This window comes from Cryptomeria japonica, chromosome 10 (assembly GCF_030272615.1).
Source record: "Cryptomeria japonica chromosome 10, Sugi_1.0, whole genome shotgun sequence".
Lineage (NCBI taxonomy): Eukaryota > Viridiplantae > Streptophyta > Pinopsida > Cupressales > Cupressaceae > Cryptomeria > Cryptomeria japonica.
In genome coordinates, this window is record NC_081414.1 from 271,922,853 (window position 1) to 271,994,941 (window position 72,089).

Here is a 72,089-nt window from a genome sequence, read left to right on the forward strand (position 1 = left end):
CATCCTATATGGCTTAAAGAATTCTTCAAACAATCTCCATCCACCCTTAGTGATCACAAAATGGTGAGCCATGGTAATAGTTGGGAAAATAGTCCCTTTACCTCTATTGGTTAGCTCTGCTTCTTGTACTCCCCCAATTTGTCAAGGTAGTAAAAAGGGGGTGCCTCTAAATCTAAACACTCTAAAAATAGTAGACACAGGGTACAAATATATGTCTCCCCAATTGTGAACAATCTTGATATCCTCTACAAACTCCTTTGGTCTGAGAAACTCCAAAAGAGCCTTAGGAATTCTAGGGTTTTCTCTGCATAGAAGAATCCTAATTTTAGATGCAAAGCATCTATCAAACTTTAAATAACTTGCATCTTCTCTATCCCAAGATAGAACAGTACTCCACGATTGCACTGGCATCTCCTCTTTATCCTTGACCTTACTCAAGTCCATCTCCTTTCCAAAATAATCAGCCCCTTTGAACAGAAACATATGCATTAACATGGAGTACCATCCAAATGGCCTATCCACCTTACCATTTTTGATTCCTACTAGCCCTTTATGAATTGCATCAGCAAGGTATGAGGCATAATCAAATGTTATTGCTAGGGAGGAGTTTAGAATTTGTGCAATCATTAACATATAATGGGTTGGCATATTCTTTTCAACATCCTCTCCAAAAATCTGGCATAATGCCCAATACATACCCTTAGCTCTCAGAGTGAATAGGTTGAGAGAGAATGGTTCCATTGTGCTGGGGCCTACAACTCTTAACCCCCCTATCTTTACAAAGAATTCTTTCAATGGGCCACTTCTAAGATGATCCCTTTGTGTGTTGTAAACCTGGGCTAACGACCCAAAGTCAATAGGTTCTAACAAATTGGAGGACTCACCGAGTTTAAACACTTTCCTGAATTCATCTTCATTTATCTCAATCAAGACTGATCCCTTTATGTTCCTGATGCATCTTGCCACAGAGTCATAATTCTATGCAATAAGGGCTAACAGATCTACATCCATAAAAACACCTGGGACCACAAGCTTTCCTACATCCTGCTCCCATATGCCATTCAAAGGAGCTGGGGAATTCCTCTGCCCAAAACTGACTTTGAAGAGTCCTAAGCCTGACAATCCTATTTCAGGGTCCCTCAACCAATTACCCTTATCATAAAGGCCATCTCCAATTTTTAGACGAGGGTTCTTAGGTACTAGCTCTTTGGCCTTAGCCCCAGCATTGGTGGACATGGTTAATTGCTCTAAAAAATCATCACAGATATTTCGGTCTTGGTAATTAACTTTCCTTGTAAATTCTCTTCTAGGTGCCATTCTGGTCAAACAATTATACCACTAGAAGCTAGCATAGACCTCTAATGAAGTAATTCACACAATAGTATTTGAGAACAAAACAAGAGTTATCAAGAAAAGTACAAGAAACCTGATTATTCGCTTGAAGAAAATCGCTCTTCAACAATTCGCTCTACAACAAACTTCGATGAAACAATACTTAGCAATCAAGTTGATGCGAACTGAAAAGGGCAAGTTGGCATTTAAGTTTTTAGAAATTAACTACGCATGCTTCAGCTTTCTTTTCAGAATTAAATTCGCCAAATCGAATTCAAAACTAGCTCCAACGGGTCAATATTTCTCTAAGTCTTTCCTCTGTTTCGCTCTTTCACTACTTCGCAGAACATAAAACCCCTGCTCTTTTCTTTCACGAAACAATGTTGGTCGTTGGATCTCGAGAACTTACATCGCCTTTATCTTCGTTTAATCTCTTTGCTTAAGTGTGGGGCCCTACCTCCTTTTCGCCACTTCATGGAGTTTAACAGTTGTGCACTTTTCCTTCGCGAGGCCGCGCCAAGTGTTAGATCAAACTCAAATCACCCGGCCTTTAACTCCAACAGGGACTGTCAATCCTTTTAACTAACTGCACCTCATCTTGACGGCTAACAGTTTTCGCCATTTTGCTATGGTTAAGCTGCGGGCATCTCCGGGTCACGAAACAACAAGAAACATTGGATCAATCTTGAGATGAATGCCTTTTAAGTGGGCCCTTTATCCAGGAATTACTTACCCCACTTGTTATCCAGTTAATAAATGCCACATGGCAGTTGGCCATTAGCCCTAGAAACTCCTTTTGGTTCCACCCTTAATCCGCCACGTGTTCCCTTTTACTATTCCCACATAAATGCTGGTTACACCTAGGCGGGCCCTCAACCACTTTTTTAAATCACATGTCACATCACTCCTCCATGTGATTTCCACTTGTCTTTCGCGACTTCACGAACAATATTCTTTGTTTGGCTTGCAACCACGAAACCACGAGAACCGTTAGATCAAAAAAGACCTGATCTACTTTTAACTTCATACCATGCCTATCCCTTGGGTCCATCGGCCTTTCGCTACTTCGCAATGACTAACTTGCTAGCATCTCATCTGCATGAATTCACGCGAGCCGTTAGATCTCAAGAACTTGCTCGTTGTTTACTCTTTTTATGACAACCTTGCCCGGACCCACTACATACCGCCAACTCAGTGCCTTGTCACCGCCATGTCATTGCCAACTGGGGTTACCATATTTACTACCACTCTTAGTGTGACCCTCCACCTTTTCACTATTTCGCTGAAGGTATAGCTCGTGCATCTCCTGGCCATGAAACGACGAGAAGCCATTGATCTTTTTCCAAGCTCTACAAAAAGCGGCAGCTGTTATGCCACGTCACTCCTTCATGTGATTTCCACCTGTCTTTCACGACTTCACGAACATTATTCTTCGTTTGGCTTGTAGCCACAAAACCATGAGAACCGTTAGATCAAAATAGACTTGATCTGCTTTTAACTTCATGCCATGCCTATCCCTTGGGCCCATCGGCCTTTTCGCTACTTCACAATGACTAACTTGCTAGCATCTTATCTTCGCAAATTCACACGAGCCGTTAGATCTCAAGAACTTGCTCGTTGTTTAATCTTTTTATGACAACCTTGCCTGGACCCACTGCATACCACCAACTCAGTGCCTTGTCACCGCCATGTCATCACCAACTGGGGTTACCACATTTACTACCACTCTTAGCGGGACCCTCCACCTTTTCGCTATTTCACTAAAGGTATAGCTCATGCATCTCCCAGCCATGAAACAACGAGAAGCCATTGATCTTTTTCCAACCCGATCATTCTTTAACCAAAGAAGACCGCTTATCTCTGGGACCCACCAAACCCTTTCGCCACTTCATGAAGGTTAAAACACGTTCAGCTTGATCTCACGAAACCACGATGTCCATCCGATCAGATGAAACTTGATCGGTGTTTAGCTTTGGTCCAAACCTATATGTCGAATCCACCTTCGCCTTTCACTACTTTGCGGAAACTAAGTTTCGAGTACTTTTTGGTCATGAATCAATGCGGGCCGTCAGATCCACAGAAAATCGCATGATACTTATAAGGCCCAATGGACATTAGAAAAGGCAGATTAAAAGCAAACAAGAATAATATATTTCAAGGGACCGCCTAGGTAAAGGACAAGGGGAGAACACTTTTATGATAAATGGACCCATCGCTTAAGTGAATAGTACAGTAATGCCAAATTAGAAATCAAAAGGGCTTTTCTCAAGTATTTTTTTTTTTATATTGATGATAATTATTACTTTTTTTTATAAAAATGGTCATCGTCAAAATTACGACGAATACCAAGCTTTCGACCGATGACTTCTTTGACCATCGACAGAGTCCATTAGATTGTTGAATTTTTGACGAGCATGGCATTGTTGACCAATCCGACACTGAGTTTTTGATGGTGGATTTTGTCGATACTCCGATGAAAATTCATTGAAAATCCGACAAACGACCATCAGAAATCAGCTCCAAATGTACTAGTGATTGTTGGCCAAGCGGTTGCCCACAAGTACTGGTAAATATAGAGGTAAATTACCTCTGAAATGTTTTGCATGCAACAAGGTTGGACACATAGCTACTAACTGTCCTAATGGTGATAATGAGCACAAGCGAGATAAATTCAAAAAGTATAAGGGAAAAGGCAAAATAGATTATCTTATTGCAGTTGATGGTGATGCTAATGAAGACATTGTGTTTGTAGCCATTAAAGAAGAAACATCAGATCAAAGAGCTTTAGTTTCTCGCATGGATAATTTTGATGATTGGATCATTTATAGTGGTTGTTCACATCACATGACTAGTGATCAGAGCAATTTTCTTTCTTTGAAGGAATTTGATGGCAGAGTTGTAAGATTTGGTAATGACTCACCATGCATGGTTAAAGGTAAGGGAACTATTTCTCTTAATCGAAAGAGTAGTGTAGATGATGTCTACTGGGTTGAAGGTCTAAAGCACAATCTGTTGAGTGTTGCCCAACTCAATGACAAAGGATATCCATTAGAGTTTAAAAATGGTATTTGCAAAATATATGGGAGCAAAGGTGAATTGATTGCAACTGCCAAGCAAACTAAAGGTAAGTTGTTTCACCTGAATCCTAAAGTCAACAACTCTTTAATTACTAAAGTAGATGATAGTTGGCTTTGACATAGGAGATTTTTTCATATAAGTTTTGATAACATTGTTAAAGTGAGTAAGTCAAAGACAATGAGAGATTTGCCTCAGTTGGACAAATTGGTTAATGCTTTATGTAAAGAATGTCAATTGGGAAAGATGACATCCTCAACTTTCAAGAGCAAATCTTTTTTAGCGGAACATCTGTTAGATTCGGTTCATACAGACCTGTGTGGACCAATAAGGACTAAAAGTATTCAAGGTGATAGTAATTTCATGATCTTCACTAATGATTGCTCAAGGATGATGTGGGTCACATTATTGAAGGATAAAACATAGGCGTTTAGTAAGTTCAAGGCATTCAGGGCCTTAGCTAAAAAGCAGAGTGGAAAGAAGATAAAGTGTCTAAGCATTGATCAAGGTGGATAATTCACTAGATATTACGAAGAGAATGGTATCAAACAATAACTTGCTGCACCGAGGACACCACAACAGAATGGTATTGCAGAGAGAAACAACCGGTCATTTGTTGAAGCTGCTAGGACGATGTTGATACAAGGAGGTGTAGCGAAGAATTTTTGGAGAGAAAATGTCAGCACAATTGTCTACTCTATGAACAAGATTTTGGTAAAAAGAGGTAAGGACAAGACTCTTTATGAATACTGGTATGCTAGATCACCTAATGTTAGTTATTTCAAGATATTTGGTAGCAAATGTTTTATTAAGAGAGGTGATTATATTAGCAAGTTTGAGGCTAAAAGTGATGAAGGTATATTTCTTGGTTATGCCACCAAGAGTAAGGCCTACAAATGTTTTAACAACTAGACACAGAGAATCATTGAAGTGTTGATGTTCGAGTGGATGAGTATTCTGAAGTCTTGGGGGAAACTAGTGTGGAGAAAAAGGATGATGGTCCTTGCATTTTGTTTTTAGAACCAGAACCTGTGAAACCTGAAACTGGTAAAGTGAATGCTGTTGTACCAATTCAACCGGAATAGGTAGATTTGGAAGAAGATGATGTTAACAATGAAGAGGAACCTAAATATAATGATCATGTTATTCTGAGGTATGTGAGACTCAATCACAATCTTGAGAAGATTATTGGAGATAAGGATGTTGGAGTACTAACCAGAAGAAGAATCAGAGAGAATTCTTGCACGATCTCCACTATTGAGCCTAGAACTGCTAAGGAAGCATTTGGAAATGATAATTGGTTTAAAGCTATGGAGGAGGAGCTTGAACAAATTGAGAAGAATAACACTTGGACCCTAGTACCCCGACCGGTAAATAAAAATGTGATAGGTAGTAAGTGGGTTTTCAGGAACAAGCTGAATGGAGATGGTGTTGTAGTTCGCAATACAACTAGATTGGTTTGCAAAGGTTATGCACAAGAAGAAGGAGAAGATTATGGTGAGACTTTTGCACTAGTGGCCAGACTGGAAGGTGTCAAAACTTTGCTTGTAGTTGCAGCACACAAGGGATTCAAAGTATATCAAATGGATGTAAAATCAACATTTTTTAATGGAATACTGGAAGAGGAAGTATACATTGAGCATCCAGATGGTTATTCTCTGACTGATGAGAAAGACATGGTATGTAAGTTGCATAAGGAATTATGTGGATTAAATAAAGCACCAAGAGCATGGTATGAACGTATTAATTCACACCTGATGAAGATAGGTTTTTAGAGAACTTGTGAAGATAACAACATATATCTCAAATCTGAAGGAGATAGGATAATGGTTAGTCAAGTGTTTGTAGATGATATCATATTTGGAGGCAATGATGACATGAGAAATGACTTTGCAAATGAAATGAAAAGTGAGTTTGAAATGTCTCTAGTTGGAGAGATAAAAAATTTCATAGGTTTGCAAATACAACAAATGAAGAGTGGTATTTTCATTACACAGTCTAAGTATGTGAAGGAGGACTGGGACTGATTTCCTCAAGCTTTATTTCCACTGGTAGGTGCACTTCCTATCTGCACACCTATCTAACCACCAAGTGCAAGACTAAGGTTCAACTCAACTAATCTGGCCTTTGCCATGGCTATCTCTATTGAAGCTGGCTCGAATACCCTCACACCTCCATTGATACAGTCGTTCAAACCTCTTAGGAAATATTGGACAAGCATAGCCTCGTCATTACCAATTCCGGTGTATTGTTTGAGCTCATAGAACCTGTTCTCATAATGGTCTATTGTCATCCCATACTGACGCAAGGCATAAAACTCATATGCTCGAGTCTGCCTCCACTGGGGTGAGAGAAATCGTGCCCTGAATCTCTCCAGAAATAGTTCCCATGTGATGGTGTTAATGCATACACCGATCTTCTCCTCCTCTAATCTCCACCAGATTGAAGCAAATTTATTTAGATGCATAATAGCACATCTTGCCTTGGTGTTACTGCTGTATGGAAACATAGCGAAACATCAGTCCAAGCCGATAAGCTAGGTGTCTGCCTCAAGACCAGTACCCATACCATCAAAGTAAGGAGGATTGGACCTCATCAAGTCCTTTAGGTGACCCAAGGAAGGTGGATCTCGAACAGCTTGAATCTCCCCTCGCCTTGGTGATCTCTCTCTCTCTCTCTCTCTCTCTCTCTCTCTCTCTCTCTCTCTCTCTCTCTCTCTCTCTCTCTCTCTCTCTCTCTCTCTCTCTCTCTCTCTCTCTCTCTCTCTCTCTCTCTCTCTCTCTCTCTCTTTCCTCTGGAACCTGTTGAAGCAGCTCCTCAACCTGAGCATGAATAGGTTGCTCAAACTCAAGCCTTTGGCCTAACCTAGCCGGAACCTCCTGAAACATTTGTCTCAGCTCTTCCCTTTCAGAAACATGTTCTCTTGCATGCTGAGAGTTCTGATGTACAGATTGTTCCTGCTCCTAATGAACTGACTGTTCCACCTCTGCCTCCTTGGTGACCACCCGTATGACCATCTCCTCTAGCTTTCTTAGCCATGACCAGGTACCATAAAAGACAAAAAGGTTTAGATCCATAGCAAGATGGTCAATGAAAGGCACACTACAAACCCAGAGTACCCAGTGTTGAAACTTGGGCTCTAATACCAAATGTAATGCCCCGCCAGGAACCCTAAAGGAAAACAACACAACTAGGCAACTAAAGGGTGTAATAATTTTTTTTTGTTAAAGACTAAGTGTACTAACTATAATCATTGCACGTTTAACAACACAGCGGAGGTCTATCATAAGTTTTCCTAAGGGTAACCAACGAAGATTAATTTCATAGATTATTAACACCATAGTTAATCCATTTAATAAGATAAATTGAACACTTAAGTTTAAAACTACACATACATCCAAATTTCATAATAAAGAAATAAAAGTATTCCAATGTATCCAATTTTCATAAACCATTTAAACACAAGATCAAAACAATAACATTCATTTCACTGACATAATAATATTACAATATCCATAAATACATGGCTTCCAATAATACCACTGGTTACAAAGATACAATATCAAGGTTACATAAAAGTCTGATACAATGACCATAAGGTATCAATTGAACAATGATCTCGAACAAGAGTTGGTACATAAACCACGATCCAAGAAACACCAGTGAAGCCTTTCCTCGCCTGAAGACACAATCGAGAACATCCGATGGGAAGTGGCACTACCACCCGACCATGTGATCTCGAAATGGAACCACCCCACCGTGCTAGGAGATAGTAGAAAACCCTCAAGCAAGCAAAGTAACACAAGTACAAAAGGACTACAAGACTCTACAGCCATCCATGTAACACAACTCACAAAACACTAGTGACTCTAAGAAGAGAGTGTCATCGCATAGCTTGATGGTTACCATGGTATAGTCTCTATAGGTCCCGACCCCCATACTCGGGTTTCTCTTGGTAACCTCTCTCAAGCCTCCGGTTCCAACTAAGTCTCATGCGGACCCTACCAATCCTTTCGTGAAGACAAGGTGGTAAGTTTGCCATTCCAGGCCTTCTCGTAACATCATGAGCCCTGTACAAGCACTCATCTATGCACGAGGCACATTTATCTTTATTAATATTTAATCTACCCACCCCCTAATCAATTATTAGGTTATCACTTTTTAACTAACTTTCGACGGGTTATCCTGTCATCCACTTCGGGCACGGCCCCCGCTCGAAAGCCACTCTCTCTCTTAGGACACTAACAGGAAATGTTTCTCTCTACGAGAACTCTATGGTGAAATAGACAACCATAAACAATCTTGACAACACAGGTGATGGGTACACAAATACCAACCCAAGATTGACCATTTGGACAAAAACACAATGGCTCATATCAAATAGGTTATACAACAACACCTGGTCTAGGAGAAATAATAACATAGGACACAATGACAATTTAATCAAAATTGCAATGAAATAAAACTTGACTGAGAACACAATATACGCAAGATCCTATTACAGACAATCTTTCCTTAAAAACAGCCAAATCATAAATAACATGCAATTTACAAATTTCCAGATAACAAGAAATTACAACTTTTTAATACCAAAATATCCACTTTGTCATTTGTCCAAAAAGATTTAAAATACAAATAATTCTCCCAATGTATTTTCAACATATTTATTTAAATTAACATTCCAAACTGTAATTCAATAATATTTAAAATAACATTTAAAATATTATAATAACTACCAAAAGAAACATATCTAATATTAAATATATATATATAAACACATATATGAATATACATATATAATAAAATACATAAAATATTTAATTAATCTAACCCTTGGGTACGAAACTCAAAACAGTGGACAGGGTTTAGAAATTAATTAAAAATTAAAAAACACTTTAATAATTACAAAAGGGCCCTGTCACAGTAGCCTATGCTACCGCTGGTAGCTACTGCTACCGTCGGTAGCACTCCTACCATAGGTAGTGGCTACTGCCAGTAGCATTGCTACTGTTGGTAGTACTGTGTACTACCACCGGTAGTGGATGCTACTATAGGTAGTTTACTTTAATTTTTTTTTTAATTTATTTATTTTTTATAATTATTATTATTTTTAAACAGTACAAAAAAAAAAAAAAAAAAAATTTATAATTTCATTTTAATAAAATTTTAACAACAATAATAACAAATTTCCAATAATTCCCTTTTTACAAAATTTCAATCCTTCTTCATTTAAAAAAAATATATATAATTAACCTAAATAAATTTAATGTATAATTAAATTTATTTTCTTAAGGTAATTAAAACCATTCCTCAGGTAAATACCCCTTTCTCACAAATCTTGCAAATTTCCATGCATCGTAAAATCCGACAAATTATCTATAACAATTTTCCTAATTTTCACAAAATTACATATTTCCCATAACTTAGCAATTCCCATCAGACATGGATTTTAAAACAAACTCAAATTCACTAGAAGAGGGTTTTGAATTTGACAATTATTTTACACACACATCAAGCAGAGACAAATAGAAATATTTTTAATAAAACACACAACTAAGAAATCATCCAACCTGGTATAGCTTTCCTGGAAGAAATCTGTAGAAGAGCCCTAATCCCTTAAATAACTTCCAATAAATTTCTTCACCTAAATTCTTGACATGTTCCTGTGTGTTCCTGTCTGTGTAACTAAAATAAAGACCTAACCCCTATTTAAACTAAAATTCTAGGTTCAATAGCTTTTTCACAAAAAACCTAAATTTAGAATAATAGTAATTTATTTTATTTTATTTTCTAAATTTATCACATGCAATAATTAAAAAACATTATTCCTTCTTTACTTTTCTCATGCATATTAATTAATTTTCCAAATAAAAAATTAATACAATATTTTAATTCCAATTAATTAATTTTCTAAATAAAGAATTAAAACAATACTTTAATTCCAATTAATCCTTTTATTCTTTTATTTAATTATAACTTTAGAAAATAATAAATACAATTAATCTAATTTATTTTTAAAATATATTTTTAATACCATGCAGCTTGCAACTTAATTTAATAATTTCTTTAATTAACTAAATTTATAATCTCAATGCATAAACAACACAATAATGAGATAATTTCATAAACTTAATTAATTAATTAATTAAATCCACTAAAACACTCAAATTAAACAAATCTCAAGCAATTACCCATAAAAGATAAAATGACAAAATACAAATACCGAACTAACTGACAAAACGACTAACTGACGACACTCATACGAGTGTAACTGAGTAAAAAAGGGTCAACTACTATCTCCTCCACTTCCATCGAAAAAATATAAGGCACGCTCAGACCTATGAAGCCAGGTGGAGACGATACCCCATACCTACCCAGTACCTGCAATATCCTACATCACTGAACCACACATGCATATATATATAGAAAACACGACATACACACCAATGAAAGAGAATCACGATGTTCCCTGTCTCACTGAAATGAGTGAAGGAAAATCGTCTCCTTGCATCTAATACACTTGCAAACACACAACATATAATTCCACATTGCATAAATAAAGTAAAATGTTAGTATATAGCAATAATAAATAAAATGCCATAAATCACAAGTACTGAAATACTGCAAATAAATTATACATCTCATCTCCAAATAAAGCATAATGTCATAAAAATCTGAATAATATGTCATGGTAATGTATCCATTGAAAAACAACCAATAATAAAATATGAATCTAATGAGTTCAAACTAGTAGGGGTACTATAGAATTGAACCAGCAAACCCTACTTGTTGTTTTGATAAACCCTAACTGATTAAGTTTGGTGAATTGGTTATATTGGTTTATGATTTGATGGTGAGCGGTAATGATTATGACACGTATGCATATTGTATGAAGAGAGTTTCAAAGTTTATTTGGCACGTTGAGGTAACAATTTTTGTCTTGGGAATGAGAAAGTATATTGCATGTAATGCAAAGCACGTGATGAGTTACTAAATTCGATGAAGCGGTGATCATGGAGCGGTCGAGGCTTTCTTGAATGATGTATAGAGATTGTTATGTAATCCAGTGGTCATACTTGAACCGACTTGTTTGTAATCTCTATGAGAATTAGGTTTTTGTTGTGTTACCGACCTAGTTGATTTGTTTCTAAAGGCTATGAGTTGTTTAGTTTCAGAGTTGGCAAAGTTTTAGTTGAGTGTGTGGTTGCCGAACCGGATGATGTATCTATAGTTTTAGTAAAGGCAGATAGGAGCATGAAAAGGATCTGAACAAGAAAGTGTAGTGCTATTCAAATGGATCAACAAACTCCTGTTGTTTTCTAACAATTACAACACATTGAAATCCCCTAACCGGGTAAGCTCTAACAAGCTTGGTGCTATTCAAATCCTCTAATAAGGTGATCCATTAGCTTGGATTCTAAATCCTTTACAAAGGTTACTCCTCATAGGGTATTACATCTAACAAGACATTATAGTCAATCCCTTAACCTGGTGGTCCCTAACAGGATTTGTTCTTAACAAGACTTTTTGTAAATCTTTAATAGGCTTGGCCCCTAACAGGGCAAACTTCAAAAGAGTTGAGATTGTTATCTTGTGAGTCTCATCTCACCGCGGTTTTTCCCATTTGGGTTTCCATGTCAAAAATATTGTTTCAAGTGGTGAATGTTTTTGTGGTTATGTTTTCTATGGTTGATTTGCTTAACTAGTTAATCCACTTTGATAAGTCATGATAACCAACATCAATATGAAATCAAGTTTTACTTATGTTAGTAAAAGTATTTGGATGTTTGTGAGTTACAAGTTGTTTACTATTAATTTGTTGTAATAGTCAACCGATTTAAGCTTGACAGTGATATTGCATTGATAGTTCTAAGTTTACTTTGATAGATTGATTTTGAGATTGGTGAAGTTTATCAGTTTTTCTATCTACTGATTCACCCCCCCTCTCAGTAGTTGTCTGGATCCTTGTTCTTTCATCATACCATCACATACGTGCATTGGAAGACTTTTAGGAAAGTATGTAGGACAATTTTGAGGCTAGACAAACATGATTGTATAGATTAACAACATTCCAAATGAGAGAATTTGACCTTGAAGACAATATTCCTAAATATTTGAGGGATGACGGAGAACTCTTGGACCTGACGTACAAAAAAATGTAGGTGGACCAAAGGCCTCTTTCACCGATAAGATGTTTAGAGAAAGAAAATGTAAAACTTGAAGATGCCTCTAAGGAATTTGTTGATAGAAGCTAACAATGGTTAAATCTTAGGCTTCAACCAAGTACCACAAGAAGGAAAAAGAAAGGAAAGGCCACTGGTAACCCACAATCAAAGGCCACCAAATAATATTTGAGGAGGATGAGATCTGAATCAAGGAAAAATACTTCATTGGACCAAGAAGTCGCGATGTATGCCATTGGAAAAGAAGAATGTATGAAACAGTTGGATGCAAAAATGAAGGAGTCTCAACTCCTAAAACCAACAGCTGAGCATGGGATAACCATTGGATTACTTATTGTGCCCCAAGCATCAATCACACCATTCATACATGTTATTGACATTATTTTGAGAGAAGGTACATCACAAGCACAAGATAATAAGCAACCCACTCCTTCCTCTCGATTCCTTGCAACAAACACCAAGTCAAATCATGAAAGGGTGACTATTCAAAACATTGAGTTGGATTCTTATGAAGACAATGAGCCCATTTCAACAATCACTCGGAGGAAGAAGGAAAATAGAATGCAAAGACAAGTTACCTCCCATCAATATTTAGGGGAAGTAGTGTTAACATAGGCACCCATAGTTCCTCATGATGAGTAGCCCACTCAAACTCTTGTCGATGAGCCTAAAGAATAAATAGTTGAGGTAATCAAAATGCAAATATTTCAGGTGCAAGCGGAAACCAAGGAGGTTGATGAGAAAGATGACTGCTTGGTACTTAACCCCCAGGATCAAGAGAAACTCCTCAAGTAGTTGGAGGAAAGCCAATATAATCATAAAGATGAAGCAAATAAGGATGCCTTTGAACAAGAAGTAGGTGAAAAGTTAGAGGAGTTTGCTAAACAATAGCAGCAGGACATCGAGTAGGTGCTCTAAGAAAAACTTTCTCAACTTCCCCAACCTCCACCATGGCATGAAGATCCTACAGGACAACAACATGATGAGTCTGCACAATAGTAGCATGAGAAACATTAGGATGTAGACAACAAGAAGAAAAGGAGCAAGAGCAACAACCAGAGACCCATCTAGTTGTTACTACTTATTAAGTTGCCATTAGTTTTATATCCAAAGTCATTCTATATACTCTAGTCAATTACCTCTATCAAAACATTCAGTCGGTATGCATAGAACAGTCGGTTAAAGAAGAAAGTATTCACAGAGCCCAGTATACATCGAGCTGTCTACCAAGTATCATTGTATGTCTACCGAGCAATAATAATGATACACCGAGTTGATATACACCGAGTGAAACATTTTACCAGATTCATTGAACCTAGACACACATGTGGAAACGTGTTACAAGATCGAGGAACATAGAACTGTTATCACATTGGAAATTGCACTTAAGGATTGTGTGTGATTTTGAGGTCATCTAACCAATGAAATATTTTGTATGGTTATTCATTTGATAAATCATGTTTGTAAGATCGAAGCAATGAATCAGATCACCGACATAAGAGATCTATTTATACAGCATGGACTAAGATCAAATGATAGATGATATAGTGATAGAGAGAGATATATATATAGGTGTATGAAGAAAGCACTGAGTGTTATGACTGCTATAGAGACACAGAGGTCACCAAGAAGGATTTTAGAGAACAGTCAAAGAATAGAGTAAACAGAAGGGTTTACCGAGTTACTTTATGGGTTACCGAGGTATGCTATAAGCAAGGTAATCTCACTTTGAGCACATAGAATTTGCTATAACATTTCAGATGTAAAGTTACAAATATTTGTAATGATTTATTGTAATATTTTGAAGTTGTAAGAGAAACCTTTAACAAGGTAAAAGACTCTAACAAAGTCTATAAATTGTAAAGCCTTTAACCAGGTGCAACATTTAGAATAAGTGTTGTAAAATCCTTTAGAAAGGTAGATCTAAAGATCTTAATACTACTAACAAGGTAAGCTATCAGAAATAGTTGAACATGTAGCTCTAACCGAGCACTCTTTATTATTGCAGTAGTGAAGTTGTGGGTGCCATCCCCACCACAGTTTTTCTCTCTAACCAAGAGTTTCTGCGTAACCAAAATATATGAGTTATGGAGTGAATCATGTATGATTGTTATTTATTTGTTTTAGCTTTATGTTATGTTGCAGCAGTTTTTGGTTAATGCATAACAGTAAAGATATTGTTGTTAAAAGGTTTTGAAGTACTGATTCACCCCTCCCCTCTCAGTACATTAGCTTTCCATATTGGGCCTAACAATTGGTATCAGAGCTTGAATCTTGGAAAAGGGTTTAACAGCCTAAAGAGAAAGATCTTATCAATGGAAGGCTATAAACAATCTCAGAAAATTGTATATCTACAAGAAGAGTTGGATCATGCTAATCAAGTGATTGTAGACATGCAAAGATAAATGCAAAAATCATTGAAAGTGAGAACAAGATTATCTGATGATTTACAGGACTCTCAAGAGCTAGTGGAACAAATTGAAACATCATCTGAGAACAATATATCTGAAGAAACTGAAGAGATGATTGGACAACTAAAAGAAAAGAACAAAGCACTGACTGATCAGCTAAAAGCAATGAAAAGAGGACATGAACACTTCAGCACACAGATGACTGAGAATCTTGATGCATTAAGGACAACTGAAGATAAAGTAAGAGATCTAGAAAGAGAAAAACAACAGCTTGAAGCATTAGTATTTGAAAAGAATGATGAAATCACAAGGTTGACTGGGATTCAACAAAATCTATCAGATCAATTAGGTTATGCACATCATGAAGCAAATCTAAAGGATGATGAGAATCAAGCATTGAAACTTGAAGTATCAAGGTTGACCAATGAACTTGAAACGGAAAAAAAATCCAAGGAAACACTAAAAAGGAGTTATGAAGCATCAAAGATGTTGGATGAGCAACTAGATACAAGAAGACCCAACAAAGATGTAGGACTCGGTTACAAAGGAAAAGACTCTACCGAGAAGGGAATTCATACAACCAAGAGAGGAGAATCATCAAAGCAAGCTAGAAATAAGAAGAGTATCAAAGGAAAGAAGCCTATTTGCAACTACGGTGGAAATCAAGGTCATACTGCTAACTTGTGCCAAATCAGAAAAGGTAAGCAACCGAATGTCAATAAGTCTAATGGTTATTGTTATAATTGCAATAAATATGGTCACACATCTAATCAATGTAGGAAAAAGACTGTTAAAAACTATCAGAAGGAAAAATTCAAAGGGTTTTGTAAAAACTACAATAGATATGGACATAGTACCGAGAAGTGTTGGCTTAAGCAAAAGAACTATATGTGGTCTGCACACCTAGAAAATGCTAGAGGTTACCGAACTCACACAGATCCTTACCGACAGTATTCTATAGTACCATGGGATTACAATACAAGGATATGGTGTGAATGTTGTGGAAGATATGGACATATAAGTGCCAACTGCTTTATAAGGTTTGGAATGAACAACTGAAGATCATGGAGAAATCTTGGTATGGCATGTTTTCATTGTCACAAAGTTGGACACTTGGCTAGAGATTGCAGAGATCAACCTAGAGGAGATATTGAAGAAATAAAAGGCAAATTATAGATGATTTGGAAAAAGAAGGAAATTGTGTCAAATGAAGAAATCAACCTTACGTACTGAGTTAGGTGCACCTATTCAAAATTAATCGGTTAAGGTATGAAGGGACTGTATTCTCTCAAAGATTAAATCTTAACAGTTCCTATTTTATCGTGCACTTAATTCAAAATCTGTATAATTAAAGATGCATTAGAAAATTTGAAATTCTATCATCTTTTGGAATCTTATGTAGTCGGCGAATACAGGAAGACTGGCTACTCGGTAAAAGCATAGAAAGGAAGTGGTACCAAGTGCATTTAATGTCTTTTGACCTAAGAGCACGAAGCTCAATAAGGTATATTGTGTACTTAAAGCTATTGCGCGGTCATTTTTCACTCACCAAGTTTTCAAGAAAGCAGAGCAAAGTGAATCAAAGGCAATCAAACCACCTCCCGAGCAAATTCAAAGGTATTTACATCAACCACAATGCATTATCTTTTGTTAGTATTTATCTGAAATTTGCAATGACATCTAAGATCCAAAATCCCATTGTTGTTGAGAACATCAAAAAGCCCTCACTAAAATACTCTCCAACTCCCAAAATTACATCTGAACCGGATGACAAAACCACATTTTCACTCATTCCGAATAGAGTTTTATTAGTCGAGGATGTGTCGAGTTGAAGAACTAGGTCATGTTGAGATCAAAGACACATATGATGAACTGTGTACCAATGGTAAAATGGATAGAAAATATGAACACATCAGAATCAAGGGATTGACCGAAGCCCTAACCTATCCCTATGTATTCAAACCCCAATGGGTTAAGTTTGTTTTAAGCAGAGTTCATGATGACTTCATGTGGCTAGAAGAGCAACTGTTTAAGATCATCAAGGAAATCATTCATTTGATCACCGGTTACCCTATTTATGATCATGCTCGAGCTCAGAAAATGATATCACAGAAGGAATTGATTAGCTTAACTAGAGTAGAATCTGATTGCAGAGGACTGAAACTGAACAATGTCATAGATGCAAAGCTGAAGTTTTCCATTAGTGTAATAGGATATTGTTTCTTCCAATCAACAAGGGAAAATAGTGTACCCTGTGTAGCAGTAGACTTAGCTTATAAAATTGTGAGGAAAGGCATCAAAATTGATTTATGTGAGGTATTGTTGAAAAACCTATTTGAGAATCTCAATACCATAAGGAAGCCAAAGAAGAACAATTTGGTGAACACACTAAAGTTTGGATCACTATTAATATGCATGTTTTTCTATTTTGAGAAATTCTTTTCATCAGTCAGTAAATTAGTTTGGGAGCTACACCGACCAATCACCCATCAAATCAATAACTTCATCAAGAAGCTAGGTCATAATTTTAATGATATTATGGATGATTATTTCAGCAAGTTTCAAGAGAAGATGCATAATAGGCACCGAATTCCACCCTAGCTAGTAGAGAAATATAAGGATGACATATGTTTTGAAGTGGACACTGATTACTGCTATGTTAATGTTGTGGAACCAAGAGCTCAATCTTTACCACCTGTGGGTTATTAGATTGATTTTGACATCACACAACATCAGATAGATGCTTTTCTGACATTACCAAGGCATGATACCGAGTTGAGGTATGGAACATATGAAGAAGTGAAGGAAGTAAAAATGAGCATTGTAGTACCCAAGGCTACAAGGAAGGCAAGAAAGATGATTAAGACATCAACGGAGAAATTTGGAGAAGGTTCTTCCTCCACACCTGTCAAAGGCACTATAGTAATCACCGAAGAGGAATCTGAAGCCCAAGAGGCAGCTCTAACACTGAGCACCAAATTGCCTAAGGGAAAAGTGTTGAAAAGAAAGAAACAGGATACATCAAAAGTATCACCAACTCCTGCAAAGTGACCTAACACAAGAGCATCTACAACATCACCGAGTAAGAAAACAAAGAGTGTTGCCGCACTCAAGGTAACAAAAACTTACAGGAAATCCACTCAAAGACTCATTTTGACCAAAGAGTCTAGTGACACTAAATCTGAAGATGCAAGTAAATTTCAGATTGTCAAGAGCAAAAAGGTAAATGTACATATTGCTGAAAAATTTTGTGCTAATCTAAAGCAATATGGTGGATATGGAGCATTCAGATATGTTAAGTATGAATATAGATCTGATGATGAAAAGAGACATATAGAAGAAGCTGTCATCTGCACACTATTGAAATTTTGATTGGCTCCATTGGAATTATCTAAGTCACTTCCAAATGAATTATACTTACATATTGACAACAGGTGGAAGTATGCCATGGATTTAGAGAAACAGATGAGAGAAAGAAGTCTGGTACATCTTTTCCAAGACATGTCCATAGATGAGATGAACGAACATCTGAAAAACTGCCACAAAAAATTCCTAGTCAAGCAAAGAGCCTTGAAATTGATGAATGGCCTTTAATTGGATGTAGAGAATTAGACCAAGGAAAAATGGCAGGAAATCTTCTGAATCTAGAATGCTGGTGAAAAAACTGAAGTTGAAATAGTTGATGTCACCAAGCAAGTTCTTGATATCACCGAGCAGGACCCTACTGCCTCTATACAAGTAGATGAGGATATCATGGAAATCGAGTCACCTGAATGGGAAATGATTGAAGGGAATGCATATGCCAAACTGGTATCCAGTGAGTCAGTTTTGGAGCAAGTTCAGCCCTATCCTCTGGTCACTCAGCCTACTTTAACCCAGGCCCCTCAAGATACTGCACAAGGCACAGAAGGTCACAAATCTATAGAAGGAGAAACTGCTTCTCAGGCCACTGGGGAACAGTCTTCACAAGCTCCTTCTAGCACTGAAAAATGTTACATCTAAGACCCCAAGAACTGAAGCACTGAAGGACACAACAAAGGCTACATCAGAGGTTAAAGGAACCGACCAAAGTGTTGCCTCTACCGAGCAACCTATCGAGGGTCATCAAGCCTCACAAGCCATTGGTTTAGTTCAACTGATGAAAGGTAAAGAAAAGAAGATGAAAAAGAATAGTTTCAAATTAGATTTGTCTAGACCAATAGTGTTGCCCAATGTTGATATATCCAAATTAAATGGGCAAGCACTCATTGAATTCAGAGAACTATGCAAAGCCAAAGCCGAACAATAGAAGCAAATGGCTATTCAAAAGAAAAATAAAGTACTTCAGAAGGTGAAAGCACTCCTAACCGATATGCTACCTGAAGCTACAGTAATCAAAGATGTAGCCATCCACATTCAACTGGATGAACTCCTAACCAAGATAGAGACATCTGGAGTAGATGCATCTAAATATTTGAACAAGTTAAAAGACAAGGAGCTCACTACAAAAATGATTGAAGAGGTACAGAAAGCTATTGCCATTGGCAAAGTTAAACTTGTAAAATTTATTGCTGAGTTGACCCCTCAACTCAAGCACATTCTTTATTTATTTCAGAAACTGTGTACATTTTCTCTATTTCTTAAGGACATCAAAAATAAAATAGAAGCAATTGAGAAAGAGATCACCAATCTCTCTAATAAGTTGACCACTGAGCCACATTCCATTCAGAATTTTTATACCAAGCTACAACAGCTCATGGCTCAACAATTGGAACTAAGGAATGAAGAACACAAGATAAGGATGGACATAATGACACTTCAAACATTATTCCTTCCTCATCTTTCATCTGTCCAAGAGCAGATAAACAAAGCTACCTCCCTATCCACTCAGCAAGAGGGAAGCACCTTAGATGGACTCATCTCACTATTAGCTGACATTACAACTCAGAATTCACTTATGGACAGTGTCAAGGATGCCCTCTCTGTCGCCCTTACCAATGCAAAGACAAAGTACAAATCCATTTTTGACTAGTTGCCACCACTGAATGGTAACTAACTTTCGATGTTTGTCAAAAAGGGGGAGTGAGTATCATATCAAAGTATACAAGGGAATGTAGTATATAGGGGGAGTATATACCAAGAAAAAATAGAGTATTCAAATGCACAGTCAATTTTGACCGGGAACAGAGAACGGAGCAGTGAACCGAGTAGTTAACATAGAACATTGATCACCGAGCATGCAAAATCAGATTTTTGTGCAATATAGTGATAAGGGGAGTATATCTAAATATACTATTTCATTGACGAATGTATATACTGTCTGTATAGTCAAATTTTGCAAGTATATAGATTTTTGAGTTATGACTTTGAAAGTAGTTTTGTCAAACATCTCAACTAATGTCAAAAGGGGAGATTGTTACTACTTATTAAGTTGCCATTAGTTAAAGAAGAAAGTATTCACAGAGCCCAGTATACACCGAGTTGTCTACCGAGTATCACTGTATGTCTACCAAGCAGCAATAATGATACACCAAGTGAAACATTTTACCAGATTCATTTAACCTAGACACACATGTGGAAACGTGTTACAAGATCGAGGAACATAGAAGCGTTATCACATTGGAAATTGCACTTAAGGATTGTGTATGATTTTGAGGTCATCTAACTAATGAAATATTTTGTATGGTTATTCATTTGATAAATCATGTTTGTAAGATCGAAGCAATGAATCAGATCACCGACATAAGAGATCTATTTATATAGCATGGATTGAGATCAGATGATAGAGGATATAGTGACAGAGAGAGAGATATATAGGTGTATGAAGAAAGCACTGAGTGTTATGACCGTTACAGAGACACAGAGGTCACCGAGAAGAATTTCAGAGAACAGTCAAAGAATAGAGTAAACATAAGGGTTTACCAAGTTACTTTATGGGTTATCGAGGTATGCTATAAGCAAGGTAATCTCACTTTGAGCACATAGAATCTGCTATAACATTTCAGATGTAAAGTTGTAGATATTTGTAATGATTTATTGTAATATTTTGAAGTTGTAAGAGAAACCTTTAACAAGGTAAAAGACTCTAACAAAGTCTTAAATTGTAAAGCCTTTAACCAAGTGCAACATTTAGAATAAGTGTTGTAAAATCCTTTAGCAAGGTAGATCTAAAGATCTTAATACTCCTAACAGGGCAAGCTATCAGAAATAGCTGAACATGTAGCTCTAACCAAGCACTCTTTATTATTGCAGTAGTGAAGTTGTGGGTGCCATCCTGACTGCAGTTTTTCTCTCTAACCAAGAGTTTCTGCATAACCAAAATATATGAGTTATGGAGTGAATCATGTATGATTGTTATTTATTTGTTTTAGCTTTATGTTATGTTGCAGCAGTTTTTGGTTTATGCATAACAGTAAAGATATTGTTGTTAAAAGGTTTTGAAGTACTGATTCACCCCTCCCCTCTTAGTACATTAGCTTTCCATATTGGGCCTAACACTAGTAACTACTCAGGTAACCACTCAAGGTGAGTGACAAGATGATAGTATGCCACAATTGATTAACTTTAGCTTCCAAAAGAATAAGAAGGTTGTATTACCGAGTATCAATCTACATGAAGTAGTCACCAAGTCGCCAAGAAGGGCCAAGAAAGCTAAAACCCTCCACCACCTCTGGAGAAGTGACTCTAGGGATGTTACAGCCAATGTAGCTACTCCAATACAGGATACAAAAGGAGTGGAAAAGGCTTCCCCAAGTTACCAAATCTCCAAGGTGAATCTTAGTAAGCAAACAAAATGGCGAGAGATAGACTCCTTAAATGCATCCACCACGTCTATTAAGACAAGGATAGAAAATGAGCATAAATCCAAGAAAGAGGTTAAGACTTAGCTACAACAATATACACAACTACTTATCGAGATGTCAAAACAATTGGATTCAAGATCAGATGACACTTAACCTTCTACCTCAAAAATTCCACAATAACTCAAGTCACTATCGCAATGTGGAAGGTGGATACTACTATTAAAACTTGGGCAAAAGATCAGGTGAGCAATGTAAGGATGTTATTACAAGAGACTATGGAAATATATGAGGATGCTAATCTCCTCAAAAGAGGCATTATCTTTTGCTCTACCTAGTGGGATACTCTATCTATTGGGTTTGCCAAACAAATCAAAGTGTTAAAAGAGATTAAAGATCTAGATGAAGATATAATCAAGAAAGAAGATTTGTTGGGAGGTGAAGAATTCTTTGTTTTGCAAGCTTCCATTGATGCTTTGGATTTCAAGAAGTAAGTAGTGGATCAAGGCAGAACCAAGGTATTAAAGGGGCATCCTCCTTTCTTCAACTTATTGAAGAATATCAATAATATGTTGTAGAGATATTAGAAAATCATGGATTAGAAGTCCTTTGGAAAGGCTCATTGAAACATGAAGAAGTACTCAAGCAATGGGAAGCGTATGTATCAAAAAAATCCTCTCCTGCATTTGAGTTTGATACTAGTGTTATGGAAAGGTATATGCACCTTGTTCTTGAGTCCTACCAAGCATCACAAACAATCGACAAGTTGGTTGATAAGATGGAGGAGGTAAGGGAGACTCCAAGATTTTCCAAGTTCCGAATTGAGTATGTGCCTAATCCATCATCCACCTCAAAAGACTTCTACATTGGGAACTACCATAGCTATAAGGAAAACAAATAGTAAACAAGTGGTCGACTTTGAGTACACACTTAGTCATAATGAAGAAGAAGGCATGACCTTGGTGTAAGTAGAAATTTTGAAAGAGACCTAGAGTACACTTGGCATGCATGCACACCACTAGCAGGAAGCACAACATATGTGGGAGATGCAGACACCATCGCACTTGAAGAAGGATTTGTGCCCTCTTATGTTTTGTATAAGTTAACTGAGGTCCAAAATCAGTGACTTGCATGTCAATTGCAACTTGCACCGTTTTGTAACTGAGTCATAGGTTGTAGTCACTCCGAGATTATAGGGGTTAAGACACTATAAATGTAAAGAATCTGGCTATTTTGAGGATTTGAAAATTAAAGATTGGAGGCCATAGTGAGGGATTTATATATAGTATTTTCATTTCCAATTTTAAATTTCAAACATTGTTGAACTTTCTCAGTATCAGTGCTCGCTGGTACCTATTATTTTCTTAATCAATCAATGCAAGTTGCTTCATGGATCGCATGTTTCATGATCTCTTTTGATTGAAGTTGGTATTTATTTGATCTTATATCTTCTTTCATTCTAGATAGCATAGTTGTTCTAAGTAATGTGGGTTTCTTGATTATGATATGCAAAGTTGATAGTTAACACTTTCTTTATGTAAGATTGTAGACCTTGCATGTGGATAGAAAGTCTCACTTGTTTCTATCTATTTTTCTATTAATAATATTTGTTCATTTGAAGTATTTCTTTCAAATTTAGCAATCTTGCATGGTTATATTTGTTCCTTCTATAAACCCTATCTCTTTTGTATTTTTGTTTCTAAGTGAATCCACATAATTTCCTTCTGCAGCCAGTATACCACCTTGATTGAATAGGTCACATAAGCTTTAAAATATCCCTGCACAATTGTGACCCAATGAACAAGACCTTGGAGAGTGGGGATTTTACAGTCTTTACTCATTTCAGGAGAAGCTCTTCTTTGTGAAGCTTGCATGTTAGGTGAGTATAAAAGGCCCATCAACAGAAACTAGTTCTAGAAGGAGGGTCATCAACAAAATATTTTGAATCATTACATACCACCACAACATGATATAACATGGTGCTTCTAGGAGACGGTATCATTCTATTTTTACAACCAAATTTGGTTTAAGTGCAAGAAGTCATCTCCGAATCATATACTCTTTCCTAGAATAGTAAGAAGAGCTATGCTGATTGGATATGCATGCATTTCATTCTTGACGATGAATGACAAACGACTCGATACATTGAGATCAATACTCAAAGAGAACTTGCTGCATAGTCAAACCAAGTATTTCAGCCATCTTCCCCTCAACCCCAATAGAATTGAGAGAGATCAAGCTAGAGCGGATATCCTCCTTTTCACCTGAGAAGTTTGAAAGACTTTTAAGGATTCCTATGAGTCATAAAAGTTTTTTGAGATAGGTCCACCTACCAAATAGCAGAGGGACAAAGGAAAAGAGAAAATTCCTCGCACACCCTCTCAACAACTTCCTCCAGTTAATTCTCCTACCAAACTTATCCCAAGTCCTCAACTGATCTATACCCATTTTGTGAGCCAAGATCCACCACTAACACCACCTATGGCATTTCTTAGTCAGGCGCAATACCCTTTGGGAAACATCCCTAGATAAATTCATGAATTACCTAAGAACCCTGACAAATTATGTACCAAGCTTGAGTTTGGAGGACCCAGGACTACTAAGGAACATATTGAAGTTTTCAAGGATGTTTTAGTATGAAACAATGTCCAGCATGAAGATGTGGCATATAAGCTATTCCCTCATTCACTTGGTGAGAACAAATATAACTAGTATCTCATTATGCCTACTAATTCCATAACCAACTAGAATGCACTCAAGGAGGATTTAATTTCATAGTTCGGAGTGTATGTCAACCCTGCTACTCTTTACCATCAATTTACCTCATTAAGGAAGCTCCCAAATAATCCCTTAACCATCTTCAACACCAAGTTTTAGAGATCTTACAAAAGATTGAGAGACCCATATTAGATCACCCAAGATGTAGCCATCGAAGCATATTTCTATGCTATCGATCCTTGGATTTCCATGTTCATCAAGAAAACCATACCTTGGCTAAATAGGGATACTCTGGTTAATGTGTATGCTCTCACCTTGAAGATAAATTAGGAGTTGAACCAAACCCCTGGGGGAATCAATCATATCATCCCTTTGGGTCTTACTTATGGGTCATGTAATTAGCTTCATGTACGCAACCCATCTATGGTCATGGGAGCTGCTCTTATGAATATAGTTTTATTGTATGGACCACAACAACCTGCAAACCACCAACCTACTGTTCATACATTTCCATGGTATAATGCACCACAAGGTCAATAATGCTATCATGGCTAATCAAGTGGTTGGAACACCTTTGGTGGAGCAATCCAACCATCTTTTTGTTGAATTATAAGCACTCAAGAAAATAATTTCTTAGGTCACTACAGAGTTGGGGCATCTCAAGGTAAATACCCCAATAGGGTAGAATCAATCTCACTCCTATAATAACTAGAGGACTTATCAAAACTAGGGCTAGAATCAAAGATATAACTAGAAGCCATACAACCAACCATGGAACACTGGCCCAAATAATGTCCCCCATGACCATCCTGATGCACGTGACAAGTCTAATCAAGTCCAAAGTATCAACTTGATAGACATGAACCCGATGACTAACTGGTGTAGACTTCATGACACCACATCCCATTCTGAAGTGAGTTGCACCCAAATGGAGAAGGTAATTCGAATAGCCCAAGCTAATGCACAACCCAAGGGTCAACGAGAGGTTAGTGAACCTGATAATATCAATACTTCCATGTTGTCAAATACCTTCCTCTTCTAAGAAGAAGGAGAGGCCAAAGCTAAGCTACCAATGTATGATGCCCAAGATTTTCAGAACTCCAAGAATTCCTACAATTTGAGAAGTCAGGCTAAAGCAAATTTAACCACTCTTTCTTCACCCAAGGATGGGCAAGTAACTCCAGATCCTAATGCAAGTAACAACCCTCCACCACCTCAAGGTCCCAAAGTGAAGCATAATAAAGTTGAGGTGAACATGGAGTTGCTTGGTGGGTGTTCCTATGATGTAACCAAAGAAATGGAAAAGGCCACTAATACTATGTCTCTCATGGATGTCCTGCTATATTGTCCCAACCAAAAACAAGCACTCCTCAAGAAGTTGGAACAGTTGGAGTCCCATATAAATGAAGTGAAGATGGCTAAGACAGAGGATGCAAATGTTGCCTACCATCCTAACACCACTGAGAACCCACCTTTCATCCTCATTATCAAGATCTTTGGTAAGGACTTGCACAATTATTTGCTAGACTCAGGTGCTTCTGGGAATGTCATGCCATAGTCTATATGCCATAAGTTAGGAATCAACCTCATTTGCGCCAACAACAAAATTATTTAGCTTGATAAGACTAAGGTCAATGTGATTGGGGAATTAAAGAATGTGTATATACAGTTGACTATGGATCCGCGAATCTCTAGGTACATAGACATCCAGGTAGTCGATATTCATGAAGTCTACAAAATGTTACTGAGAAGAGATTTGTCAAAGATGCTAGGAAGTTACTTTTCCACCCACTTCACCTATTTGTGGCTTCCTTGGAAGGATGTTAGTAATAAGATCTTAATCGACAGTGAACCGAGGCTTAAGAAGATGATTACTGATTATGGGGCCACTAATGAGGTGGTGTATCTTTAAGTGAGCTCAAAAATTTATAAGGTGAATGAAATCATGACCTTGACCATGATGCCTACTTTTGAATTGACCTAGGAAGAAGAATCCTAACAACTCATCAGAACTAAGAAGATTGTTGCAAGGATGCGACATGGTATGCGACTCTTGCGAGACGACCTTCACCTCAAGGACCTCCTATTACCAAAATGGTGCAAAATTTATCATCAAAAGAATTTAGAGATATATTGCATCTCTTGCAAGAATGCAATTGCAAAGTTAATGGGACTTGAAGCTAGTAGCCATACTGACTATGACATTGCTCCAGAGAATGGGAAACAACAACTGAATCGGATCAAGAGATTACCTATATGGAACCTCACCAAGATGTAAGTGAAGATGACAGTCAAGAAGAGGAAATACCAACATCTCTTGAAGAACCTTCAATGTCTCTTCTACCAGAAGAGCCTCCTGTCATCCAACCTCTGGAGAATACCACATCTCATTCTCTCATGTTGGTCAGGCTCAAACTAAAGAAAGGAAACCTAAAGGCTAACCTATGGTTGCTGAAGTGCAATGGTTCTAGATCTAAGAAAGGATGTGGGGTAGGCGTTGATCTCACTAATCCCACACTAATCCAAAGGTTAGGGAGTTCCTTTCTCTAAGGGTACAAGGAGACTTTGAACTTATTGTCAAACAAATAAGAGGTAAATATGCCTATCACATCAAGAGGTTGGTGGCTTATCGATACCAAGTTTGGAGTCTCATAGAGGAATTTGAGGCCTTTGACATTCAATTGGTGCCCCACATTGAAAACTCCATACTAGATGTGCTAGTAGTGGCTGCCAGCACTCTTGAACTAGTCAGCCAGTCCCCACCCAAAAGGTTTTTAGTCGAGTTGGTTCCCACTCCAAAAGTACCAAAAAACATCATGCACTTTCAAGTCTTTGAAGATGATAGAAACATTCTGGCCTTCCTAGAAAACTTGAGAGCCTGTGAGGACCAGATTATAGACAAAAATGATAGGGAAGACTTCAGTAGTGAAGAAGATACTGAAGAAATTATGAACCTCACTACAAATGTCATCCCCAAAGGAATGGTCACTCTTGAACAGCTTTTTGAATCTAACCCCAAGGTGAAAGAGAAGTTAACCACAACGTCAGAGGTTGAGAAACACAAACCATACAACATTGGTCTAGAAGGTCAAGAAAAGATAGTGTTTATTGGCAAAACCTATACCGAAGAAGAAAATGAGATCATAAAGTTTTTGAAAGAATATATAGATATTATAGCTTGGGGGTATGATGACTTGAAGACATTTGACATTTCCATTATCACACATACTTTCCCTTTGCATCTCAATGCAAAGCCTTTCAGGTAGAAGTAGTGTCCAGTTAACCCTCTCATTGAACCCCTCATTTTTAGTGGAGTGCAGAAGCTTTTGACTACTAAGATCATCTTCCCAGTTAGGCACTCAACATGGGTCGCTAATCTGGTCCCTATTTGAAAGAAGAATGGCAAGATCCAGTTGTGTGTAGATTTTCACAATTTAAACAAAGCATCTGAAAAGGACAATTATTTGTTTCTCTCTTGATGAGGTCCTTAAAATTATAAATGGATCAAAAATGATTTGATTCATTGATGGCTACTTAGGCTACAACCAAGTGTTAGTTAACTATGAAGATTGCGTAAAGACAACATTCATTACCAAGTGAGGGACCTCTGCATATCGATGCATGTTGTTTGGTTTAATAAATGTCAGTGCTACCTTTCAAAGAGTGATGGATACAACATTCAAGGAGTTTATTGGGAAGTGCATAATTATATATATGGATGAACTTACAGTATTTTCAAGAGGCGCGAGGACCACCCCAATGACCTGCATAAGATATTTGAAAGGTGTAGAAAGGACGAGATATCTCTCAATCCCAAGAAATGCATTTTCAGACTCTCAGAAGGGAATTTGTTGGGTCATGTGATATCTAAGAGAGGGATATCCATTGATCCTCACAAGGTAGAAGATTTGTTGAAACTCCAAAAGCCATACAACAAGAAAGAAATATTGTCTTTCTTCAGAAAGATCAATTTCATCTGAAAGTTTATCATTTGGTTCACAGAAATCGTCAAGCCCCTTAATGAAATGATGAAGAAAGATGCAAAAATAGAATGGAGCCTAGAAGCTAAGGATGTATTTAACTAAATCAAACAGTTAATTCTTGAAGCTCCTATAATGACCAATCTAGACTATACCTTTCCATTTTACATTTACTCCTTTGCCTATTTGCCTTCATGTGCCATCATGCTCACACAGAGAAAATATGGAGATGAAAAGCCAATTTCCTTCATGAGCTCACTATTTAAGAACACTGAAGATAGATACTCAGCATTGGAAACACAAGCGTTCACCTTGGTACACGTAGTCAATAAATTCAGACACTACATCTGATGCAGGAGAATCCTCAGTTCATAGAAATCTTGCATCAACCAAAAATATTTCCTTTTTGTTTTTTTGTTTGCAATTTCAACATTTCTTTCTATGTGTCCCGGATTTGATTCACCGGAACCCATGGAGTTGGATTTTTCTTAAAGACTTGATCAACTTCCTTATTCCCAAACTGTGGAGCATTTAGATCATTTTCCGGCCAGTTATCGCTACCAGTTTCTGTGATAGTTTTCTGTTACCGTTTGCCTGGACCTATTTGCATTGGTGATCTATCAAATCCCCTTCCGTAGCTTATGGAGCCTGAGCATTTATATCGATGTTCCTTAGCATGTGGCCAACCTTTTCTTGTGATCTACATGTCATCCTTTGGATTTTCCAAAGGTATTTCTTTGGCGAAGGCCGACCTTGTTGGTTCTACATGTTAGGTCTTGTTCTTCAGGTTTTGATCCCTTTTTGGCCCGACCGGATCCTCTTGGATTGGAAAAATCATTGTAATAGAGCATTATAATGGAATCAAGAAGTTAGACTAAGCATAGAATACAGATCTTAAGATTTGAGGTCCCTGTTGTGACCTGTTTTGTATTTTGAGCATGTTTTAGCAGGCCTGTGAGTTAGTTTTTGTAACCCGGTTGTTAGCGGTTGGTTGTAATCAGTTTTAATGATATAATTCATTTTGTTTTGCATTGCCTCCATCATGTCCTTGTTTTTTTGTTGTGTTTACTCTTGTTGACCAGTCTGGACTGATCTCTTTGAGGTCCCTCCTAGTCGATGCCTGCTTCAAGTGGTATTAGAGAGATTTTTTGTTCTGGAGGTTGAGTTGTCCTAATAATTTTGTTGTAGGGTGGTAGATTGTGGATCCAACTTGCAGCTATAGAGGACTGGTGTAAAGATGGTGTGAAGAGGAACTAGGAATGGTGGAGCACATAGGAATGGAGACCCTACTATGATGGAAATGTTATAAGAAATAGCAGCCTGATTGGAAGCCGTGGAGACAACCCAGAGAAGAGGTTGGCAGATTGAAGATGTAAGTGAAGATGAAGGAGAAGAAGCCCCGACAGAACAAGTAAACCCATTGGTGGTTGATCCGAATGAGGAAAGGTTTTTGAGGGTTTTGAGTAGGGAGAATACTAAATCTCATTTTACCCCACCAGAATATGATGGAAAGTTGGATTTAGATGAATTAATGGATTGGATCTCGGAGATGGAGAAATATTTTGATTTTGAAAACATTGCAGAGGAAAGGAAGGTGAAATATGCCTATACCCAGTTTAAAGGTCATGCATCTTTTTGGTGGGAGCATTTGTAGGTTGATAGAATGAGAAGAGGTAAAGAGAAGATCAAGACATGAGATCAAATGATTGCTAAGTTGAAATCAAAATTTATGCTAGTTGATTATCAAGTGAATCTGTTTAGGAAGTTGCAGAATTTGAGACAGAAGGAATCTAGTGTTAAGGAATACACCGAAGCATTTTGCAAGTTGAATATCAAATCCAGACATGTTGACGATGAAGTTGAACAAGTTACAAGATATTTGAATGGATTGTGGGTGTCTATACAAGATGAAATTAGATTCATCAAATTATAGAGTGTTGGAGAGGCTTACTAGTGTGCCCTAAAGGCTAAAGAGAAACTAAACAAAAGACATGAGCAGAGGCAGAGAGGTAGAGGTGGAAGGTTTTTCAAAGGAAGATTTCAAGGAGGAAGAGGATATATCAAAGGTAGAGGAACCTGTATAGATTAGAACAATGACAAAGAAGTGAACAAATAAGGTAATTCATACCGGAAAGATGATAGAAATTTCTATCGGAGGAGAGAACCAGATGGCTACCAGGCTGACAATTTTGGAAGACAAGACATGAGAGTGTTTAGAGGACCTTTCTATAAGTATGGAGGAGAAGGAAATCATGCTTTCAAGTGTAAGAAGACAAAGAGTACTAGAAGAACAACAGTAGTGGGAGAAAACCCCACCGGCACAGATAATAAACCGGAAGATGGAGAACTGTTGATCATGAGGAGAGCTTTGTGTCATACTGGGAGAGATAAAGAGCCCTTGCAGAGGAAGATTTTTTTTCAGACCAAATGTAAGGTATCTGGTAAGTGCTATAAAGTTTTTATTGATAGTGGTAGTTTAGATAATCTTGTTTCAGAAGAGATGGTGAATAAGTAGAATTTGGAAAGATCGAAACACCCTAAGCCTTATCGGATAGCATCTATTCAAGATGAATATAAGTTGTTAGTAAGTGAGTAATGTTTGGTGAAAATGAAAATTGGGAATTATCATGATGAAGTCTTGTGTGATATTATGCCTATGGATATTTGTCATCTTTTGTTGGGTAGACCTTGGCAGTTTGATAGACAAACAATACATGATGGGTGGTGCAGGGGAACCCCTTCAACATGATCATTCAGGCTTAGAGGAGGAAGGATAAGACCTTAAACATGTCTTAGGGTGTTTTCCTTGTGGTTTCAATCATGCATTTTGTGTTTGTAATAAAGGACCCCATCTTGTGAGCCAAACTCCTATTTTGGCATCTTGATAAGCGAATTAGGACTGTTGGACAAAAGGGGACTAAGTATTCATAGGATAGGTTTTTCTTAGTGGTTTTAGTTGTTTAATGTGCTTCTAGGGTGTTTAGAGGTGTTAGTCTTGACCCAAGTCATTCGGGTGCAAGAAATGACATTTTTGATAACTTTGTCAAAAGTTGTCATGAGCAACTTTTTGAATTTTTGTTGGTTTAACTCCTCCAATGGCTCTAACCTCTTATTTTTAGTTGGGAGTAGTTGTAGAGGGGTATAAACACCTTGTGGACACAATTCCCAAGAGAGACTGCATAGAGAAATATTTTATGATTGCAAGCAATAAGAAATTCTAAGTTTTTCCTGCAAACTATGAGGTTTTGGCACGGGGTACAGAGTTGTACGGATTCAGACCAATCCCCAATGTTGTGATTTTGTTAGTACAGTGAGTTACCAATGATTTGGTTTTTATTTGAGGTCTTGATCATTTGTTTTGTTCCAGATATCTAAGTTTTGTTGTAGGTACCCAGAAAACTAGGGTTTTGCCTTCCCATGGCCATAATTTGCAACCTGTTCATCTAAAACTCATGGAAGTGGGTGGGATGCACATTTGGAAAATGTATTCTATGTTTCCAAAAGAATTTAGTAGGAGGAGCAAGGGAGATTTGTGTTTGATCAGTCCCTAGGTAGACATTGGACTACAATAATTACCCTAGAAGACAATTGGCGATGATTCTAGGCATTTAACCCTGGAATATATAATGGTTTATGGTTCCGCACATTCCTATGGGGTTGTGGTTGTAAGGTGTGTCCATTTTGATATAGTTGCTTCACAAATGGAGGCCTAATTAGCCCTTTAACATAGTTGGTCATCACCGGGTTCAGACCTTTCCTTTCTAGATCTTGACCTCTCCTTTTGGAGGATTATGTAAGACCATAAAGGGTATCTGAATATGTGATTTATTTTCTAGGGTGTTTGGAAAATTTTGGACTTAAGGTCCCATTACCCGTCACCAAGGGCTACAAGCAAATAGGCCTAATTGTGAATGTGTCATAGGGAATTGGGTTGAATCCTTGAAACAAGTGTTTGATCTAGTCCATGTGAGTGTTGTATGATCCAAAATAGGCGTTTTGAAGGTCAAGAGCCTTAGGAGGTTTCATGATGCATGATGGAGCAAGTTACCCAATTTGAGTAGTATGAATCTTGGAGTGTTTGACAAGACACAAGCAGGGCTCTGCATCAATGGGAGGAAGAATACATACACTGTTCTAGCCAATTGGATGAAGAAAACCTTGTTGCCCTTGGAGGAACCTTTGAAGAGTGAAGTTTGTATGATTTCTAGAATCTATTTGGTGGATGGAAGGAAATTCTTGGATGGATTGAGATATGAGAATTTGTGTTTTTCCTTAGTCCCTAAGAAGAATGAGAATCTCGAGCATGAAGAGGAACAACTGGAAGACATAAAATATTTGCTGATAGAATATGAAGACATCTATTTAGATAATGTGCTTGATGGATTGCTACTTGTGAGAAGTATCAGTCATTGCATGGACCTAGTTCCCGAAGCTAGTTTGCCTAACAAAGTTGCACACTGGATGACATCAACAGAGAATGAAGAGCTAAATAGACATGTGCAAGAGCTATTGAAGAAAGGTTTGATAAGAGAAATTCTAAGCCCTTGTGCAGTACCAGTAGTATTAGCACCTAGGAAGAATGGAGAGTGGAGAATGTGTATAGATTCTAGAGAAAAAAAAACAAGATCATAGTGAAATATCAATATCCTTTGCCTAGGATGGATGACATAATGAACTACTTGAGTGAAGCCAAATACTTTACAAAGATAAATTTGAAGAGTGGATATCATCAGATCAGGATTAGAGAAGGAGATGAGTGGAAGGTAGCATTTGAGACAAATGAAGGACTGTATGAATGGTTGGTGATGCCTTTTGGGTTAACTAATGCACCGAGTACTTTCACAAGGCTAATGAATGAGGTATTGAAGAAATTATTTGGTAAGTTTGTTATTGTATATTTGGATGACATTCTGATTTTCAGGAAGACAAAAGAGGAGTATTTGTTGCATTTGAGACAATTTTTGTAGAGGTTGAGAGAAGAAAAGTTGTTGATAAATCATAAGAAGTGTACTTTCATGAAAGATGAACTAGTCTATTTGGGATTTGTGATATCTAAGGATGGTTTTAAGATGGACCCTACGAAAGTAAAATCAATTGTTGAGTGGCCTACACTAGAAAGCATTGGAGAGGTAAGATCAATTCATGGATTAGCCAGTTTCTACCGAAAGTTCATCAGAAATTTCAATTCAGTTTGTAACCCTATGACTGAGACCATGAAGGGAGATTAGAAGGAATTCAAGTAGACCACCTAAGAAAACACAATTTTTGAGTTGTTGAAACAGAAAGTGACTGAGAAGACTGTGTTAGCTTTACCGGATTTTAATAAAGTATTTCAAGTGGATTGTGATGCAAGTGGAACAGAAATAGGAGAAGTCTTGAGTCGGGAAGGGAAAGTAGTAGCTTATTTTAGTGAGAAATTGAATGATTCCTGGAGGATATATTCAGTGGATGATCAGAAGTTTTATACCATAGTTTAAGCCTTGAAGAAGTGGAGACATTACCTGTTGCCTAAGGAGTTTTTGTTGTATATGAATCATCAAGGCTTGCAGTATTTGAATAGTCAGAGTAAGTTGAATCAGAGACATATGAGATGGGTTGAATTTTTGTAGAGTTACACCTTTGTGTTGAAGCATAGAAGTGGTAAATCTAACAAAGTTGTTGATGCATTAAGTAGGAGAAGGAATTTGTTAACAGAGACGAGAGTGACAATATTAGGATTTGAGGAATTTTAGACCTTTTATGATGATGATCCATATTTTGCAGAACCTTGGAGAGCATGTAGAGAACCGGTTACGGTAGATAGAATCAAGTGGTTGGATTACTTCATTTAGGATGGGATGTTATTCAGAGGAGTTCATTTGTGCATACCTAAGAGTTCTATGAGGGATAATCTAATAAAGGAGAAACATAGTGGAGGATTAGCTAGACATTTTTATATTGATAAAATAGTAGCATTGGTGAGTGAGCATTACTTCTGGCCCCAGATTCATAAGGATGTTAGTAAATATATGAAAAGTTTTAGAATTTGTCAAGTTGCAAATGGTAGTATTTAGAGTGTGGGATTGTATAAACCTTTGACAGTATCAGTAAGACCTTGGGAGGATATAAGCATGGATTTCCTAAAACACTGAGAGGGAATGATTCTATATTTGTGGTAGTGGATAGATTATCGAAGATGGCTCATTTCATACCTTGTAAGAAGACATCAGATGCGTTATATGTAGCAGACCTATTTTTCAAGGAAGTAGTGAGATTGCATGGATTACCTAAGAGCATAGTTTCAGACAAAGACACTAAATTTATTGGCTATTTTTGGAGAACACTTTGGAAGAAGATGAAAACAGATTTGAAGTTTAGTTCTAATTTTCATCCATAGACTGATGGATAGGCAAAGGTAGTTAAATGGAGCTTGGGAAATTTGTTGATATGTTTAGTTGGAGATAAGATCAGAAGTTGGGATTTGATTCTTGCACAAGCAGAGTTTTCCTACAATAATTTAGTAAACGAGAGTACCGGAAGAACACCTTTTGAGATTTTTACCAGAGTACATCCTAGAGGTATATTAAAATTAAGAGATATTAGTAGTGAAGACCAAAGTATTTTAGAAGTAGAAGAATTTGCAGATCACATGAAGGACTTACATACTCAAGTTAATCAACATAAGCAGGACATGAATAAAAAGTATAAGGAGAAGGCAGATGAGAAGATGAAACATAAGGAATTTGAAGTTGGCGATGAAGTGATGGTGTATCTAAGAAAATAAATATTCCTAGTTGGAACTTATAAAAAAATGAAGATGAGAAAGTTTGGACCTTGCAGGATTTTTAGAAAGTTCAGTTCTGGGAGTGCATATGAAATGGAGTTACCGGATAGTCTGAGTATTTCACCTGTATTTAATATTGCAGATCTTCATCAGTATCATGAGCCAAAATTCAGTGAGAACAATATTGCAGACTTGGAGAAACAATTTTCCCAGAAGGAACCAGATCAGATTGAAGACATTTTGGGCAGTAGGATTGGGCGTAGTACCCGGAGTAGTCAGTATAAAGGAGTATCTTGTGAAGTGGAAGGACATACCAGTTTAAGATTCATCTTGTATTTCTTAGGTAGAGGTAGACTACCTTGGTTTTCCTTTCACCCTAGTAAAGTTAGAGACTCACTTTTTTTTCAACAACCCCATATGTCTGATGCAGGAGCATCCCCTATTCATAGCAATCTTGCATCAACCAAAAATATTTCCTTTATGTTTTTTTGTTTGTAGTTTTAGCATTTCTTTCTGCATGTCCTAGATTTGGCTTACAGGAACATGTGGAGTTGGATTTTGCTTGAAGACTTGATCATCTTCCTTATTCCCAAACCGTGGAGCATTTGAATAATTTTCTGGAGTTATCAATACCGGTTTCTGTGATAGTTTTTTGTTACTAGTTGCCTGGACCTATTTACATTGGTGATTTACCGGATCCCCTTCCATAGCTTCTAAAGCCTGAGTGTTGATTCTGATGTTCCTTAGCATTTGGCCGACCTTTTCTCGTGATCTACAATTCATCCTTTAGCTTTTCTAGAGGGATTTATTTGGTGGAGGTCGACCTTGTTGGTTCTACATGTTAGGTCTAGTTCTTCGGGTTTTGATCCCTTTTGGGTCGACCAGATCCTCTTGGATTGTATAAATCATTATAATAGAGCATTAGAATGGAATCAAGAAGTTAGACCGAGCATAGAAGATAGATCTTAAGATTTGAGGTCCCGATTGTGTCCTGTTTTGTATTTTGAGCATGTTTTAGCAGGCATGTGAGTTGGTTTCTGTAACCCGATTGTTACTAGTTGGTTCTAATAAATTTTCATGATATAATTCAATCTTCTCTGCATTGCCTCCATCATGTGCTTTTGTTTCCTTTATTTTTACTCTTGCTGACCAGTGCGTACTGATCTCTTTGAGGTCCCTCCGAGCCTATGACTGCTTCAACATCCTTCAGAGTAAAGTGTATGTCATTGTCCCAGATCAAGTGGTAAAACCATTACTAATGCAGATTGAACTTGGCGAGCATCAAGGTAAATGGATGATTATCCTCCAAGAGTTTGATTTAAAAATAAGAAACTATGAATCTAGACAGAGGACAAGGATTGTCTCTGTTATAACCAATGACAGTCCCAAAGACACTGAGGTGGGGGGGGGGGTGAATCAGTGTCTAATCGGTTAACAAAATATTTATACTTATTTAAAACTTTGCATCCCAAAATAGTGTAGCGGTAAATAAGAATTAATGCAACAAATAAGAATAACAGAGACAACATAGAAAACACACCATAACACAAGATATTTAACAAGGAAAATCGGTGTGGGAAAAACCTTGGTGGGATTTGTGACCCACAATATTTACTCACTGGCCAAGAAATAAATACTACTTACAATGAGGGGCCTGCACATGCAGGGAGGCCAACAACCTAGATCACACTTCTCAATAAAGAGTCACACTGACTACAAAATGGATTATCAAAATCCAATACAATGTACTGCTTCAAATTAACATCTCTCATGCCAAGTTTAGTACCAGTTTAAGCTCAGTCAATAACCAAAACCTTCACTGTCAACTATATCACCTTATACAAAATTGCCTTATACTTCTCATCTATATCCTTTAAAAAATGACCTATAAGATCTCATACATATATGAGTCTATTACAATATAACATGTCAGATTTTACAAAAGATAATTACATTACAAAATGACAAACAAAATTTTATTCCATGTCAGCCTGAGTGTCGGTATGCATTGTTGTCGATGCCGGTGAAGTGCCTACCGGTGTATGTAGAAGTCTATTGTCAGCGCTGGTATCTGTCGGTTGGTTGCCAGATGATTGCCAATTGGTTGCCATCAATGACAACATCAACTATTCTCATAAGAGTGTAGAATGACAACAATCTCCCCCTTTGGCATTGATGGCAACACTCATGAGAAAAATCCAAAAACTGTAGTCCAAAAACTGAAGTCCAAAAAGATTCCAAAAATATGTGCTCCCCCTGAGCAAGTGATCTCCTCTGTATATGCATTTTTCTCTCCACTACTCCCCCTTTTATATCAATGACAAAGGTTGTAAAAAATGAGTGCAAAAATTTCACCTCAAAGTCTGTAACCGGTTGGTTACAATCTATAAAATATCTACCAAAACTAAATTTAGACTCTGCATAAACCTTTTCCTATCATTCAAAGTTGCCTCAGTCCGTTGGATCGTGCCAGTGAGATAATGCATGTGTTCTTCTGGTGATCGCTCTCCTTGAACTAATGCCTTAGAGATTTAATTTCTTCGAGAGATAAGATTGTCCAACTTAGGACCAAGTCTATTTTTTAAGTTCATGGGCATTTGACCTTATCCTTGCCTTCTCTTTCTCAAGTTTCTCTAACTTCTCAAAAACTATGATTTTCTATTAAAAAACTGATATATGTCCAAATGAGCCAATTATATTATCAGCTATGTCATCAATTTCGCTCTGTGTTTTTCTAATATCCTTATCTATGTCCTCTATCAAAAGGTGAGGTTTGCATGTTTCCCTATATAGCTCCTTGTACTCCAGAATTGTAGAGTTAAGTACTGGTAATAATGTGTTCAAGTGTCCTATACACTTCTTTATAGTGTCTTCAAAGAATTTGTTTTTCTCTTTTTCAAATCTTTCCTTAATTGTGTCCTCATTCACCTTATCAATAGTTATTACATTATCAACAATAAATTTGGACAATGTGTCCAATTTACCTAAAGAATCCTTAATATGATCTATGTTACAATTTGGTGCAATCAACTTAACAATAGGTAATGTGTTGTCAATTGCCTTGTAGGCCAATGCATTGCATTCTATTATCTTCTTGTTTGAATCCAAAAGTACCTTTGTAACATTGGTAGGTCTGAATTCACCTATAGATGTGTTGGATGTCTGACCAATTATCTTAGGGTGTTTTACATTTTCCACAATGGTAGGGTTCAGAATAAATTCAAGAACATAAGATGAAGCAGCCATTATGAAAAATACCTCTTATCTGGATGCTTGCTGAATGCTTGAAAAACACTTCTCAGATTCGCCTTGAATACCTTTGCTCAATTTCGCACTCACAGAAAGTTTGAATGCTTGGTGAGTTTGAAATGAGGGTTTCCCTGTGCTTTATAGCCAAAAAGTTCTTCAAAACATCATTAAATGCTCGTCGGTTAAGTGAAAACTTAACACACCTTCCGGTAGAGAAGAAATGTATCTTCTTACCATTAACCGAGGGTAGAATGCATGTTTTTCAATTCGTTGCCATACCCCCAAGGGATTATTCCTCAGTTTCATGAAGAATCTCCTATTGGTGGAGGATTACTCTGTTCTACCGGTGAAGATATAGTTTCATCAGTTTTGCATTGATTAGATAAATCTCCAAATCTTCCACAAACATAACATTTCACATTCATTCTACAATTTTCTGAATTATGACCAATTTTGTTACATTTGGAACATTGACCAGTGCGTGAGTTTGTATTCTAATTATTTCTAAATCTACACTGATTTGCTCTATGACCATATTTGTTGCAATTGAAACATTTGTCATTAAATTTATAAGCATTAGGCTATCTTACCGGTTTGTTCTGATCTTCATTGTTTGTAGTACCAAAACATTCTCCAACTTCAAATCCAATTCCATTAGTATCTCCATTAGGCTTCTGACTTTTCAGCATGTCATCAAGCTCCTCTTAACTTTTCTTGAATTTGTCTTTGTGTTTATTTGCAGTACCCAACTCATTTTCCATAATTCCAACTTGTCTCATAAGCTCAGTTTTATCATGTTGCATGTGAATTAGATCTATCTTCAACATATCATTTTCATGACTAAGTCTCAGATTTTCATTTCCAGCATCATTAAGTCTCCTAGTCAAGTCTTCTTCATTCTTCTTCCTATCTTCAATATCTTTACATAACCTCATAGTCATATCTTGCATTTGATTCTTCATATTACTATTTTCTTGTCTCAACTTGTTCGCAATGCCTCTAAGAGTTTCTTTTTCATCATCATCAATCTGCCTCTTCTCATGAAGTTTTTTTATTTTATTTTGTGCTATAGAAAAGTTCTCCTGAAATCCTTTAATGAATTCATGTGCAGTCCTTAGATCATCTTCAAGTTTGATATTCTTCAACTTTTCTGCATCAAAATCTTGAAGGGCTCCTTCCAACTGTTTTCTTAAGTTCTCCATCTATACCGGTGTCAGAATCTTCCTCAAGCTATTAGGCTTTTGAAAATAGAGGACCAGGCTATGACACCAATTGTTAGAATCAATGACAGTCCCAAAGACACTGAGAGTGGGGGGGGGTGAATCAGTGTCTAACTAGTTAACAAAATATTTATACTTATTTAAAACTTTGCATCCCAGAATAGTGTATCGGTAAATAAGAATTAATGCAGCAAATAAGAATAACAAAGACAACATAGAAAACACACCATAACACAAGATATTTAATGAGGAAACCCGGTGTGGGAAAAATCTCGGTGGGATTTTTGACCCACAATATTTACTCACTGGCCAATGAATAAATACTACTTACAATGAGGGGCCTGCACATGTAGGGAGGCCAACAACCTAGAGCACACTGCTCAATAAAGAGTCACATTGACTACAAAATGGAGTATCAAAATCCAATACAATGTACTACTTCAAAACATCTCTCATGCCAGGTTCAGTACCGGTTTAAGCTCAGTCACTAACCAAAACCTTTATTGTCAACTATATCACCTTATACAAAATTGCCTTATACTTCTCATCTATATCCTTTCAAAAATGACCTATAAGATCTCATACATATATGAGTCTATTACAATATACCATGTCAGCTTTTACAAAAGATAATTACATTACAAAACAATAAACAAAAGTTTATTCCATGTCGGCCTGAGTGTCGGTATGCATTGTTGCCGATGCCGATGTATGTAGAAGTCTATTGCCGGTGCCGATATCTGCCGGTTGGTTGCCATATGATTGCCAGTTGGTTTCCATCAATGAGAACATCAACTATTCTCATAAGAGTGTAGAATTCCAACAGTCTCAAGAGCTTGTGTAAAATGATCCACACATATAGTGCCAGCAGTATATTGTAAAATCCTCCAGTCAGGATCCTTGGTACACTAACTTGATCTATATTTTACTTAATAATAAGTGTCTCGAAGGACTAAATGATGTCCAAAGAAGAGTATTGGGACTCAAGAGTTCCATCTATATGCTTAAAGACTTAGTACTCTACTATAGGAACTATGAAGGTATCTATCTCAAATGTCTTGATCGACATCTGGCTCAAAAGATGAATGAATAATTTCATGGAAAGTATGGTAGGGTCACAGATCTGCAAATACAACCACTCATCAAATTATTAAGACTAGGTACTATTGGCCCACCATTTTCAAAGATGTGCATCACCATGTACAACACTGCCATACCTGCCAGACAACTACTACTACAGAGAAAAACCCAACCATGCCCTTGCAACTAGTATACGAGGTGCGGCCATTCGCTCAATGGGTGTTGTAATTTTTGGGGGTCATCAATCTTAATTCATTTGCTAGACACAAATTCATCCTGGTTGCCACTGATTACTGTACTAGGTGGTCAAAAGCATGAGCTTGCAAGAAATGCAGTACATAAATGGTCATGAAATTCCTGGAAGATAAGATTGTTACTAGGTTTGGAATTCCATTTGCTCTGGTATGTGACAACGACCTTGCCTTTACATCAACTCAATTAAAGCAATGGTCTTATGAGTATAAGGTGGTTCTTAAATTTTCTTCTAATTAATATCCACTTAGAATAACTGATGGACAACTGAGAGGGGGCTAAATCAGTTGTCAACAAATTATATTATTCAAACCACTTTATAACCTTTAACCGGAGCACATAAACATTAAATACCAGAATAGTAGAAACAAATACTGGTAAGAAATAAAACTTAAGAATGAAACAAAGAATCAACACAATGCAACCATACCACATAACATCATGATTTGTAAGTGGAAAACCCGGTAAAGGGAAAAACCATGGTAGGAAGCCTACCCATAGTCAGATGATACTTCTGCATAAAGTATCTGATACAATAAGGGGCCTGAACATATAGGGAGGCACACTGCCTAGAGCGTACTACTCATTACAAAGGATTCTCACTAACTACAGAGAGGCTATAACCACCTCAATATAATTGGACAACAATCCAGAAGAATGAACTGCCAATGATAGCATCTACCATGCCTGATTACAGTCTCGGTTAAGCTAAATACCGAAGGCCTTTGACCTCTTACATAAACCCAATTTGATCACCTATGATCGACCAAATCTCCTTCGCATATGATATTTCATTTCATGACCATTACCATCACCACCACCACTACCAATCTACAATGTGATCGTACATCAATTTATACAAACCCTAAGGCCTAAACCAATTAGGTCGGCCACCTAAAAGATATTACAATAAGATCATTACATACATCCACATTACAATGATATATCATGTTGTCTTTAGACCAAAACAACATTAACCAATCTATAAATCATCTCGGTAACGTGTAGAGAATATGTAACATGATAACGATCCATAATCTGGACCCAAATAGATTCACCATGGCAAAGGGATGTCTCCAATTAGTTGAGGCACAAACAAAGTGTTGGATATCATTGGCATATGATGAACCGGTATGTTGATATGATGATAATGTATGTTGTCATTGATGTCAATAAGTGTAAGTGAACCGGTATGCAGATTGAAAAGATGTAGTGAACCGGTGACAGGGTTTCACTAAGTGTGACTACCGGTTGGTAGTCTCAGCTCTATGGTTACCAGTTTGGTGATCCATCTTGTACGATGCAACCGATGATACTCTATGATGAGCTAGCTAAGAGATGTGAATGAGATCGAGGTGCCACATCAGCCTTGTACGCGTGAAGGATTGAGGTATGAGAAGATCGACCGTGTTTGGAGTCTACCTCGGGAATGATCATTCATTTTAGTGGTATGAGAAGAAAGTGTGATGGGTTACTGATTCCCATGTGTGGTAAAGAATGAATGATGCAGATTGTCTTGTGATCTATTTGAAACTGTAATGCTCTATGCAATGTGTTTGGATGGTCAGGATTGGACCGCCTGTGTTGTAAACCTAAGATGCTTAGGGTTTAGGGTTTATGCTACTGACCTAACTATTGTCTATAAGGTCGATGATGTTTGTTATTGTAAAGTTGTTTGCAAATGTTGTGTGTGTATCCGAGTGATCAAATACTTGCTAGACCAATGAGTGGAAAACTGCAAAGTGTGATTGCAGAGTAGAGGAAATGAAAAGGATCTGCCTTGCCATGTAGTGTTGTTATCAGATCAGAAGTTTTACCTATTGTCTTCTAACCATTTCAATAGTTGAAAAATCCCTTTACCGGGTAGCTTTAATAGGCTTATTCTAAAACCTGTAACCAGGTGACTCAAGACCATTGAGTTCTTCAAATCCTCTAGCGAGGTAACCTTAAATAGGGTATATAGCCATTCCTTAACCGAGTGATCTCTAACAAGATTGGTTCCTAGCAAAACCTTATTGTAAAGTATTTAACTGGACTAGGCTCCTAACAGGGCAAGCTTCAAAATAGTTCAAAACAAGCATGCGAGTATTCATCCCCACCGTGGTTTTTCCCATTTGGGTTTCCATGTGAAAAATATGTGTGTTATGTGTTATGCATTTTTCTTGTGATGTTTATGAAGTATATGGTTAATAGGTTATGGTATTTCTACTTTACCACATGCATGTATTTATGGGTGAAGTTGATGTCAAGTATTGATCATAGCTGAAGTGTTCAGACTTATCAGTTTATGGTGTATGGTGTTTTATTGTGTTTAACCGATATTGCCATGGTTAAGTTCAGTAATGGTGATAACCAGTTGGTATTGCTTTAGCTAGATAAGTTGTTGGGAGAGTTTTTTATCTGTACTTATTCACCCCCCTCTCTCAGTACCAGTTGGGGTATTTGTTGTTCATCGTTATTCATCACAAAGATCACCTTTTGCATCTTGATTTTCATCTAGAAGCTGCATCAACACCACTTATGCATCCTGTCAAATATTCTCAGTAAAATATTTGGCGAAAAAACCTTAAATCCTTACTGGTATAGGCTTACTAGAGTGTATGATAGCATCTGATCATCAAGTAAATACCAAATGACCAAAAATACTCCAGAAACATAAAACCAAACATATTCCATTGATCCAAACATGTTGGTAGTATCCAATTGATAGTTCTTCTGTTGGTGACACTAGTTCTTCTACCGGTAACCAAAATCTGTCTACCAGTAACCAATCATAATAGATAGTGTTGAGATCAATGACAAAACATCAATGCAACACATAATAAATTCCTTCATATTGCCAACAATCTCCCCCTTTGGCATTGATGGCAACACTAGATGTGAAAAAGAAAACATCCAAGTGCCAAGAAATGCCAAAATTTTCTCATAAAAGATATAACAATGAAAAACTAAAAAATCCCAGCAAATCCCCTTGAGGAGTGCAGTCCAATCTGAAAGTGATTTGAATCTCTCTCCCATATGACATATTATGACATTATTTTTCACATATAACTCTCCCCCTTTGACATCAATTCCAAATTTATGACATAGATATCAAAATCTTGTGAATCTCAAAGTTGACTACTCCCCTTGAGTAGTAGCACCACTACATCAATCCGGAGCAAAGGATAAAGTTGATGATGCATACCAAACTGATGCTATGCTCCATCGGTTAAGTTTCTATTGAAGGGTTAGATACCCCTAACCTGTCTCTCAAATATTCAAATGATTCCTTAGACAACAGTTTAGTGAATATATCTGCAATCTGCACTTTAGTGTTCACATAAACCAATTTGACTTCCTTTTCCTCCACCTTTTCTTTCAGAAAGTTATATTTTATTGAAATGTGCTTAGTCTTAGAGTGAAATACCAAACTCTTAGATATGTCAATAGCTATAGAGTTATCACAATAGATAACTACCGGTTCACTGCAATTTACCTTCATATCCTTTAACATTTGATTCATCCACAAGACTTGAGTGCAACTAGTTGCTGCTGCAACATATTTAGCTTCTACAGTAGATAAAGAAATGCATGCCTATTTTTTTCTGATCCATGAAACCAATTTCTTTCCAAGAAAGAAAGCTCCACCAAAAGTGCTCTTCATGTCATCAGTATCTCCTGCCAAATCTGCATCTGTATATGCACATAAAGTGAAGTTATCATCTCTAGAGTACCATAAACCATATTCTGTTGTTCCTTGCAAATACCGAAATATCCTCTTTACAACACATTCATGATTTTCTTTAGGATTACTTTGATGGCTTGAAACAATACTTAGTGCATTCATAATATCCTGTCTAGTCAGAGTTAGATATAACAAGCCACCAATCATAGACTTATACCTTGTCGAATTTACTGGTGCAGATGTGTCTTTGATAGATAATTTCTCACTTGTCACCATAGGAGTACTTACCGGTTTGGAATTATCCATACCAAACTTCTTCAACAATTCCCTTAGATACATAGTTTGATAGATAAAAATGCCTTTGTCAGTTTGAGTAATCTACAAACCTAAGAAAAATCTCATCTCACCAATCATAGACATTTCAAATTAATTCTTCATATTATTAGAGAATTCCATGCACAATTTATCTTTAACTCCAAAAATGATATCATCAACAAATACTTCAATAATCAGATCATCATCAGTGATCTTGTAATATAAATTACTATTAGCACTGCCCTTAGTAAAACCAAGCTTCAAAATATATTTATCCAACCTTGCATACCAAGCTCTAGGAGCTTGTTTCAATCCATATAACGCTTTCCTTAAGCTGCAAACCATATTTTTGTCATTTGTTAGTGAAAATCCATTAGGCTTCTCAATGTATACTTCTTCCTCAAGTTCACCATTCAAAAATGCACATTTAAAATCCATTTGATAGACCTTATAGTTCTTTTATGTTGCATAGGCAAGAAATAGTCTAACAACTTCAATTCTAGCTACTGGTGCAAATGTCTCACCATAATCAATTCCTTCCATTTGAGAATATCCTTTACAAACCAGTCTAGCCTTGTTTCTTACAACTTGACCCTCCTCATTTAGCTTATTTCTAAAAACCCATTTAGTTCCAATAAGATTCTTATTTTTAGGTCGGGGAACTAAAGTCCAAGCCTTATTCTTCTCTATCTTATCCAACTCATCTTCCAATTCTTTTGCATGTAGGGATTTCCAATCACTTTTGCTGGTAGATGATGATGCATGAAAAGAAGGTTCAAATTTTGCAGCTCTAGAGGGTCCAAATTCTTCAATCTCAAAAGTAGATAATTTCCCAATCAGAAAGTCTCTATTAACTGATGTGTATGTCATTGTTCTCAATTTATTAATTGCAGTAGCCTTCATCTTGTAAGCTGGTGATAGGGCTCTCAACATTTTAGAAACTGTTTCATCTTCACTCAGAGATCCTCCACAACATTGAATTCCCATGACAATCTCATTTACTCTTTCCATAAATGTAGCAATTCTTTTATTATCTTTCATCTTCAAGTTCTCATATCTTACCTGGTAACCATCAAGTTTAGCAATTTTGATAGTAGGGTCACCTTCATTCAAAGTTTGCAATTTATCCCACATAACCTTTGCAGATGATTTATCAGTCAATCCCATGATTTGTTGATCAATGAGTGCACACAAGAGGGCTTCTCTTACTCTACAATCATTTTCAATATTTTTGTCCAAGTCTGTTGGAGCGGGATTCCCAGATGCCAGATCATAAGGTGTAGATCCTTTCTCAGTGATCTCCCAAATATCCTTGCCAAGACATCTATGATGAGTCTCCATTCGGATTTTCCATATCCCATAGTTTTTTCAATCAAGCTTAGGGATTTCTCTTCTGAAAATAGTTGCCGATGGATTTGAATTATTAGTTGCCATAGGATCTACCTCAAGTAGTTAAGATTCTGCAAAAGAGGACCAAAGCTCTGATACCAATTGTTAGAATAACCAGTGGACAGCTAAGGGGGGAGGGGGGGTGAATCAGTTGTCAACAGTTTATATTAATCAAACCACTTTATAACCTCTAACCGGATCACATAAACATTAAATACCAGAATAGCAGAAATAGATATTGGTAAGCAATAAAACTTAAGAATGAAACAAAGAATCAACACAATGCAACCATACCACATAACACCATGATTTGTATGTGGAAAACCCGGTAAAGGGAAAAACCACGGTAGGAAGCCTACCCACAGTCAGATGATATTTCTGCAAAAAGTGATACAATAAGGGGCCTACACATGCAGGGAGGCATACTGCCTAGAGTGTACTACTCATTACAAAGGAGTCTCATTGACTACAGAGAGGTTATAACCAACTCAATATAATTGGACAATAATCCAAAAGAATGAACTACCAATGATATCATCTACCATGCCTGATTACAGTCCCAGTTAAGCTCAATATCGGAGGCCTTTGACCTCTTACATAAACCCAATTTGATCACCTATGATCGACCAAATCTCCTTCGCATATGATATTTCATTTCATGACCATTACCATCACCACCACCACTACCGATCTACAATGTGATCTTACATCAATTTATACAAACCCTAAGGCCTAAACCAATTAGGTCGGCCACCTAAAAGATATTATAATAAGATCATTACATGCATCCACACTACAATGATATACCATGTCGGCTTTAGACCAAAACAACATTAACCAATCCATAAATCATCCTGGTAACATGTAGAGAACATGTAACATGATACTGGTCCATAACCTGGACCCAAATAGATTCACCACACCAAAGGGATGTCTCCAATTAGTCGAGGCATGAACAAAGATCACCTTTTGCATCCTGAATTCCATCTAGAAGCCGCATCAACACCACTTATGCATCCTGTCAAAGATTCTCAGTAAAAGCTCTGCTGGAAAAACCTTAAACCCTTACTGGTATAGGCTTACTAGAGTGTATGATAGCATCCGATCATCAAGTCAATACCAACTGACTAAAACATACTCCAGAAACATCAAACCAAACATATTCCATTGATCCAAACATGTTGGTTGTATCCAACTGATAATCCCTTCTGCTGGTGACACTAGTTCTTCTACCAGTAACCAAAATCTATCCGTTGATAACCAATCATAACAGCTAGTGTTGACATCAATGCAACACATAATCAATTCCTTGATATTGCCAACATCCACAAGGGAATGGGGTAGCTAAATCCACTAATAAGAACCTTCTCGATGTCATTAAGTAATTGTTGGAAAAGAATCCTAGGGACTGGCACAATCAACTAAATTATGCCTAGTGGGCTGATAGGATCCATGTCAAATCTTCCCTAGGAACATCCCCTTATTACCTAGTGTATAGTGAAGAATTATTTTTCCCTGTTAATCTCTAGATCCTTGTGCTTGAGCCCATGAAAGATTTAGAAATAAGAGATTTGGTTGAAGTCTGTCTCCTCAACCTTTTGAAACTGGATGAACAAAGGATCAATACTTTGAAGCATTTTGCTAAACATTAGGTCGTAGTTAAATTATGGTTTGATAAGAGAGCCAATGAGAAAGCCTTTAGGATCTCTAATGTGGTCTTTCTATAGGACAAGGCCAAAGAAAAGAAGGTTGAACATCATAAGTTTGAGAGATTATGGCTGGGACCTTATAAAATCACTGAGATCCTTGGTGTGAACACATTTAGATTGAGTTCTTTGATCAGAGAGTTTGTACTATTACTTGTAAATGTTCAATTTCTCAAGCATTATTTTGGATGATCCTTGTTGGACCCAATTATTTTTACTATAGTAGTTTATCTTTTTTTTCTTTGTTTTTCTATTTTGTGCTTTTTTCCCAAGTTCTTGTTGTTGTGTCTCTTTCTCTTGTTGGGGAATCATTTCCTAGGTATGAGATTAATATGGAGAGTATTCTTTGCATAATAATAGAATTTTTGGAGAGTTTTGCTCTTAGATTTTAATAACTTCATTACGTACAAAGTGGTTTTGAAATTCTTGTCTACATTCGTCTAGGATGGGGTATAACAGTTTGATTATGGTTGAAGCTTTAGATGTCTTTGAAGTAAGGATTTTCTTGAATATCTTACATCACTTGTTGAGGAATTCATATTCAAGTGAAAAACCTAAAATTCTGAAATCTCTCATTGTCCACTATGGTCCCAAACCCAATCCAGAGCTTAATTGCTTTAAATTTGAGAAACTACCAAGAAAACTTTTTAGAAAAAAAGAAGCAAGAAGAAAAGAAGAAAAGAAGAAAAGAAAAGATATACCAAAAATCAAGATAACTACTGGATAAAAATATTTTTTTTAAATGCATACCTCAACTTTCTTGGGTGATTCAAGTATCTCCACCGAGGCTATAGACAACTGGTTTGTAGTGGAGAAATATTTGACGGGGACCAGAGGTAACTATGTCGAGACTATGGATGGCCAACTGGCAGCAGAGCTATGCCCAGGATAACCTTGCATGAGATACTAAATCGATTTCACGTATGTAGATTGCATATGAATTATTTAGTTTACATTTAGGGTTGAAAGGTGAGGTAATTAACCAGAGAAGACACATATGAGATACTTGGGCTTAGACTTGCACCATCTTCATCTCTTGCTTGTCCATAATTGTTCTTTTATGTGTCATCCTAAATGATAGTAGCCTTGAATGTCAAAGTCAGGCACAAATTCTAAAGTTGTAGAATGCCTCAAGTCATTTTTCCTAAAAAGTCACCATTTGTTATGCTCTGCATACTCACCCCCTCCATTTTATACCTATAAATGTGGGTCCTTCCCTTTTTGTTTCGTCTTTCCTCCTATTTTTGTTTCTTTTCTTTGTTTCTTATCTTGTTACTTCAGAGTTTAGAAGTCCCGAAAGCTCGGAGTGTGATTTTGTTTTTCCTTTTTTGTGCACTCCAGAACCCCAGGATCGTGATGTGACTTTGTTTGCCTTGTTTCCTTTTTTTTTCAGCTTTGTAGTTTCAGGTTCTCGAAACCCCAAAGTGCTTTCATTTTCTTCTTCTTGAACTTTGGGATTCCAAAATATCAAAAATCCAAAGTTCCCCCTTTTTGCTTCCTTTTTGGACCTCCAAGTCTTGGAATCCTAGAGCTTTGGTCTCCTCTATCTTGTTTTGTTTCTTTTTGTTCATGGCTTCAGAGTCTCGGGTTCCCAAGATCTCGAGCCCCTTTGTTGGTTTGCTTGTATGAGCCCCAAGACTCTAAAATTTTGGAATCCTGAGTTCTCTTTGTTGCTTTCCTTTTGTTATCTCTTCAGAGTCTTGGGACTCCATTGTCCTGATGTTAGTTGTCTTTCCATCTCAGAACTCCGGGATTCTAGAACTTCGAAGTGCATCGTCTCTCGATTTGCATGATCATCGAGGGTATAAATACTCTTCCTAAGCCCATTTTGTACATTTGTGTGTCTGGTCATTCTAGAGCTCCTTTTCTTCTAGTGATTCGACAATTATTCATGGAATGATTTGTGTCTTCCCCTCCTGCCTTGTGTTTTCACTTGGGTTTTCCCTTTTGGTTCTTTGTTTTGGTTTTTCATCATTTTTTCAGTTTTAGTGTAGGGTTTCATGTTTTCCCTAATAAGTTAATTTTTGACAAAATAGGCCCCTCCTCTCTTCGGTTCCTTGCCCCTCCGGGGTCTCGGGTTCTTGAGATCTTGAATTTTCTTTTGGATGTCACCTCTGGAACTCTAGGTTCCTAGGATTCTAGAGTGTATCTTGATCTACCCTTGTGACACTTCACAACCCCAGATTTCTGGGATCTCAAAGTGCCCTCTGAGTTATCCCTTTCCGGCCTCTGAAACTCTGGGTTCCCGAAACTCTAAATCCTAGCCCTAAATGACTGTAGCTTCCCCCTTTTTGCACTTCGGTTACTAGTGTGATGCTAAAAATGTGGTATATAAGAAAGGAATGCACATATAATGAGACAATAAAAACATAATGGAAAGCTTAATTGAAAACTAAATTAAAGATGCAAACCATAAGCTTTCCTTGAAATGTCCCATTTTCCTCTATTCTAGAGGACCTTGAAGGTGTTGGATTGATTGGCTCTCAGTGGAGCAATGACCTCCAAAGTGGCAACTCAAGAGTTGAGTAGCTACTTGATCATAATTGATTATGAAAATAATATGAAATGCATGATCTAAGAAACTAGATTAACATGCTCTGATTAATCCAAAAGTCTAATTACCAGATAATTGAAATGCAAATTGCCTATAGTAATGATGCAAAAAATATGAATGTAAGGGTTCCTTATTGCTCCAACATGGGGGATATTTATAGGAATTCCAAGGCCAAAGATGAGGTGGCAGGAATCAATGGTCCAGATCTGATTTGAAGATATCAAGGGCCAAGATTGAGGAAGTTGGAGAAGAGGTTTGAGGAAGGGACACTTGTCATCTTTGTGGTGACAAGTGTCAAGAAGACTTGCTCATGAGAGGGCAAGTGTCCAAGGGAGGAGACATGTGGCAAAAGTGCCATGTGTCTCAAGGGGAGAATATCCACACCATAGGAGGTTAGGATAAGGAGGTTAGAATGTGCAAGATAGGATAGGGTTAGTTAAACCCAGGGTTAGGTAGAATGAGTTAGGTTAGGGGATGGTTAGGTTAGGTGGTTAGAAGTTAGGAGTCATTTGCTCATTTAAATTTATAAATTCAAATAATTTGGAAATTGATAATTAATCTCAACAAACTTGAGTTTGTTAATCTTAATTAGGGATTAGAAGAATTGATCAAAATGAGGGGAATTAATTAATTTAGAATTAATTAATCAAAGGGGGATATGAAATGAACTATATAAATAAATCATGTAGATTTATTTACTAGTAGATAAATAGAGAAATTAATCAAATTGCTTGTGAATTCAATTAATTGGGAAGGGGGATTAATCAAATAACTGTTTATTTAATTAACTATCTTCAGACCATTTTTAGGTGTATACAACTGCTGCTTCTCACTTTGGAACCCTAGGATCCCATGATCCAAAAGTAAGTTTGGTTTGAAGTTTCTGTGACTCCGGAACCTTGGAATCCTGAGATCCTGAAGTCACACTTAAAGTTTTTAAAGAGGTTCTCATGACTCCTGAACCTCAAAAATCCGAGATTGTGAACTCATGTTGCATTTTTACTAAAGGTTTCTTTTGAACCTAGAACCCCAAAACCTCCGGATTTTGGAGTTCATTGAGATTTTGAGAAGAATTTCTAAAGCACTAATTATACATTTTATTTTGGCAGCTTAAAGAGCTCTTATGGAAGCAGTAACAACCCTAAGAAAGAAGACCTAGAGAGAACTCAAGCTTGAAAAGAACCCTGTCACTATGAAATATTAGTACCAATTCCAAACACTGGTATCAAAGTCTGAAAATGAGGTACAATAGCTTTCTGATACTTAGATAGGGCATATAGAACTAGAGACAATCAAAAGGGAAGTGTCTAGCCATGACCCTAATGTTGCATATAGAAGAATTAGGCAATTGGGACTTGTAGTAGCCACAATATTTCCCCAAGTAGTCCAGTCTCTAGAGATAATAATTGTCATTTCTCAACACTATGACCAAAATACCAGGAAATTTGTTGATACAAAAGGGAATGTGGTGGTGGAGCTTAACATAAAAAAATTTCCATGAAATTTTCCATCCCTGAATATGATAAGGTCCTACAAACAACTGAAGAGAAGGTTGTCCAAATCTTTAACAGAAATGTTGCAAATAACAGGCATTATATAAATGAGGTATGTGTGAAGGAATCAAGGAAATCAAGCCTCAAAGATACAAAGAATATTCTAAGAGCTGATTTCAATGATGCCCCATGTGACCTCATCATCATGCTCAGCAGGGCCATCGGTAAAGAATATTGCAAACACTATCATTTGTGGATGTACCATTATATCTACACCATCCTCGAGTGAAAAGTATTTTTACTAGGCATTGATCGTATTCAAAAATACCCATAACCAAATGTGTAATGTACGTCAAACCAAAAAGTTCTTCATGGCTTCTTATATGATTTGGGTAGCAACCATGAGTGGAATTTATCAAAGGTTAAACACTAATGGAAGATTGGGAGAAGGACTAGAAGAAAAGAAAGTTTGGGAATTTTATACTCAATTTCCTATTAAGCAGGCTACAAACCATTTTAATAAAATCAATAATACCTTTAAAGATGCAGTTATCTACTGGTTTACAGGATATGTGGGATATTGACTGTCCCCCTATGCATTGAAATTAATCCAAGAATGGGGAACTTGGTTCATCCAGAACCAATGCTCAACTTACATCCACCTGAGCGGATTCATAGGTAACCCCTTCCTTCTCCCTCATTACTGCAGTAACAAAGTTAATCTTTTAGAGTATGCAAGACAAATTGTAGGGCTCCATTCCCTCATGACCTTGAAACACAAGATGGGAGTAACATTCCCAATTGTTCTTGAGCACTATAAATGCCATAATTTGCAGATGGCAAAAATGGCAATTCAGGAGTTACAAGACTTGTGCCTCAAAGAGTTTGACTACGCTCGACCTAGATATGACCCATTAAAAAAACTAAAAGGAATGATGCTAGCAGTGTATGAGGGACACATACCTGCATTGGAAGACTTTTGGGCAGATATGCAGGACAATTTTTAGGCTAGACAAAGAGGATTCTATAGGTTAATAGCATCCCAAATGAGAGAATTTGACCTTGAAGACAATATTCCTAAATATTTCAGGGATGATGGAGAACTCTTGGACCCGATGTACAAAGAAATGTACATGGACCAAAGGCCTCTTTCAGCGATAAGATGGTCAAAAAAAGAAAATATAAAAAATGAAGATGTTTCTAAGCAAGTTGTTGAGAGAAGTCGACAATGGTTAAATATTTGGCTTCGACGAAGTACCACAAAAGAGAAAAATAAAGGCAAGGCCACCGATAACCCACAATCAGAGGCTACCAAAGAATTGTTGGCATTATGTGAACTGATATGTAGGAAGAGAGAACTGGCATATGTGTGACCTAGTATAAATGCCAAAGTGAAGCAGTATATTTGTTCAAGGTGAACCGGCATGTAGTTATGGGAACTGGTACATGGAAGCATTGTATGACTACCGGTTGGTAGGTAGTTTCCACTTTAGGATTTCCGGTTGGAGTACCTCAAGCCTGTGTGACTCAATCGGTGATCTTTGTGTGACGAGTTAGCAGTATAACGGAGAACAGATCATGTTGCCACATAAGCCCTATGCGCGTGAAGGATCTTACATGAAGAAGACTATCCCTATCTACCTTGGGAATGTGCAAAGTTTGTTAAATGGTGATAACCCGTGATGGGTTATCAGCTGCCATGAAATCGGTGGATAATGGATGATGGAGAATGTCTTGAGATCGATTCAAGATTGTTGCATTTAATGCAGTATGATTCAACGGTCAAGATTGAACCATTTGAATTGCTTAATCTAACAAGTTTAGGGTTTAGGGTTTTTGCTACAGACCTATCTGTTTCCTATAAAGTCGATGTTGTGTTTCTTTCTAAAGTTGTTGGCAAAAGTTGTATGTGTGTATCCAAGGGAAGTGATACATGATTCTTGCCAGACCAAAAGAGAGAAGAGATACCTACCAAGTGAATGTGAAAAAGGTGAAGAGGAGCCAAAATGGATCTGCATTAGCATTGAGTGTTGTATCAGATCATTGTAATTCCTATTGATCTTTAACCACTTCAACAGTTGTGAAATCCCTTAACAGGGTAGCCTTAACTGACTTGATGCAAATCCTTTAACAAGGTAACTTGAAGTTATTGAGTTCTGGGAAGCTATAGAGCTTTGGAGATCCTTTATTTATTAAGTTCTTGAAATCCTCTAACAAGGTAACCCTAACCGGGTTTAACCCTTAACCGAGTATTATAGCCATCCCTTAACCGGGTGATCCCTAACAGGATCGGTTCCTAGCAGAACCTATTGTAATGTCTTTAACCAGACAAGGCTCCTAACAAAGCAGACTTCTAAAGAGTTCAAAAAGTAGCTTGTGGGTATTCATCCCCACCGTGGTTTTTCCCAGTTGGGTTTCCACGTGAAAAATATGTGTGTCATGTGTGATGCTTTTATCTTGTGATGCTTTGTTATTACCTGTTAAGCATATGATGGTTCTGTGTTTTATGCCCATCTATAAAACATATTGAACTAACTATTGTGAAGATCTGATGATAGTTTACCTGTTCATGCATGAGGGTGTAATGGTACTATAGTATTGAGCTAAGAGGAAATCTAAGTGAGTAACTGGTTTATGATTGTTTTAGTTGTTCTAGGTCTTACCGGTTGCACTCTGTTTCAACCAGTGTCACTGCTTGCCAGTCATTTGGAGTATTTGTTGTCAAACCGGTTTTGGACAGTATTTTTTCTGTACTGATTCACCCCCCCTCTCAGTACCGGTTTGGTACTATTCATTCATCATTGAGTTATCAAGAATATGTGAGGAGGATGAGATCTAAATCAATGAAAAATACTTTGGTGGACCAAGAAGCCCCCATGCCTGCCATTGCAAAAGAAGAATTGATGAAACAATTGGATGCAAAAATGGAGTCTCAAATCCTAAAAATAGTAACTAAGCATGGCATAACCACTGGATTACTTGTTGTGCCCCAAGCATTAATGAAACCTATTGTACCTGCTATTGGCATTCTTTTTGGAGAAGGTACTATTGGCAATTAACACTCATCCGGTAAGGGTTAATGGCATTTTGGGTTGTCATTGATGGAAACTCATCTCCAAGTGTAAATAATCTAATGGGATTTATTACTTTATTTTGTTTGGGTTAACCGACATTCACTTTGCTTCACAACCGGCTAAGTCTTGAACCCCATAACTGATCCCGGTAACGTGTATTTGGAACCCGATAATGGATAGGAACTGGCTAGGAGATCTTATGGCACCTATTATTTTTCATGGAATTTATGGTAATGTGTGAAGGCTGACATGATAATTGGGATTATGTTTGAAATTCATTATGATCTGCCAGCCAATAGGTTTATATTTTTCATTGAAGCCGATATGGTGGTTAGAAGGATATTTAAGGAGATCCTTTTAGCAATACATAATATAAGTTTATGAGATGTGAATTTTGATTGCAAACTATTGAAGGATTATTGGTATGCATTTTGGTCAGTGATTATAAGCTTTTCTATGTAGTTTCATGTGCACAACTTAACTGGTAGTAGAACAAGGCATCAACAAGCTAGTAGACAGTGAAGGTTATCAGAGAATGAACTAGAACTTATCCAGCATGGTTAGATGCATATTATGAGTTTATTTTTGTAGTACTGTGTAATTCAGTGAGCTCTAGGTGGTTGGCCTGATTGCATGTATGATCCCCTTCATTTAATATTTGTATACCTTGATCAAGTATATAGATATTGTGGGTATCAGCCCCACCATGGTTTTTCCCTTTGCAGGGTTTTCCACGTATAAATATTGGTGTTATGGTGTTGCCTCTTTATGTGTTGTTTGGTGTATGCACTTTAATTTTATTTATGGTTAATTGGTTAGTAAGAAATAAGTTGAGAAATATCTTTGCCAGTAGAACACTTATTCACCACCCCCCCCCCCCCCTCTCAGTGTTCTTGGATTCCAACAATTGGTATCAAAGCTTGGTTCCTCAGAAGAAGTCTAACCACTTGAGGAAGATCTGAAATTTGGAATCAATGGAAATTGGTCTGCAGTAGCAACTTCGACTTGCTCTTGAGGATATTGATAATGAGTAGATAGAGAATAGTAAACTGAAAAATGAACTAAATAAAGCTAGAGAACACATAATTTCTTTGCAAGGAAAGATTTGAATTATTAAAGCTAAGAGAAGGGAACTCTGTGATCAATTGCAAAATCAAAACAATGATGAGGAAGATGCTATGAAGGATCAATGTCACAAACTCACTCAGGAAAATACTATCTTGAAGAATGAGATGAAAACCCTGACCATGAGGATGTGCAATGATATTGAGAACATAAAGAAAAATGAAGAAAATCTAGCTCAAGCATTGAAGGATAGATCTGGTGAATGCAACAGACTAACACATGAGAATGAATTGTTGAAACTTTAGTTGACTCAGTCCCGAAAAAATGAGCAAGAACTTGAAAGATAGATTATAATCATGAGAGATGACTTGGTCATTGCAAATGAGTACAAGGAAAAGTTCAAGGATATCTCTGCTAAACTTGATGAACTACTAAATAATCAAAGAGATGCTAATGACAAGAGAGGTATTGGTTATGAAGAAGGAGAAAGCTTTGGTACTACACAACAAGATCAATCATCTAGACAACAGAATCATTCCAATAGTTAGAACCATAGATGACTAGTAAGGCAACCTAATGCTCACAAATTCAATGGTACATGCTTTGTTTGCAATAAATATGGTGATATGGCTAGTCAGCGTAGAAAAAGGAATAATCAAAGCAATACATCATTCACCGGTCTTGAAAATGTAAGATGTCATGCATGTAGAAAATTTGGACATATGGCTAACCAATGCAGATCAAAAGGAAATCAAGGAAATCCAGGGTTCAACAAAACAATTCAGAAGAACAATATTGTTTGTTATGCATGCAACAAGGTTGGACATATTGCTAAATATTGTAGAAGTAAGAACCCATCAGCAACTAATGGAAATGTGGATGAGAAGGGAAAGGAAAAAGTGGAAGGCATCAGAAAACAACATGAGAAAAGATGGGTAAGAAGATTGGATACACCATAGGTAGATCAACCGGTAGAGTCATTAGGTCCTACACTGATAGCAAACACAACTGGTAACTAAGGCACTCTGCCTTTGGGGTAGGCAAATCATTGAAGATCATGTGAATACCCTGGATTGGATCTGTAGGCAGAGAATTTCGATTGCAGATAGGTACTCAAGAAATTTTAAGAGTTTACTGGAACCTACTCGTAGACTATGTGTCTCAGTAATACTTCTCGACAACATTTATGACAGTGAAAACTTAGGCTTAACGATGATAAAAGGGGAAAAGTTAAGTTATTTTCTTCACACAATGATCGAGTGATTCAGATCCCAAGGCAATTTGTGCAAGCACTTTATCTTCAAAAGTGATTTCATCTCCCAATAGTGTTTTGAGGTATTTTTTTCATTTGCAAAAACCCTAGTTTTGGTATCTAGTTATCATGGCTTCTTCATCGAACATCGACACTCCTTTGGTGATGAAAATCAGGAACCGCCCCCATCCTATTTTCAAGAAGCATCCTTTCAAGTCACTTTTGGATGAACCTTTGGGAGCATTTTCGAGCATTTGCTATGGTATTCTTCACACCAAAGATATTAGGGAATAAATTCACTGCAATATTGAGGAGCTCGGAGGATATGAGTTGTCCTGCATTTTTATAGAAAAACTAATCACCGACAACCAGCTGAAACTGAAATTTGCTCACTTGTAGAGGAATGGTTTCACGTAGTTCATGGATTTTCCCACTGTTGATGAGGTGGAATGGGTCCGATACATTTTGAGATACATTCATGGAGAGTTTATCTAGTTAGACCAGCCATACAAGATTATAGAGGAAGTGATCAAGAATGTCACGTGTTTAGACAAGGTTGGAGGTGTACCCGACCCTAGGTACAAGCTTTCTAACACTAAACTCAACAAACTCACTGACGCTACTTTTGATGGACGATCTATGAGGGTTGATGATGTGAGGATTATTGATATCAATTTTTTCGTGATGATTATTGGTTACAATGTCTACCAGTCTAACCGACTGAACTCTATCTCCGGCAATAATATTTTGGTTTCTCATCAAATGGTTAAGGAGGATGCACACTACAATATTTACAGTATTATGTTGAAAGAACTCATGACAAACTTCTAGAAAATCAAGCAAAACAAGAAAAAAACTTTCCAGTATGGCTCTTTTGTTATCTGTCTAGTATTTTACTTTTTGGGAACAATACCCAGTTTTGGAAACATTCAATGGGATTTTGACTACCCAGTAGAAACTCAAATAGGTCAAATTTTGGATAGACAAGGAGATATGCTAAGTAAGGATAATTTATGGGTATTTTTCAAGACTTTCCAAGAAGAAATGAAAAACAGATCTAGAACTCCTAAATCAATAGTAGAAAAGTATAAGGATACTATATGTTTTATGATCAATAAAGATGAATGCATGATGGAAGTTGTACAACCCAAAATTATATGGATAATTCCTATGGGTTATGAGGTGGATGAAGCCACACTGGATGCCTATGAACAACACTTACTGCAGGCACTAGTAGATGAAAAAGAAAAAAAATTGGCACAACCCAAGAAAAAGGGGCTTAAGGTTCATCAAGAATAAGTTGCACCTGCAATTAGAAAGAAAATGACTAAAGTTGCAGCGAAATCTCTTATTGGTGAAAGTCATGATAGGGAAGAAGTTGAACAAAAAGTTAAAATTCTTGAAGCCCAGAGGAAAGAAGTAATGAAGAAGAAAAGGAAAGAGGAAAGGGAAGCCTAGAAGGTAGCTCAGGCCACTCCCAATGTGGTCCTAGTACAAACAAAAACTTCTAAGAAACTAGAAGCATCATCCACTGAGCCTGCTAGTCCTAAACCCACTAAGCCTACAATGTAAAAGCAGAAGGCTACCCGACAATACATAACTATTTCTTCTGAAGAAATAGTATCAAATGAGGGTATAAAGGAAATTCCTAAGAAGAAAGGAGTAGTGAGGGAGAAGCAGGAGGAAAACAAGAAAGAACCTATTAAGGAGACTCCCTGGAAGCCCAAAATAACAATTTTACATAAGTGCAAACCCAAGTCAAATGAGCTACTCAAACCGGAAGCCAAGAGGAGAACCAGTAAGAAGCAATTGGACACTCGAGGTCTAACTGATTAAATTATTAATGATGGGAACTTAGATAAAATTGATTTAATCTTTGATGGATTTGAGGAGAAGGACAAAAAGAAAATTGAGGAAGCAATTCTTTAATATCTTGATTCTTTTAGTAGGGCATTGATTGAACTTGAGAAAATTTTGCCTACGGAGTTTTATGATAGGTTAGAGGCCAGAAAATTACATGCTCAGAATTTGAATCGGAAGATAAAAGAGACAAAATTGGATAATCTTTGTCCCATAATAACCCCTCCAGAGATGGTTGGTCTGATTAATAAAATCGGCTCATCGGAATTCAATCCTAAGCACAAAATAAATAACCTAATGTTGGAAAGGTTTGAGGAGATTCAGAAAGAAATTGTAGATATTTGGGTAAGGATTCTTTTGAGTTTTGGTTATGAATTGAGTCCCAGTTTTGTACAGGATCAGATATTCAATTGCTAACTCAACAACCAGCAGAACAACCGACTACCACTGTGCCGGTTAGTGAGTCAAATTTTATAATAGAGGATTTACCGGCAGATAATGTACATAATGTAGAAGACATAGAGGTACATATAGATAAGGAAACAGATAATAAGGGTATAGAGGATGTTCAGGATCCAGATAGGGCACCAAGTAGTGAAGCCACCAGTGCACAAGAGATAAAGGATTCTAAAGTTACCTCTCCGACAGACAATGGTAAGGAAATTATGGCAGATATCTCTTATGTCTCAGCAATTGACACTTCAACTATAGCCAAAGGGAACTTGTCACAACTTTCTATCAGTTTTGACAAACCCTATCACAAGATATCACCGACTGAGAAAATTTTGGCAGTAGCAACACTTCAAGCACAGGCAACCCAGGAGTTGGCTCAGGTTGAGTCAAAAGATAGGGAATTAATCAAGCACATTTTCAAAGTTTTGAACCAGTTGGTACCAAAATTCCAAGCACAAGAGAGCACAAGCTCATCTGGTAAACTAGAGGAAATTAATAATTTTATTCCTAAGCACTATGATTCTTTATTGAAAACTTCATTGACAAAGGTTAAAGAAAAATTTGTTGAGGCCTGGAAGCAGACATTTTTGTAGATGATTGAGTTTGACAAGGGTAAACTCCAAACTTGCTTGAAATCCATTGATGCAACATTGGCGGAGGGAGGTAATGTATATAAGACATGTCTAGATTTTGATAAGCTCACAACATCCATAGACAAGCAAATGTTAGATTGTAGGAACAATTTAATTTCGATTTCTAATTCTTACAACCCGACGGTCAATCTTACAAGTTCTTTGGATGGTCCAATTTTGGTAGTTATGGATCAAATTTTCAAATTGGAGAAGGATAGGTACAACATAATAATGAGAGAAAATGAGCTCCGGAATCTCATTGGTCCCTGAATGGATAATTTATTGTTTCATAAGACTGAATGTATTTCTAACATGGAGAAGGAGGATCCCACTACATTAGAGGAAATTGAATATTATGTCACTCTTGAATGGATTCATCTCCATTCTTGACTCCCTTAAGCAAGGTTGGGATACCTACTTTTCATTTTTAAAGTCTATGTATGCAGACATTTTGAAACATGTATAGAACTGACCTATGTTTATAACTGTACATAATTCTTTGTGGGCACCCCGCTTTATCATTGATGCCAAAGGGGGAGAGGAATAAAGTAAAAAATGTATATAGTTCTCAGGAAGAGAATTAGACACATATAGCATATTCATGTACAAGTCAGGAGGTCAAGCAGATTCTAAGGCAGATTGACACTCATCCAGTAAGGGTTAATGGAATTTTGGGTTGTCATTGATGGTAACTCATCTCCAGGTGTAAATATTCTATTGAAATTCATTACTTTGTTTTGTTTGTTTTAACCAACATTCACTTTGCTTCACAACCGGCAAAGTCCTGATATTAGTAACTGATCCCAGTAACGTGTATTTAGAACCCTGTAATGGATAGGACCCGACTAGGAGATCTTATGGCCCCAATTATTTATTTCATTGAATTTATGGTAATGTGTGAAGGCCAACATGATTATTGAGATTGTGTTTGAAATTTAATATGATCCGGCAGTCGACGTGTTTATACTTTTCATTAAAGCCAACATAGTGGGAGTTAGAAGGATATTTAAGGAGATCCTTTCAGCGATAGATAATATAAGTTTATGAGATGCAAATTTTGATTGTGAACTATTCAAGGATTATCGGTATGCATTTTGGTCAGTGATTAGAAGCTTTTGTGTGCAGTTTCACATGCACAACTTAACTGGTAGCAGAACAGAGAAAAATAGAGCATCAGCAAACCAATACATAGTGAAGGTTATCAGAGCATGAACCAAAACTTATCCAACATGGTTAGATACATATTATGAGTTCATTTTGTTTGTAATCATCTTGGAGTATTGTGTAAGTCAGTGAGACTTCTGTTTGAGCACTGAGCTCTAGGCAGTTGGCCTGATTGCATGTGCAATCCCCTTCATGTAATATTTGTATACCTTGATCAAGTATATAGATATTGTGGGTATTAGCCCCACCATGATTTTTCCGTTTCCAAGGTTTTCCATGTATAAATATTGGTGTTATGGTGTTGCCTCTTTATGTGTTATTTGGTGTATGCACTTTAGTTTTATTTACTGTTAACCGGTTAATAAGCGATAATTTCAAAACTAACTTTACCGATAAACCACTGATTCACCCCCCCTCTTAGTGTTCTTGGATTCCAATAGGTACATCAAAAGCACAAGATGTTGAGCAACCTACTCCTTCCTTTCAAGTCCTTGCAACAACCACTAAGTCAACTCATGAAAGGGTGACTATTCATAACATTAAGTTGGATTTTGATGAAAACAATGAGCCCGTTTCAACAATGTCTCGGAGGAAGAAGGAAAATACAATACAAAGACAGGCTACCTCCCAACAAGATTTAGGGGAAGCAGTGTTAACAAAAGCACCCACAATTCCTCATGATGAGTAGCCCACTCAACCTCCTACTAATGAGCCTAAAGAAAAAATGGTTGAGGTGACCCGAACGCAAGTGTATGAGGTAAAAGTGGAGATCATGGAGTTCGACGAGCAAGATGACCGCTTATTACTTACCCCTCAGGATCAAGAGCAACTCCTCAAGTAGTTGGAGGAAGGCCAACATAAGCAACAAGATTAAGAAAATAAAGAAGCCTTTTAACAAGAAGTAGGTGAAAAGTTAGAGGAGTTTGTGATTTAGATCATACAACAAACTCAACCAACTAGGGAGATCTTTCTCCCAACTCACCTATTCAAATAGGTGTCAACCCTTCACTAACTCAAAAACTCCCTCACAAAGATATTGAATACTCATAAGGTTTCAATACCGCAAAGGTACACCCTTGCTCACCAATGCTCATCCAACCATTGACATACATCCAAATAGGAAAAACCAACATTTCTAAATCCCAATCCCAACTCTCCAACATCTAAACACCACCAACACCCTTTGTAGCCAGTCACTCAAAACCATCCCCCTATTAGGACTTCCAATCTCCTCTAATACCCAACTCACAACATGTAATAGATGCCCACAAAAAAATGTACTCCTTAACACTCCTACAAGGACTTCCCAACATTCACCATCCTTTTACAATTATCTAGGACAGTCACATTACGTGCAGGGACAGTCATGAATTCATGACTCGCCTTCCCTTCTTGATGCCTTCAAACACTAGTCAATATGTAGGAGGAATTATCTATTCTCTTCCCCTTCCTCAAACTCAACAATAACTCACATTTCAACCTTGCAACTTTCAATGAATCTACTCATTGTCAAACTGTGACTGTCAATGTTCTTTCACTGGGACAATCATAAACCCTCATAGTTTGGTTGGTTCTTCTGATCACCAATCACTTGGACCATATTTGTGACACTCTCACAACCTCTTTCGGGTCTCCACCAATCCTCCCAATCCCTCCTCGCACTAGATTTCCTTCAAAACATCAACAACTTGTTGTCAGTCATAGTCTGAGACACAAATTCAGACTTAGTGTCCTCCCTAGCATGTGCAAATATTTTCATGGGACCCTGAAAAAAATTTACAAACAAAATACATGTTGTCAAGGGTCATTCCACATTTTGGCATGGATTCATAAAACTGGAAGTGACCCCAAATACATTGATTACTATCATGGGTTACCCTAGACTAGGGTTTTGACAGTTTTTACTAAAATTAATATAACTTTTTTAAATCGGAATGAAATTTAATGATACAAAAAGGAAAATGCAGAGGACTCACTCATCTATGATCTAGAATTGATTTGCAACTCCAATGAATAGATGATTCACTCCTCTATCATCTCCTTATTCCCAAACATCTATAACTAACTTTTGAACTTGTTTTACCAAACTAACACCTAATCACCCATATGAATGCAAAAAGTTGCTTTGTCAACTTTCGAAAACATTGGCAATTTTTTCTAAAATTGACCTAGACTTAACCTAAGACCATCATGAATCAAAACTAATATAAGTAGGTTCAAATAGGTCTATAAGACCTTTACACATCATTGAACTTATTCAAAGATGACCTTTATAATTAGGTTCAAAAATGATGTTAATGACCTTTATTACATCAAAGATGGTCTTCTAAGACCTTAGTCATGGCAAGAACTCCAAAATCTTAACCTATTACCAAATTGGCATCATGGTGGCCATCTTGTGTTAGGTGCTCCTACACCAGTTTGGTAAACAACAACAACAAGACTTCAATTGAGTATTGTAAGAAGACATTGCTCAACAAATTCCCCAACCTCCACCACGACATGAAGAGCCTACAGGATAGCAACATGAGGAGTCTGCACAATAACAACATGTGCAACATTAGGATGTAGACAAATATCAACAATAAGAAGTAAAGGAGCAAGAGCAACAATCAAAGATCAATCTAGTAACTGCTTAGGTAACCACTTAAGGTGATAGTATTCCATAATGGATTAACTTTATCTTCCAAAAGAAGAAGAATGTTGTATTACCAAGTATTACTCTATAGGAAGCAGTCACCAAGTCACCAATAAGGGCCAAGATGTTGAACACAAGATGCCACTGAGAGGGGGAGAGAATCAGTGGTTTCCAAACTTTTCCCTTTTATATCCTTATTTATAGACCTCTTTATGCATTCATCTACCTTATGACCATAATCTTTGCAAGAGAAGCAGTAACCAATAAAGAATGGCATATGACTTACAAAAAATTTTTGCCATGCATGAGGAGATCTTACCGGTTTAGTATCTCCATTTCTGCTTCTCTGGGGATGGATCCTGGGATGTTCACTTTCTACAGTTCTTCCATCTGATCCCTTCTTTTCCCACACTTTATTTATCTTGTGGGCAATAGAATTTCTTTGTCTTTTATCAATAGGAGGTCTTCTATGTTGTCTTCTCACATTCTTACTTTCAGTGATGCTGCCTTCTCCTATCTTTCCTTTTCCTTTTGGATCAGCATTGATCCTCCTTCTTGTAGCACCAATCTTCATTCTTAGCTTCATGTCTTCACTGATTGTGGTTAGATCAACCTTCTTCCTGGGAGTATTATGGACAGTGAAGGTCTGTCCCTTGTTATCTCCATTTGAGAAGACAAACAAAATATCCTTATGGGGGACATTCTTGCTAGTGGAGCATTCACAAACACCACTTCTTTTAATCCTCTGGTATCCTTGGAATGTTTTTTCTTCTTCAACATTTTGTCCAAGGCATCACTGTTGTCATCAAACTAGATTCTTACCTTGAGCCCATCCTGACATTTCTCAAAGTCTTTTCAGAGATTCTCCATATCTCCTTCTAGCTATTGATATTCTTTGTCCTTGGCCTCCAGCTCTGATGTTAGATCTTTACACTTGCACTCCTTGGTGTCTTCTTATTGAGTCTTCAATTCTGAGATACATTTCTCAGATTCTTCAAGGCATTTGATTAACCGGCTTTGTTTCACAACCATAAAATTCTTGAACAACTTGTATTCATTGCTCACTCTACTAAGTTCTTAGAGTGCACTTACAAGTTCTCCTTCAAGATCAACTTCTGCTCCTTCTTCTTTACTATCATTGCCAAACACATCTTGTCGGTAGGAATGATCTACATGATCATTCTCAAATGTGTGCCTCTCATCTTCTGATTCTTGAGCCATGAAGAGGTGGGTTCCTTTGTCATCATTTCTATTGCTGCTCACTTATCTATCTTCATCTGTAGACTCATGTGTTACATTCTCCTTGTTTCCACAAACTGGTTCTGCAGTGCTAGGCTCATTTCCATAGAGCTTCTTTAATCTGTCCCATAATCTCTTTGCCAATTTGCATCTATCCACTTGTGAGGAAACATCATCTAAGAGCCCATAGAGTATAGCCTTCATTGCTACACCATTACACCGATATCTTCTTTCTTCTTTTGAATGGGTGGGAGGACTCACTTTACTAGGGCAACCATTTACTACTGACATCCATACATCAAACCCAAAAGAGGATAGATAGACTTCCATCCTATGATTATATTTGAACCATCAAAAACTGGAGTAGGGGTTGACACTAAAAAACCATTATGTTCAAATACCAGAATCTACCCAGGCTAGAGAAAGCTTATCAATCGGGGAACCTAGGCTTTGATACCAATTTTTGAACACAAGATGCCACTGAGAGGGGGGGTTTATCAGTGATTTCCAAACTTTTCCCTTTTCTATCCTATGTGTGTATACTTGTTAACAGATCTAACATAAAGAAAACATACCGATAAGATGGGAGGATGACACAAATGCAACCACACATAAAAGAGACATCACATAACACCAGATGTATGAGGAAAAACCAAGATGGGAAAAACCTCAGTGAGAAATGTTGTTGGAGTCTACTGCTCAAATCCAGCCTCATAATGAAACAATTGGTTCCAACATTTAGAGCACCAACCCAAGGAGTACCACTCTTGTTTTAGGGCACCAACCCCTGATTTTAGGGCACCAACCTCTGTACTAAGCTCTAACTCAGTGATTAAATTAACATATTTCAAATACAAAAGTAATCTCCTTGTTACAAACAAACTTTGTAACTCTCATGCTTGTATCTCCACCGGTTCACCTCTATATAGATCTTTGTCAGTTCTCTACTCACCTTCACACTACTGCAACCTTACTGGTTCAGCCTTCTGCTTCTTCTCTGCTCTACCTCTTCTTTGTCAATTTTCTATTCTGTCATATGCACTGCTGCTTTCCACCACCGGTACTCTGATCTCTGATCTCTAATGGTTTTCTCCTTATTGGTCAAACTCTACTCGGATCTAACCTTGTCAGATCTTCACCGTCACTCCCACAACACAGCTACACTTTCTCTACCTTTTTGATGGTTCTAGCACCCCCGATTCACACCTCTACAACTCACTTTTTAGTTTACTAATTACTCTGATCTTGTCGGCTAAGCCACTACTAAACCCTCTCACTATTTGTCCCTCCAACACTCAGTCTTTATGATCCTAGATGAAATCTTTGATTGGTTGTCTCTCTATTGCTCTTTCACTCTCCATCCTTCATCATTCGACCTACGACATCATCAATCATCTTCACTCATGAGTTGACATATTTATTCTTGAGTTTTCCTACCATGATCGACATTCAAACTTTTAGCGCACTAGGTTTTATTCATCAACCCCGAGGCAAACCAAATCCAATTAGATCTCCTTCCAGAGGTCAACCACCTACAATGGATCAATCAGACTCTGCCAATCCTGCTGCATTCAGGACACTCGGCCTCGATCATAAGTCACCAAATTGGATCTTTGTCCTTTGATTAGTCTCAAGCCGTACCCATCTACACTCGACCCATGAAACACACTATCGACTTTAATGTTGACCAGTCACCACCTACCTCACCAAAAACACTTCACCAACCACAACATGCATGACACCTGTCTCCTACATGTCATCTTTGTCAGCATCCACCTCTCCTAAGTCTTTTATCTTGGTCTAGACAAGATCACTGACCAACCACACAACTGGGTTTATCTGTCGGTTCACAAACCCTACCGGTTATACCCTAACCGGTCTGTCTTCAAACTAGCACTTTGCTTCTCTTCCGGTGGAACACCTAAGCCAATCACTTCATATGCCAAACCACAACATAGTCAAGTTCATCAAACAAGAGCCCTTCACTTGTCACTTTTTCTTGCTCACCATTGGACATGCTTACCAATAACCACCTTGATGACACCATGTCATCAACCTTGAATAATCTCCATTTGTCTGCATCTATGGCAACACTTTTCTCCATCTTCAATCCAGTTGCACTCTCTATCTACAACTGCTCAACTTTGCCTTCTTTATGAATAGACCGGTTCTCCTATCAACTAGTTTGTCAAAGTGACAAACCTATCATTCCTTCTCTATACCGGTAACTCATCATGTTTGCCCTTGCTAATCTAGTGTACATCTTTGATTACATGCACCTAAGGAAACTTAGTGTTTCACCAGTTCATCTAGTGTGGGCCTTCAATCTCCCGCCTTTAACTCTTGGAAACCTATCCTAGAGATGTAATGCATTCCAAGCATGTTAGGGGATAAGCTCCACTTACTGGTGAGAATGGATACTTGTCATCTCATTCAGCTTCTGGCATTGCTCCTATTAGCCATTTAAAGGAATTGATTATGTGTTGCATTTATATTTTTTCATTGATGTCAACACTAGCTATTTTGGTTGCTTTACAAATATCCTTCTGGTCCTGGTAGGTTGTTTGGTTTCTGGTTGAATTAGATCATGATGATCCGATATACTCTGGTATGCTTTGGCTTTTGGAATTGGCTTAGATGTACTATTCATGCTACTCATATTCATGTTTAGTCAGTTGGTTTTGATTTGGTTATCAGATGCTATCTTATATGCTCATAAGCTTGGTTTGTTGATTCGGTGAGGGTTTCACTGACAAATATTTGATGGAGATCTTTGATGTTATGCATAAGTGGTGTTGGTGCAGCTTCTAGTAGAGATTTAGGATGCTGGTGGTGATCATGTTTGAGACTTGGCTGATTGGGATCATTGCTTTAGCGTGTCTGGACCTATATTGGGTCCAGGTCTATCTAGGTTTTAGACTGGCTTAATCTAACATGTTGTTTGGTCTTCTCGATGTGTTTTCGAGATGTCTTATGGGTTGGATATTATTTATTTGGTCTTAGGCCGACATGTTTTGTAATTATATAATTTCTTTATTGTCTGGTGGCCGACTTTATTGTTTATGGTCGAGGGTTTGTATATATATGATGTAAGATCTCATTGTAGATCATGATGTATGGGATATATGGGAATGGTATGCGAGCAAATAATTTAATAATCATTCATGTAGAGGATTTGGTCAATCATTGGTTTTCGAGTTGGGTTTATGTAAGAGGATTATGTCCTCCAGTATTGAGGTTAACTGAAACTGTATTCAGGCATAGGAGATGATACCATTGCAGTTCATTCTTCCTTTCGGATTGTAGTCTGGATTTTTATGTAGTCAGTAAGACTCCTTATTGTAATGAGTAGTACAATCTAGGCTGTTGGCCTTCCTGCAAGTGCAAGCCCCTCAATTTGTAATCACATACTTACTACAAAAGTATTATCTAACTGTGGGTAGGCTTCCTACCATGATTTTTCCCTTTACCGGGTTTTCCACATACAAATCTTGGTGTCATATGGATGGTATTTATTCTCTAATTGTTGCTTGTGCTTAATTGATACATCTACTATTTTGGTAATCTGGTGACAACTAATTCAGCCCTCCTCTTAGTTGTCTTCCGGTTATGTGAACTATCTAACAACACCAATAAGGCTTCCTTGTTTTTGAGCATATACATTTTCAATCAGGCACATGTGATCCGGTTTAGCACACTCACTGTGAGTCTTCTCATCATCTGGTGACTGCATCTTTATCCAGTGGGAGTCCTATTGTTCCACAACCAAACATCCAATAGCATATAGGTTGGCACATCTACATAAGCTCACCCTGCTTGCACACTCGTCGATTGGAAACAATGCACTACCAACATACCACTTACCGGTTGTGATACCATACCGGTATCCTGTCCATGTCTTCAACACAAGTCAACACTAACTTGTGTACTGGTGACTCCAATGGTCATTTTGTTGGATGTCACCCTCTTCCTTATGAGTGACTTGCCATGCTAGTTGACATCAATGCCACCATTTTTGATATGCATCAATGACAACACTTCTCATCAGTCTCCCATACCATTTACCATCCTATACTGATTGACATCAATGACAACACAATGCCAACACAGGAAGGCTAAAACCCTCCAAAACCTCTCAAGAAGTGACTTTGAGGATGTTATAGTCAGTGTAGTTGTTCCAATACAGGGTACATAAGGAGTAGAATAGACTTCCCCAACTTACCAAATCTCCCAGGTGAATCTTAGTAAGCAAACCAAATGGGGAGAGATAGCCTCCTTAGATGTAGCTATCGCCTCTATTAAGACAACGATAGAAAAAGAGCATAAATCCAAGAATGAGGTTAAGGCTTAGTTGCAGCAATATAGACAACTTCTTATCAAGATGATAAAACCACTAGATTCAAGATTAGGTGACACTCTACCTTCTATCTCAACACTTCCACAAGAAGAATTAAAGTCATTGTACACAATGAGGAAGGTGGCAGCTACTATTAAAACTTGGGTGGGAGATAAGCTAAGAATGGTAAGGATGTTCTTACACGAGACTTTGGAAATATATGAGGATGTTCATCTCCTCAAAACATGCATCATCTTTCACTCTATGCAGTGGGATACTCTATTTTTGGGGTTTGCCAAACAAATCAAGGTGTTGAAAAGGATTAAAGATCTAGATGAAGATATAATCAAGAAAGAAGATTTCTTGGGAGGTGAAGAACTCTCTATTTTGAAAGCTTCCATTGATGCTTTCGAGTTCAAGAAGGAAGTGGTGGATCAATGTAGAACCAAGGTGTTAAAGGGGGATCCTCCTTTCTTCAACCTACTTGAGGAATATCAGCAATATGTTGTATGGATATTAGGGAAGCATGGATTATAAGTCCTCCAGATAGGCTCATTGAAACATGAAGAAGTAATCAAGCAATGGGAAGCCTATGTATCAAAAAACTTCTCTCCTACTGTTGAGTTTGATACTAGTGTTATGGAAAGGTATATGTGTTGGAAATTTGGAGGAATTGATTATGTGTTGCATTGATGTTTTGTCATTGATGGCAACACCGGTTGTTTTGGTTGTTTACCAGTTTCCGGTTGGTTCCGGTAGAGTGGTTGTTTATGTTATTGATCTGGTAGGATCCGGTATGCTTTGGATCATGGAATTGGTTTGGATCTGTCATTCATGCTATTCAAATGTGTATCACGATTAGTTGGTTCAGGATTTGATGACTTGTTCTAGTAAGCCTTTTGGTCACCGGTAAGGGTTTATCAGTAGAGCTTTGTTGAAGATATTTTGATGCACATGATAAGTAGTGTTGGTGCTACTTCTTGATGGCTTTCAGGATGCTGTTGGTTATCATGTTTGTGTTCTAGTTCATCGGTAGTGTTTGATTTGGTTTATGGTGACCTATTTTGGGTCTGGTGTTATCTAGGTTATGGACCGGTTTCTATAACGTGTTGGAGGATGTTCCTAATGCGTTACCGATGAGATTTAATGATTGGTTTACATTGTTTTCAGCCTAAGATGACTTGTTTGATCATTGGATTGTGGGTTTATGTTGTGAACTTATTGTATTATATTTTTGGTGGCCGACGTAATTGTTTAGGTCCTGGGTTGGTATAAATATGATGTAAGATTTCTATGTATGATATATAGGTCAAGGTTATAGGTTTATCGATGTGTAAATAATGTAATCATATGCAGAAGGTTTGGTCGTTCATAGGTGATTGAATTGGGTTTGTAAGAGATGTTTAAGGCCTTCGGTATTGAGCTTAACTGGAACTGTACTCACGCATAGGAGATGTTGTACTTGCAAGTTCACTCTTCTTTCTAGATTGTAGTTTGATGTTTTTGTAGTTAGTGAGGATCCTTTTTGTGATGAGCAGTGCACTCTAGGATGTTGGCCTTCCTGCATGTGCAGGCCCCTCATATTATAATCACATACTTACTACAGAAGTATTATTTGACTGTGGGTAGGCTTCCCACCATGGTTTTTCCCTTTACTAGGCTTTCCACATACAATCTTGTTGTCATGTGTTTTGGGTGGATGGTAATTGTTCTGTGATTTATGCATATGTTTAATTGCTTTATCAGTTATTTTGGTATTTGGTTTATGCATTCTGGTTTTGAATTTATGTGTTCTAGTAATAAGGATTTAAATGCTTAAAGTTCTGTAATCTGGTGACAACTGATTCACCCCCCCCCTCTCAGTTGTCCTCTGGTTATTTGGGCTATCTAACAATTGGTATCAAAGCTTGGTCCTCTCTGTAGAATCTTAACTGCTTGAGGAAGATCCTATGGCATCTAGTAGTTCAAGTTCATCTAGTTCATCTGTTGTTGTTTTCCGAAGGAAAATTCCTAGGCTTGATGGAACAAATTATAGGGTATGGAAGATTCGGATGGAGACTCATCTAAGATGTCTTGGAAATGAGATTTGGGAGATCACTGAAAATGGTGTTACATCATTTAATCTAGCATCTGGCAATCCTCCTTCAGTAGGTCTAGATAAAGAGCTTGAGAATGATTGTAGAGATAGAGAAGCCCTTTTGTGTGCACTT